This window comes from Cucumis melo, chromosome 7 (genome assembly GCF_025177605.1).
Source record: "Cucumis melo cultivar AY chromosome 7, USDA_Cmelo_AY_1.0, whole genome shotgun sequence".
Taxonomy (NCBI): domain Eukaryota; kingdom Viridiplantae; phylum Streptophyta; class Magnoliopsida; order Cucurbitales; family Cucurbitaceae; genus Cucumis; species Cucumis melo.
This window is the reverse complement of record NC_066863.1, coordinates 28,571,030-28,621,710: the sequence shown is the minus strand read 5'-3', so window position 1 is coordinate 28,621,710 and position 50,681 is coordinate 28,571,030. Positions and strand designations below refer to the sequence as shown.

The following is a 50,681-nucleotide window of genomic DNA, read 5'->3' as shown; positions in this document are numbered from 1 at the left end:
TGGCTTTGGGGTTTGGTCAATATTGTTGAGTTTTATCAATCAATTTAGATTAAATATCAATATAAAAATAATTGAAACCATAATCTATTTTAATTCATATAATTAAATTATATAAAATTAAAATTAATCTATTAATCATCTTTACTATTTCTTTCTAATTTAAAATTAAAATGTACTATTCTCTCCAGTTATATGACCTTCGATTTAAAAAGTTACAACAATTTCAAATTAAACCTTACATCTTTATAATTAGTTAGGAATTCCTTTAAATCAACTACACTTATAAGAAAACTCGAGTCGTATATATATGAAATTTGAAAACTAAATTATATATATTAAAATGTAGGAATACATGAAAGTGGTTTTTTAACATAATAAATTGAGGATACATTCTAAAATATGTGTCAAACCTTTGAAAAAGAAAATTCCAAATATAGCATAGGGGGTGGTAGCTCTTGTGATTGTCATTGAATTGAGTGGTTTGGTTGCTTCATTTTGAGTGTTTTATTAGTTGACATTTTGTTTCTAGAGAGTGCCAATCTTACTACCTATTCATTAGTCGTAATCCTATCAAATTTCACGTTTATTATATCTTCTAGAAAATTACATTTTTTTTCCTCTAAGTTTTAGAAAGTACATTCCATCAATTTTAAAGATATACTTAAATTTATAAATAAGAATAGACTGATTTAATTTGTTTGTTGAAAATCATATTATCTCTATTTTTATATATAATTTTGAACAATTTAATTATTTAAAAAAAAAAATCAAATGAAAAATACTACTATGACCTTTTTAGCCTATTTTTAAAAGTTCGGGACTAGAAAAATACATTTTGAAAACTCAAAAATCAAATTGGTGTATTTTTATAAACTGAAGGGCTACAAATGTACATTTCTAAAATTCATGGACCAAATGTACATATTCATTAAAACTTAAGAACTAAAAAGATCTATCTTCTCTATAAATTTTCATCGATCCTTCCAACACCTACATTTACGACCACTTTCTATGGTTTTTATTATTTAGTTACATGTATATATACATAAATTCAATATATAGAATACACTTTCTCTTTTTTAGATCACAAGCATACAACAAAAATTGTAGAAGAAAGAAAGAAGAAGCTATAGTTCGATTTTCAAAATGTTAGAATCAACAACTTTCCTTTTCAACAATCGTACTGTTAGACTTGAAGTTTTATCTTGAAATATAATCACCTTTTCATCTATCAATTATGACTCACACCTAAATAAACGAAGGATCATACTAGCACTGTGCGTGTTTCAACCACTCTTTATGATCCCGAACCCCAATCTCTTCTCCATGCCACCAATCAAATGTTACATGATAGAGACATATAATAAATAATTGAGCTAAAAAGAAAATAAAGTCATGTAGAAGAGTCCACCCACTAACTCCATCCGCATCGCATTGCATCGATTGAGGTCTGACCACACCCTCTCTAGCGCTCGCTTGCTCGCTCGCTCGCGCACACACACACACATCCCTCGAACTCATTAGCTTAGGGAAAAGAGAAGACGAAGAAGGGGGGAATTATTGATTCGAGGAAAGTGGTCCAATTTTGATGTGTGGATATTGAGATTAGCATATCTACAAATTAATAAATAGATCATAAATATTAGACACCAGTATGCATGGAGCTTCTCATTATTTATTCCTATACACTTATATAATATATATATATATATATATATATATATATATATATATATATATATATATATATATATATATTAAATAATGTTGCTAAGTCTCACTTGTTTTCGTTTTCATTGTAATCCACCAAAAATTCAACATTTAATAATAATGATGATCAAAATAAATCATTTTTGTTGATCGCATTGATCAATTTCTACGACATTAACATTAATAATCTTTCGACGAATATAACTCAATTATATAGTAGATATTTTCGACTAAATTTAAATATTAAAATGTAGATTTTTTATGTTGTAGAGTTAAATAAAATTGTACTCGAAGTAAAATAATTATCATTTAAAAAAAAATCAAAGATTAAATGGGTCTATTCTTATAAACATAAAAACTTAAAAAATACATTTTTATAATTGAGAAACTAAACGTACATATTCGTCCAAACTAGAAGATTGAAAAGGTAATTTTTTTTTACCATGTTATTTATCTTTCTAACTAAATGTTTCAATTTTATGGAATTTTTTAAAATTTCTAACTAGATGTTTTAAAGTAATTAGAAGGAGGCATAAAATTAAATAACGCTCATCCAAAAAGAAAAAATCAGTTTCTTAGGAATTAGGGATCAATTGAGAAATGACAGAATTGTATTCAGTTTGACACCTTGCTATCTCGAGCAACGAAAACAACTTTAATATCACTGAAGTTACACTTAGTTGTTGGTGATTGTTAGATGAGTATTATAAATAGCCCTACCCCATTTGACTAACCCAACAGAAAAGAATAGAAATTAGTAATCTCCAAAAGAAAACTATTTTCTTACGTTATGTGTGACTAAATGAATTATAGACTGTGTGGAAGAATCGATACCACAATTTATGTAAAAATCTTTTACACAAATCCAACTCAAAAAATATATCATCATTGAAAATGAACAATATAATACTTTTTCATTATCAAAAGATTTAAAAAAAACAAACCCACAGACTAAAAATCTATGTTCTACCTTATCTTTATTTTAATCCTTAAAAATTTTGACTTAAATTTATTTAAATACCATTTTAATGCATAACATGACATTTAATACATATTAATAATAATAACAACAACAATAGTCTTAAATAGTCTCTTAAAAAAAGAAAAGAAAATGATGACGACATAATAATAGTATTTTTGTTTTCTCCCTTATTTGGACCAACAAATAAAAAGGTATACATGCAAGATTGTTTAATTAAATAACATTTAAAACTATAAAGTATGCATCTTTCATACCCTCCTCTTGTAACGTCCAAGAGTGACCACATCAATATATAAACTTCATCTTTCATCACTACTAGTATTTAATGTAAAAAAAAAAAAACTATCTCATTACTTATTAAATGAATAAGATGTCATTTCATTCATAAATTAAGGAAAAGATGTATACTTTTGCATGAAAGTTTCTATATAACTCAATATTAATCAATTTAGCAAACATCATCTCTTCGTAAATTAGAACAAAAATAATAGACATGTCATATCTCTTTTAATGTTAAAAGAGAGTGACATCAAAGCCTTAACGCTCACCATTAAATAATGTAAAATATTTAATTTCATAAGTTATAAAAAATGACGGACACATCATTTGTCCCTTAAAAACATTATACGTAACTATAACAGTAACAACAATGACATATACGTGGTATTAGTTATTTTTTTTTAGTTTATCTACTTACGTTAGCACTTTGTTGTTTTCAAAAAAAAAAAAAACCAATTATACAACTAAGTGCTTTTAGAAAGTAACATGACGTTTCAAAAGTAACTCAATTAAATCTAAACAACCTTGCCATACTCGTTTTTGGAAAATTCTTACCCATCTTAAAAACTTTCAATTTCGTCAAATTATACCTTAAAGGTTACAAAATGTTATTATACATTTAATTTTAGAACTAAAAATTGCTCCAATTTAAATCTTATGTGTTATCATTAAAAAAAAAAATACTATACATATTTATATATTATGCACGACATGCATGTACATGTATCTTGATTTGTTCCGGCTGATCATGGTGTGTCGTCTAGATTTGAACATATATTTTGTTAGCTCAAAGTATATAGTAGAAGGTATGTCCATCTCGTTTTTTGTCTTAGTATTGATGGACCATTCTTTGTGTTCGGACAGTTAGGGCCTTTCACGTTTTCATGTCTTTGTGTTCAAACATACCAATTTCAAACCTAAATGTCTTAGATTCAACTTCCCTTCGATAACTTTTTTTATTTCTTTCTATTCTTTCATATTTTTAACTTTTTTTTTTACTTTTTCTCCCTTATTAATTTTTTCATATTTATATATTTAATTTTTCTTAATTTATTATTTTCATCCTTTATTAAACTTTCATATTTATGTTTTAATACTTTTTAATTTATTTTTTCCCTTTTCTTTATTAATCTTTCCTAAATTTATAAATCTTTAATTTATGTAGAGGTGGATAACAAAAACAAGAAATTTAAGGAATTTAAGGATGGAAGGTGCTTAATGCTTTATAAACTTTAAAACTAAAAGTTGAATGGCTGCGAAGCATAAATAATTATTGCACAATTGTAACCATATAGATTCTCTCCTTTCAAGAATTATGAATTTTTACTTACGTTAAATTCCCTCGAATACATATATATATATATATATATATATAAGTAACTATGAATATATCAATCCAAGCATAGCTTAGTGGATAAGACATGAATTGTCATTTCAAAGGTTGATGGTTTGATCCTCTACTATTAAAATTGTTTAAGATTAAACGATCAACCTTTGAGATGGTTATGTTTGAATTGAATATAAAAAAAAAAAAAATTTCATAAATTTTTTTAAAGTTTAAAGTTTAGAAAAAAAAAACATGAGATGCCCTTTCCAGCTGAATTAGTGTCTGCCTTTGATATCTTTCAAGTTTCACTATACATGAGAGAAAGAGAACCCTTTCACAAACTCCTTGCTTTCATTTCCAACCAAATGCAGAGTCATAAATCAATCAAACAGAGAGTATATTTCAATTCAACAAAACACACTTGCCTGAATGTAATAAAAAAATTCAATTAAATTCCAATTCTCTGAGTCGCCTTTCCTTCCTTGGCGGTGGATATAAAGCCAATCTGGATATCCAATGTTAACGAACTCGAGGCTAATATCAATGCAGGCTGGAGTTAGCGAACTCCAAGCTTGGGGCAACCCTCAGCAAGAGGTAAAGTCAAATTTTCAGCTGTTCTGAACGTTCGAGGCACCATCTTGTCGACATAAAGAGTTCCATCCAAATGATCACATTCGTGCTGTAAGATTCGAGCCTGCCATCCTGAAGCGTCCACCTTGATAGGATTCCCATTTCGATCGAAACCAGCTATCTCAACGTCAAGATATCGCTCTACCACTGCTCTAAATCCATCAACACTACAAGGTAGAAAAATAAAGGAATAAATCATGGATGACAAGACATGAAAGAACACACACAGACAGAGAGAGGAATCCTTAAGTAAGACAATAGTGATTTCATTAATGATAGTAAAGAATAGACTTCAGATACAGCCTCAACTGGAAACAATCTGTTAAAAGGAAAACTTAGAAAAGAGCAAGAAAGCTTATACTTTCACATCAACCAGATTATCTAAATGAAAGAAGGGACTAAACAGTTCATCTTTCTCATAAACTATAATATCGAAGTGTAAATAAACAACGCTACTATGGCATCGTTTTACGGTAGGAATATGACTTTTGGTTTTCATACATATTAGAAGTGTTGATTGAGAGGTCAATATTAATTAGTCTGTTAGAAGTGAATATTAGTACATAACAGCTTGCACAAAGTGGCGTGCCTTTGTTTAGGAGGGCAAGCAAGCCACTGATCATTAACTCAATTGAATCCAAGAGAAATTTCTACGTTGGATTGATTGAGCCCCTGTTGCCTATCCACGGCTTTAGAACCACATAAATGTTTTAACATTGAGTCAAATTGAACATTGAAGAGACTAGTTATATAATCTCAACGTGTAGATAAACAATGCTACTGTGGCATCATTTTTATTGTAGGATGGAGCCTGTACACAGAAGCACATAAATTTCACTCACACATTTGTTTGATTTTTTCTCTTCTTTTTTTTTTTTTAAATACTCACACTTGGACTAATCTCATAAACAACCTGCTTAATCCTACAACATTTAAATGTCAAAAAAACTTATAGGTTATTTAAAACCTAGGTAGGTGGTCACAATGAATTGAACTCATAAACTCTTAGCCATTTGTCAAGGTCATTCCCTAACAACTAGGTCAACTCGAGATGATTTAATTTTGTTCATTTTTATTCGCTACACATATTTTCTAGGATAAAGAGAAAAAGTACACTAACTTTTAAGAAATGATCGAGCTAGTACTTTGGAAGTTCATTTTCCATTTCTCAAATTAGCAAGATAGGACCTGAGAGCATGCAAGGAAGAAGAGGGAAAGGGAAAGGAAGAGAAACAATAAATTGGTTTTGCAAACCACTTCAGAGAAAGAACTGAGAGAGAAAAGTGGATTGCCAATCTGCATCTTACCTGAGGCACCCTTCAAAAAACAATGCAGTCTTGTTGCTTTTACTTTTTAGCTTTGGGTTTATGATCACCTGACTCAATAAAACTAAGAAATTGATTGGTGAACATAAAAAACAAAGATAGAAATTCAATTCAATTTGCTTTCTCATTAATATATAACCATACCAGAAGATCAAAGGGGCGCCTATCTTGTGCTTTGATCTCCTCCTTAGGTGCATAACTTATATATTCTTTAGTATCTTCCAAAACAATTATCTACAACAAATGCACAAGGAAACACTTCATATTGAATCCAAATTCAAGGTTTTTCAATGAAATTTCACATTTGGAGAACTCAATGAAACCAGAAACCCCATCAAGCACAGCCCCAAGAACAAGAAAATAGAGAACAATTTCAACTGACATTTCAGCTCCATCAATCACAATTTCAACGCCCATTTCAACAACACAGCCCCATCAATCACAATTTCAGCTGCCAAATCTCACATTTCCAATTCACACAGCAAACAAATAATAAAAAAAAACAGAGTAATGATTAGACGCACAAGTAATTTCAACTGACCCTTAATGGAATTCCAATCTGGGGAGCTGCAAGACCGACTCCAGGAGCCTTCCTCATGGTCAAAACCATATCGTCGATTATCTTCTGAATCTTCTCCGACCCTATTTCCTTAGGATCAACTTCACGAGCAGGCTCGTGCAAAACTGGGTCACCAGCCTTCACAATCGACGGTAAGCTCATTTTCTTCTGCTCTCCAAGACCAAGAAACCAACCGGCTTTGGCAATGGAAGTTGAAGAGGAACCGTAGGTTTTGGGGGCCGGAATGAATTTTGGAATGTTGGGCGATGAAGAAATGGTCCTGTGAATGAGTTTCCGAAAATTAGGTGCGAGTAAAGAAGGCTTGCGACACCTTTCGGCAAGAGAGATTGGGAAGAGACGGAAGGAGAATCGGTGAATTGCCTCCATCTCAGTTTTGACGGTGCTCCACCTCCGGCGACGAGAGTATTCTTCGGAGGGTTTAAGGTGTTAAATGGGCTTTAATGGTGAATTGGTTTGGGCTTCAACACACTTTCTTTTTGAAAAAAATACATAAAAAGAAGGGAAATTCTCAAAAGAAAGATTTAGAGAAAGTGTTAGGTAGCAAATTTCACTAATTTTCTAAAATAAAATGTATTATCTTGATTAGAATTTCCCATATTTTTAAGATAATTATAACTTTATCATAATATTAATTATTAATTATTTTCAAAATTAAATACAATATATTTTCTTATTTACATTAGATTGAATTTGATTCTTTTAAAATAGTTTTCTTTCGGTGTTTTTTTTTTCAAAAATATAATAAACTTGCAAAATATTTACAATGTATAGAACAATTTTGGAAATGAAAAAGCTCGTAGCCCATGATAGAAAAGGAAAATACAAAAAATGTCATGATCAACACACGATTAATCAACTACATGCGCGTATAATTCTTCTAAAAATATCATGGTACGCAATTGTGTAAAAAATGATACACGACCGTGTAGTTCTTTTTAACGATGGAAAAAAAATGCTTCAAATCTAAACGAATTTAGATTATATCAAAGCGCGATATTGAAACAATCTTGATATTTTGGAGGATGAGTCGTTAGAAAAAAAGAAAGAAAATAAGATTAACAAAAATAGAAGAAAGAAAATCTTAAGAAGAAATTGTATTTTATTTACCAAAAAAGATGAACGAGGGAGCTGAGGAAACCTGTAATAAAAGAAAACTAGCACAAGAAATCTAGAAGAGAAAATAAATAAATGACAAAGAAGAAAAAAGAGAAGTGATGAGTCGTCTGTAGTATCAATGACAAATCTGTAATTTATTAAAAATTTCTACCAGCTTCATGACTATATCCAATCGTATATTTGGTGTTTTTATATATTTTTAAAAAAATCAACCTATTTTAATCTTAAATTCATGAAAAATTAACTTTTTTTTTTATCAACTTATATTTAAGAAATAAAAGTAATAATAAAGTTCGAATTTTGATTTTATTTGGCTGCTGAGTTGTTTCCAACCTTGTAATAAGTTTAAAATTGAATCTGAGGCTTATAGTTCAATTGACCGATGAAAGAAAATTGAAAAAAAAATGTTATTAAACTAAAATAAACCATCACACATGCAATATATATTTAAATTTGTCCATGACATTACTTGAGATCACATAGATAGATCATCAATTTTAATCTAGAAAAAATAGAACAAAATGAAAGAAAAATTAATTTAATAATTATTGGAAAGAAGAGTGATAATTAAAAAAATGATCCAATAATAATTATTAAAAAAAAAAAGTCCAAAAGAAAAAAGAAAGTAAACAATAGAAAAATGTATTTGAAAATTATTGTTTTCGTTTCAACTTAGAGAGTATTTGGAATGATGTTTTAAGGCTGGCCGGAAATGGAACCCGGTGGCCGACCACCGGAGGTGGTATACGAACTTCCTAATATTAATAAAGATTACAATGTTTATTTATGCCAAATTCGGGAAAGAGTTTTAGGTGTGCCTTCTTATTTTTGCTGAAGTAACGGGTGAGACCCTTAAAGAGGTTGTTTATGAGCACAAGAGAAAGAGTATTACAAGTATCTTTATTAACTAATTTCCATTATCATCAAATTATTATAAAAAAGAACAGTAATGAAAGATTCAATCAACCAAAAAACTTCACCTTAAGTATTTACATCAGAAGGTTACCCCAAAATATGGCAGATTATTGCTGTAGTCTGCATTTGAGCATTTCCCTTTCACCTAATGACATTCAAATGTAAAGGAAAAAAGGCTCAGACAAGAACAGAATCCATAGCAAGAGAAACACAGGCACCAAAATTCAGAAACGTCCTCCCCTCAAAGAAAATAGGATCCCAAGTGAAAAATAAGGGATCTAGCAACATTCAAGTCAAAGAACAGACAGCCATTGCTTATGTATGCGTTCTTCCACTCCAACTTCATATGGTGTTTCTCTCTCAGTCTGCCTAATTCCTTGGAGATATAGTCAAGACTAGGGATATCACCAAAGACAAATCAAGATGCTCGCCAAAATAAAAGCTTTTGCCGAGTTTTTCACCAAATATCAGCCTATAAACAGCTGCAAGTAACATAACTTAATCAGAGAAGAACAAGAGGTGGAACTGAGTTCGTCGCTCGAAAACTCAAATGCAGCCTCTCACCTTAAGAACCTTGTCAAACCAACAGAGCAGACAAAATGAACCTTCCCCATTGTCCAAACGTAACATGCATGCTACCATCTGTAAGTTGCATCACATTTATTATCCTCCACCAAACCCGAATGGTGGACACCAAGATGATAGATTGGGACAAAGACAGAGCTTAAGAAATTATTAATATGCACTGGCTTTCTAGAAGTAAAAGCGCACTATATTTATAATCAACATACAGCAGAGAATTAATGAAACAGTGCATATACACGTATTTCACATTATTTCTGACAATCTACTTTTGTTTTCTTCGTCCTGCAGATTAAGTTTCTTGTCTATATACCAGATTGAAGTGTCATAATAAAACTTGTGTCGTGTTAAAATCAAGCTTTGCTGCTTTTCCAAGAGGTATGAATACAACACCTATATCTGAATAGGTCAGTACAAAGTATGATCTAATGCTTTTTGACCGATGTTTTAATTCTACGAAAGGAGTGGTTATAAATACATATGCTTGGAAATGATGTTCAGAAACGATGACAAACAAATTTTGAAATTACCTATACAACATTCAAAAATATCCAATAGGAAAGGTTTTGCCCTTATGCCCATTGCCATTGCATTCGAGAGCACCGATGCTGAAATGACCAAAGATTATTAGAACTTAGAAAGCCATCACAAAAGAAGCCAATGCATGCCTGATTTTATAACACAGCAGCAACATAATAAACAGGGTAAAACAAAGAATCCACCTTCTAACAAAAGAATAAAGCTAGAGCAAATTACACATGCTGAGTGTTACCCTAACAAAAACATTGATAAAATCCTTATATGCACTTCATCGACAAAACTATGACATCAAATGACCCTTGAATGGGATTTTTTTTTCTTTGGGCCGTATGCATAACATAAGCCCTACTAATGCCTCTTGGAGTAAATATTAAAAATCAAATTGAATTCCAAAAGACGACGAGTGAAAAGAAGATAAGAACGTGTAAAAATATGTGTAAAAATATGTGTACAAATAGTTGGAATAGTAACAAATTGTATTGAAGATAGAATTCTGTGTACTTAGTAATGGATTTGTGTTGCCCGAGTAGAGACTAGAGAGAGATTTGCACAGTAACTCACAGAGGGCATGGTAAATGTCAGCTGTTCCATTCAGAACTCTCATCTTGGGACAGACTTTATTGAATTACTGAGAAAGAGAAACCTTTCGAAAATGTAACCCCATGAAAAATCAGTGTCCAATTAGCTTTATACTTTACAAATGGAAGTAAAAGAAAGAATATGAGTTCCTTTTGAGCTTTCTGTTACATTTTATCTAGCACCATTCTACAAATCTCTTTTCAGCTATTGGCCAGTGTAGTATTCAAAGCTTCCAACTGAGTTTTAGAGAAAGGAGGTATCCTTTTCCTTGCCAATGATAGGATCAATTGAGCCTTACCAGCCTGCCCCATCTTGTTGAGGCCCTTAAGTAATGAATGAATTGTATCAATGTTTGGAAACCAATTCTTGTTCATGGCATCTTTGCATATTGTATGTGCAAGATTAAAATCCCCACTTTTGCACAGGTAATGAATCATGGTTTGATATATTTTGACATTCGGTTTATATCCACTCCCATGCAAAGCAGAATAAACCCTTTTGGCCATATCAAGCAACCCGGCTTGACAAAAACCTTTTATTACCAGATTGTAAGTAACCTCATCCGGTACAATCCCAATGCTCCTCATCACTTTCATCAATTTATTAGCATCCCACGCTCTTCTCCTCTCAATCAAATGTTGAATTCTCACATTGAAAGTAGTAAGATTGGGCAAACAACCCCTCAAAACCATTAGATTCCACAGACCATTACTAATTTCAGATCGTCTATCCTTGTAAGAAGCCGAAATTAACGTCGTATAGGTAACCACATCTGGTTTTATTCCCAGCTTTTCCATGTCTAACATGAGAAGATAAGCTCTATTTAAAAAACCGAAATCACAAAACGCCTTAACAAGAATGTTAACAGAAATAATATCCAACTCAATATCGAATTTTTCAGGAGCTTCATTTAAAAATGCCTCAAGGGCTCCTAAATCACGGCTCTTCATCAAAACCTTAAGCACAGCATTAAAAGACTTAACAGTCCTAAGACACCCATACAAGTGCATATCATAAAATGTGTCAAGGGCATGCTTGATCATCTCAGCCTTACCATATAGCATTATGATCCTTATAATGAATCCTTCACGGCGTCCCTGTGGAAGTGTCTTCTGATGTTCAAGTAAATGCTCAATGTAATCAAAGCGACGAGCTCCAGCCAGTCGAGACACAGTGTCTTCGAAAGCAAATCGATTCTCAATCACAAGCCGATTGTGCGCATTGGCTTTAAAGAGATGGAACAGCTTTTCGGGGTCTCGTTCTGCTTTAAGCTTTACAAGGGCGGGTTCCTCGAGAGCTTTTGAGTTCTGAACGTGATTCAATACAGCCGCAGTGGTGTCTGTAGATGGAATGACGGTAGCAGCATGGCAGAATCTGCGAATGGGTCGCAGAGAGAGCATGTTCTAGGCGTCTCCTCAGGAAGAAGAAACATACCCATCCATCAAAACCAAGATCTAAGTCATGTTCTTGAGAAATGCCCCCCCCCCCACCCCCCAATTACAAACTGAAAAACTAAGAAGCAGCTGCTAATCCAAGAACGAAGCAGTGATTTTTAACAAATTGAAACACACCCAGAAGCGAAATCAGATAAAAACAAACTCGAAGAACAGCAATGTGAGCATAAACAGCGATAACGTGAAGAACGGCGATGCAACAATCCAGAAAATAATAGGGACATAATAAGATTAGTTGAAAAGAAAGGCGATTCAAAGAAAGAAGTGAGATTGGTGTCTGAAGAATGGAAGAGCTAAGGTAAGGGATGGAAGCGGAGGAAAGGATAGAAATTAGAGAGAGTCCGATATTTGTTGTGGGCACCGTTTTCTGGTGGAGGGTTTTTGGGGTTTAGGTTTTGTTATGCAAACTACCATTGTTTTTCAACTCAAAATTATAGAGATGAAGGTCCATCATAAGCTCCGTACGCCGCTCAAATAGGCGGATATTAGTGTTTACATTTTTCATCATTTTTGAAAGCAAAAATTTAAAAACTGTGAATTACATTTCATTACCAAATTAAGTGTAACTAATTTGTTTTAGTGATTTTATTCTGCGAAATGTAAATAATTTGTCAATTTTTCTATTTAAAAAAATTATTTTAATTTAATTATCGATAATTCACTTGTTAATTATAAAAAAAAAAGGTAGAAAATCGTCATAGATTCATTAATTTCAATCAAATGAAATTTGGTAAAAATTAGGTTTAACTAATCCACGAGTTATCCAAATATCAATGTTAAATTTCAGTAAAAATTCTTGCTTAAACACCCTTTTTTTCTCTAAAGTTTATTAATTTCATATTATACGTTCGTTTTTCCCATAATAAGGGAGAGTGAGAATTGTACTTTTGATTTCATCGTTCATAATAAACGTTCTATGTGAGTTGAACTATACTCATGTTTAATATATTATATAAATATCTATAATTCATCAAATGTATAAAAGATTTCTTTAACAATTGATCTAGGCCAACCTTGCAACTAGGGTCGACTTGATCACATGAAGGCTGAGATTGATTGTGCCTATTTTCTCGCTAAGAATGTAATTTTTATATAGCTATTCTCCGTTTCCATTAATGTTAGCAAATATAGAGACCCAATGGTAGATTTGAGAGGGCTCAACATTTTAAATAGAACATCTCTACGCGTAACTAAGATTTGAAATATTGATATCGATGAAAATATCGATATCCCGATTCTATAAAAATATAAATGGAGGTTTTGGAAAAAAATTAACAATAATATGAAATTTTCTTATTACATTACATTTCATTTCTTCTGAATGCGATGTTCAGTTACATAGAACTCTTCCACGGAGAGTGAATTTTTGAGCAAACTGCAGAGTGATTCCACCTAACCTTCGAGTCATCTAGTCCTCCTACATGTCTAAAACCCTTCTCTCTCGTATCGAAACCCTCCGCAACTGCAAACCGAAATCATCTTCCCCCTTCTCCAGCCATCTCAGAGGCGACATCAAGAGGCTTGTTAATGACAGCATTCAAATTCTCAAGTCCCACGAGCAATGGGAACAATCCCTTCAAACCCATTTTACTGAATCCGATATACCCATCATAGACGTTACCCATTTCGTTTTAGACCGAATTGATGATGTAGAACTGGGTTTGAAGTTCTTCGATTGGGCGTCAAAGAATTCCCCCTCCGGTTCTTTAAATGGGACTTCCTACTCTTCGCTGTTAAAGCTACTATCGAGGTTTAGAGTGTTTCCGGAGATTGAGTTCACACTCGAAGAAATGAAAACTAAAGAAACCATCCCGACCCGTGAAGCGTTGAGTAATGTACTTTGCGCATATGTGGATGTTGGGTCGGTTGATAAAGCTCTTGAGGTCTATCATGGCGTCGCCAAGTTGCACAACAGTCTTCCAAGTATGTATGCTTGCAATTCTTTGCTTAATTTGCTCGTTAAACACCGTAGGTTTGAAACTGCACACCAACTGTATGATGAAATGGTTGATAGAGATAATGGGGATGGCATTCATGTGGATTATTATACCACTTGTATCATGGTGAGGGGCTTATGTTTGGAAGGTAGAATTGAGGATGGTAGGAAGCTGATTGAATCTAGATGGGGGAAAGGATGTGTGCCCAACGTTGTGTTTTACAATACACTCATTGATGGATATTGCAAGAAAGGTGAGGTTGAAAGTGCGTATGAACTTTTTAAGGAATTGAAGACGAAAGGATTTATTCCTACGTTACAAACTTTTGGTTCCTTGGTAAATGGATTTTGCAAGATGGGAATGTTTGAAGCTATTGATCTTCTTTTGTTGGAAATGAAAGACAGGGGCTTCAGTGTAAATGTTCAGATATATAATAACATTATTGATGCTCAATATAAGCTCGGTTGTGACATTAAAGCAAAGGATACACTTAAAGAAATGTCTGAGAATTCCTGTGTACCAGATCTTGTGACTTATAATACTCTAATAAACTATCTATGTAGCAGGGGGGAGGTCAAGGAAGCTGAGAAGCTCTTGGAACAAACAATAAGGAGAGGATTGGCACCGAATGAGTTCACTTATACCCCTCTTGTTCATGGGTACTGTAAACGAGGGGAATATACTAGGGCCACAGATTTGCTCATTGAGATGTCAACAAGAGGGCTTGAAATTGATATGATTTCGTACGGAGCTTTAATCCATGGACTTGTTGTTGCAGGGGAAGTCGATATTGCATTGACAATCCGCGACAGAATGATGAACCAAGGAATCTTGCCTGATGCGAATATCTACAATGTTTTGATGAATGGACTTTTCAAGAAAGGGAAACTTTCCATGGCAAAGGTGGTGCTTTCTGAGATGCTTGATCAAAATATAGCTCCTGATGCATTTGTTTATGCTACTTTAGTGGATGGGTTCATTAGGCTTGGCAATCTTGATGAGGCCAAGAAACTCTTTCAGCTCATTATTGAAAAGGGTCTAGACCCCGGTGTTGTTGGATATAATGTCATGATCAAAGGTTTCTCAAAATTTGGGATGATGGACAATGCAATTTTATGCATTGATAGAATGAGGAGTGCACATCATGTTCCTGACGTATTTACTTTCTCCACCATAATTGACGGATACGTAAAACAACACAACATGAATGCTGTGCTGAAGATCTTTGGACTGATGGTGAAGCAGAACTGCAAGCCTAACGTTGTTACTTACACCTCTTTGATCAATGGATATTGCCGCAAGGGAGAAACTGAGATGGCTGAAAAACTTTTTAGCATGATGCGATCTCATGGGTTGGAGCCTAGTGTTGTGACATACACTATACTTATAGGAAGCTTTTGCAAAGAAGCTAAGCTTGGAAAAGCTGTGTCATATTTTGAGCTTATGTTGATTAACAAATGCACTCCTAATGATGCTGCATTTCATTATCTAGTCAATGGGTTTACAAATACAAAAGCTACTGCAGTTTCAGGAGGACCAAATAATCTTCGTGAGAATTCCAGATCGATGTTTGAGGACTTCTTTTCGAGAATGATAGGTGATGGATGGACGCGAAAGGCTGCTGCTTACAATTGTATTCTCATTTGTCTTTGTCAGCAAAGAATGGTTAAAACTGCCTTGCAATTGCGCAATAAAATGCTGTCTTTGGGACTTTGTTCTGATGCTGTTTCTTTTGTTGCATTGATACATGGCATTTGCTTGGAAGGAAACTCAAAAGAATGGAGGAACATAATTTCTTGTGATTTGAATGAAGGAGAACTTCAAATTGCCTTGAAATACTCACTTGAACTAGACAAGTTCATAACTGAGGGAGGTATTTCTGAGGCTTCAGGCATTTTGCAGGCTATGATTAAGGGTTACGTGTCTCCTAATCAGGATTTGAACAATTTGAAGGAGCCAAATATGGAGAATGGTAAGGAACTGAGATAGCTCAATCTGTACAACTAAAAGAAATTTGAACTACTTTATGCTGGCCCTATCTGTGAGTTGGGTTTTCTTAGATAGTTAGACGTCAGCAGACAGCCCATTTTTACATCCTGGCTTATAGGTATCGGCAAACAAAAGCTAGAGAGCCTTTGAGACAAGCATTTCTAGGTTCAATGATGTATACCATATTAGAGAAATAAAAAGTTGTGTTTGAAAAATAAACTAACCTTAATACTAATTAATAAAAGAAACTAATACTAATCCTAATAAATTAAGGATTTGATCATAATATCCTAATTCCTACTACACTATTGTATCACTAAAAAAAGAAAAACTTGTTCTCGAGTTTTAAAAGGAAAACAAAGGTAAAATAAGGATGTAAACCACTAGAACAGTAACAAGTCTGAAAAATAAATTTCAAACAACATTCAAATCTTACAAACGGAGCTAAGATAAAATTTGTCTTTTGAAACAAAATGTTTTATTTTTAGCAAAATCACCGTGAATCAATCAAATTATGTGGTGAACAACATCCAAATCTGGATCCCTCCCCTACTCTAGGTGTTACTAAATTACAAAAAGCCCGTATTTGGAAGGTTGATGTAATTTAATCTTTTGTATACAAAGATGCCTCTGGCTGACACTCTATACTTCAGTCACTTTCAAGCTCCGTCTCTTCATTTTTTAACGTCGACTGAGCCTCGCGACATTTTCCACCACTCATCACGTTTGCAAGCTCTTGTATGGAGCAAGAAGTGCTTCGTTTCATTTTGTCACCAAGTATCGCAACCTGATCCTTGAACCCTATCCCCAAAAGTCGGTCCCTCAACAACTCAACAGTAGCGATATATGGAGGTATTCCCTCATCAATCATCATTTCAAAGTACTTACATGCTTCTTCTAACTTCCATTTTTTCTTGCAGAAACCATGAATCATGACAGCATAAGTTGAAACAGAAGGGTAAAATCCTCTCTTTCCCATACTTTCCCACACTTCATTGGCTCTGTCAAATCTTCCCACCCTTACTAGTAATTTCAGAACCATATTGTAAGTATGTTTATCAGGAACACATTTGTCCCTATCCATTCTCTTTACCAAGTTAAGAGCACTATTGACCTCGCTATGATCACAATGATAAGCTTGGATTGCATTGTAAGACCATGTATCTGGAGTAACTCCTCTCTCAATCATTTCGTCCAAAAGTTGGTAAGCTTCTTCCACCTTTTGATCTTTACAAAGCTTCTTGATAATACAATTATAAGTAAACACATTAGGGAGAAGGTTTTGTCTCTTCGTTCTTTCTAGGACCCTATAAACCGTATGCAAATCATTTTCTTGACAACTTGAGCGGATGAAAATTGAATACGTATCAGCATCTGGGACAACGCCATTTGAACCCATCTCCTGAAACATCTTGTACGCTTCGTCCCTTTTCCCACCTTTGCAAAGAGCTTCCAAGAGACTATTGTAAGCAAGCACATCAATCAAACAACCTCGTTCCCGCATTTCATCAAACACCTTCTGGGCATTGTTTGAATCACCCACAACGCCCCAACCCCTAGTCAAAATGCTGTAAGTTTTCACACTCGGATTAAACCCACTCTTAACTTTATCAAAAAACTGTTGAGCATGAGCCACATGTTTCCTCTTGCATAGAATATGCAAGAGCTTGTCAAGATCATCAACACCAGCCCTCATCCCAAACTCCCCCATTCGATTGAAAGCTCGAATGGCATCTTGAGGCAAATCAGCCCTGCTATAAGCTGTGAAAACACGCCAGAAAAGCTCATGGGTGATCATAGAGGACCTACTCTCCCTTATTTCTATAAGAAAATCCCACAAAATAGCGAATTGTCCACTGCTTCCCAAGATGTCAACGACAATATGATAGCTGTCGTCGCTGGGTTCAAAACCCGGAATTCGTTTAGCCCAGAGGAAGAACCTGTGAGCGGAGAAAGCAATATTCTTGCACCTTTTGAGAACTTGCTCGACGAGGTCAGTGGATACATTGGAGGAGAAGGAGGAGAGGCCGAGTTCCAAGTCATGGTGAGGGCTTCTACGGTCGCTGAGGATGCGAGATATCTCACTGACAAGAAATGGAAGTGATGGGTCTGATCCTGCAGGTGCTGCTGTAGAGAGAGAAGTGAATGAACGTTGGTGAGCGAAACGATTGGTTCTTAAGAGAGAGGAGAAGAGTGAAATGGAGATATGGAATTTGGAGGAAAAGGCTCTGACGGCCATTACAGAAATTGGTTGAAGAGAACTATGGTCAGCATTCTTCTTGAAATTTGGAATTTGAAGGGGAAGGCTCTTCGAACGAGTGGAAGAAAGTGCGAGAGCATGTTCTGGGTGTCTCCTCAGGAAGAAGAGACATAACCATGGACCAAAATCAAGACGTAAGTCATGTGTTCTTGAGAGAAATAGCTATGGCTTCCAACTACAAACTGGAAAACGGAGAAGCGGCTACCGATTCAATAATGAAGAAGTGGTTTTTGACAAATTGAAACACACCCAGATGAGAAATCCGATGAAAGTATGATCCAATCGGAGTAAAGGTGTGAAATTTGAAACACACCTTCCTCATGGAATGTTAAATACCACTTTTACCCTCAATATTTCCTTTTAGTAAAAATTAAAAAAAAAAAGAAAAAAAAAAAAAAGAAAAAACAAGACAACAGTTCAAGATCATTTAATATTTTGATATACTTTATAAGCACAATCGGAAATAATGCAAAAAAATCATATGAAGATTAGTGATCATTAAGTTAAAACAAGGTTGTATTAACAACGAGAAGAAAAAAACAAAATTATCTTTTGGGTAGAAAAATAATGCAATTCTCAACTCTACAATATTCGATTTCTCGATGTCACATGCAAGCAAATTACTTCCACTATCGTAAGCTTAGCAAATTTACAAATTAATCAGTGAATAACTCAATCAACTAAAATTTTAACTTTAAAGCACTTTTCTTTTTCCTTTTTCTTCTTTGATTTCATCCATTACATATTGTATATTTGTCTGTATAATTCGTTAAACACAAGTAAGTTCTTCTAAATAATATATAAAGTAAAATCCCATGAGATCGATTAAAATTGTAATATTTTTTAAGTTTTATATAAGTTTTGAGGTATAATTTAATGTAATTAAAATTTTATGATTAAAATTGATACAACTATATAAACTTAGGATAAAAATTGATTTTATACATATTATTTTTGTTGTTATTATTATTATTATTATCATTTTTGTTCAACCGCAAATGAGAGAATTTGAGCTTATGAACCACTTAGATGACTAAACCAATAGTTGACTAGTTTATCCTTGCATAAACTTTTTTAATATAATCGAAGGTAGCAAAACTCAAATTAAAGATAAAGGAGAGATTGTTGAGTAGTTATGTTTACTTTTGACATTTTAGATGAACTCCAAAGTTCAACTAATAATGAAAAAGCTAAAATATGAAAAATGAGCCTAACTCATTTGATTATAACAAGAGTGAATCTTTTTGCCCTCTCAAACAAGAAGAGAGTTAAAAACATTTTCATTATAGTACCATTTTAAATGGAATTTATGTTTTTCTTTTAAAGAGTTCTACATTTAAATTTCTAACTAAAATTTTAGTATCATAATCCAAATTTTAGATACATTGAAATAAACTGAACTACACCCACTCTATAGTATGATGTCAATGAACTACACCCACTCTATCGATCGTTTAATAGACTATTTTCAAATATAGCAAAATGAACCAAAACAATTATAAAATATAGCAAATATCATAATCCATATACGATAAACCACAATAAATCAAAATAAATTACTATTTGTATCTATCCCTATTATGACAAATATATATAATAATCTATCGTTGTGAATAGATTCTGACATTTTCCTATATTTATAAATATTTTAAGAATTTTTATCATTTAAATAGAAATTTATTTCCATAGTTTATTTGATTGACTCGAATGGTTTCTATAAGCAACTTCATTCGATTAATAAATTTGATTTCGTTTTTATAACCATTTTTCACAAAAGGAAGATGACAGGAACCTGCTTGAACAAATCAGATTTTCCTATCTCATGAAACCAAATAGATCCTCCAAATTCCTTTGTAATCCTCATTCTAGTTCTAGTTTCAATCCTGTCATTCAAAATCCAAGTGGTCATAGTTGGCAAGACATATATGCTCATCAGATCAATAAAGTACGTAAAAGCCGAACCGAGTTTAAGATACAATTCTAGTGCTAGTTCTTCATGAGAAATACTCGATAATGTACGGTAAACAAAAACAGAACTAAGGGATGTTAAAGGGCTAACAAAAGAAAAGTCGGATGTCCAATGTACAAAGTACTTGTGGAGATCTTTCCGTTTACCTAACTTTTGCTACCTTAGTTTGCTCTTAGTCCTTTGAAGTTATGACAAGAAGCCCCAACGCTCCAATGAGAATATACTGCAAACAAGAAACAAAATGAAAATTATTTCCAACTCTTATATTGTATCAAGCAGATGCATCATCAAATATGAGTGGCTACCGGAAGAAGAGCGAAAATTTGACAATGATTTCAAGCAAAGGCAAATGCAAAAATCCTGTATACGTGAGTGCAAAGAGAGATTTGTTTCGAAGATGGGTGTTACAGCTACCTTTATAGTAGTTTCCCGACAAGAAAGGAAAGAATTGTTCAAAAACCAAGATGTCAAGGATTTCAATCCAATTACATGCACTTCGGAAAAGGTTTTGTCTATCTCAAGAAGATAACACCAATTGTACGTTATAAGGTTTTTAACGTAGAAACTTGAACCCGGGAACCATGGAGGGTATCCAAGGTCCAAACATTCAAGCTTGGGTGCCTGGTGGTCAAAATGTCGAGTTTCAAATTTCTTTTCAAATGTGGAAATGCATATGATCGTGTGAAACAACAAAACTGTTGGGAGGAAGTAGTAAACCATGATCACGAACCTTAATAATAGGTTTCTCGGTCATAATAATAGTCACCCAGCCAACATAAGGTAAAAATCTGGAGAAGGCAACACAAACATTAGCATAAATGCACCTATCCATCCCCTTGAATGGCAGAAATAAATGAATCCAATGAGGGAATAAGTTCATTGTTCTCACCCAACAGCTCTTCCCATGATATGATGGCGCTGAAGCCAAAGCTGGCCTTGAGCATATAAAAGTCTATCATCCCCATAGTTATTATCACCTAATAGAAAATATAAGAAAGGGTGAGTACTTTAAGATAACAGGAGTTGATTGGATTTATGAAACTTTGAGCATGCATATTCAAATTTGTGAATCACAAAAGAATTAGGTCAGCTTCATACTTTTATTTTACCTTTTAAAAAGACAATGTATATGTTCAAAAGCTTGGATAATAAAACATACTATAAACATCTCTATTTATTCTAATATTAAGAGCAGGCACCTTTGGTAAGAACATCAACTTCTCCTGTATCTGGTCGCTCGTGAACCTGAAAAAACGATTAGATTAAGGGTAAAAAAATCATAGAGTAGACTGTGAGTTAATACAATTTTTACCAAATAAAAGAAGATATAGTTAATCCAAACAAAATTTTAAAATAATGTAGGGCGGCAGATATATGTTTACAATTGAGATAGAAAAAGAATAGTATGAAATTTCACAGACTAAGATGAAAAGAACATAGCATAAATTATGTTAGGAAGTTAAGTTTCATAATCTATAAAGTGCGAAATGACTATTTATTATAATTTTAACTTCCACACTTTTCAATAGAAATGTAGCTGATCTCATTTCCAGCCACCAAAACTGAAGTAGATAAATATAATAGAACATAATGCTAATTCAAATAACAAACATAAATTACCAAATATATGTGAAATGCATATAGTAGATTGATTAAGTGTGAAGACAGGGTACTGAAAAATTGTGTAACAAGTTCCGAATAGTATTTAGGTGACAAGATCATCTTTAAAAGACACTTACCTTAATTACACGATGAACAATTGGAATTTCACGACCCTACACATGATAAAAAAATTGTCTTTTTAGAAAAATGTTAGCAACAAAAGCGAAACAATAAAATATACATAGATTTCAAATATAATCACAAGAACTATACCCCTTCAGAGCACTGCACTTACATCGACATTAAAGACAACAATCTCTCCTGCACGGATAGGATCCTTACTCATGTGTAAGAATAAGATATCCCCCTGCATTTGATATGAATGATGAAAGTTACAAGGTGAAATCAAACTTTAACTGATAAAGCTACAATGCAGCCAGTTTATAATAATCATTTTATCCTTTCATTTCACCAAGGGAAGCAAAAAATATCAGTTTAGAATAATAAGACACTTCATAAATTCAAGAATGTCAAGGAGTTTTTAAAATGTTATAGAACGACCGAAAGATGATTAGCAGACACACAAACATCCCCATCTTAGAATCAATATAAACCTGCAAAAATGATAGACCAATGTGCTAACCTAACCGTACTAGAATCACAATTAGATTACACTTTTCTGAATCGTTGTCAAACTATGCCAAGAAGCAAATCCTTAGAATTCAATACTTGGAAATAAGAGAATTGAGTGTTTGGTAAAACATAATTAAAAGTAAAATTTACGAGGAAAATAGATCTCAATGGACAATGTATTCAATGGAGAAACCAAAAGTTGTGCCATTAGCAAACTTATAAAATCTGTCACAGCTATCATCTTACCCTCTTAAATCCAGGTTCCATACTCCCAGAAAGAACAACAACAACAGGAGACTCGCTACCGGTAATGCACATCAATGCCTTCCATATTATGAGAGCAGATGTTACAATCATGCCTGAAAAGAAAATTACAAAACTATTCATTTTCAACCCATGAATCTTCACAATAACATCTTTCATATAAAAAGTCAGTAATAGTTAACTCAGACAGGCTAAAACATGGATTTATTTGGTATCAGGGATCCATTTATTCTAATAATATCCTCCACGAGTCCACGTGAAAAATCAACTTTCAGAGACAAGCCCAAACCAAAAGCAAATAAATTTAGAGCAAATATTAAACTCCCAAGACATATGAACTCCTTCAAGCAAGATCTTTAATCATACAATCAAAAATGAATCTTAACAAATATTCTTGAAAATGACAACATTTCGCTGACGCTATTTCTTTAAGGAAAACAAAATTCGAAAACCAAATTGGACCAGAACCACTGAAAATCTGTTCATTGGAATCATAAATTAGCAGATAAAATAAAACCCTCCTCGACCCAATTTCAAATTTTGCTCATTAAATACAAAGAAACAGCTAGGCGTGATTTGTGAAACTCATTCTCTGAAGATCCAAGCGCCAAAAGCAACCAACATCTCAAAATTTAATCACAGCCCACAATATCATTTCTCCCCAGAAAGACCGAGATCCATAGAACAACCGTTAAAAGCTCGAGAGAGAGAGAGAGAACTAACCGAGACTGACGGCCTGGGAGAGGACCTGACGAATCTGAAGGGATTTGACGGAATCCATAGTTTCTCCGATCCACCCCATTGGCCACTTCCTCTGTGTTGCTTGAAATTCTGCTTCCGGTTTTCCTTTTCTCTTCGCTGATCTTGAAGAAGACGACCCCGACCCCAACCGAAATAAGGAGACTCGTTTTCTTGCAGCGTCAAATTTGGGAAATTAGTAAGGATAACCCAAAATGGCAAATGACTCGTTTTTGACAAATGGCCCTTTGCTAAAATCACATTAGACTGAAATCACATTAGACTGAAATTTTACTATCGACCGTCAAGTTGTGAATTTCCCTTCTTGTTTAGTGTTCGTAGGCCTTGCAATTATATAAGTTTTACATTGGACCGATAATTGCACAAGTCTATACACTTTACAACTCCATGTTTCCAAAAATTTTGATTTGTGAAAGTACAGTCATCCAAGTTTCGAAGAATATGTATTACTTAGTATGATGATTCATATACTTTCAAAATGTATATTTTTAAGAATATACTAAAAAGGTCGTTGAAGTCTTTCTAACAAAAAAGAATTATATGTTATTTAAAATTAAAAATATTGTTTTAAAAAAAATGTAATCTTTAAAACGAGGATCCTTTTAGATTTAATTTTAAAAATTCAAAATTCAAAACTAAAAGTATATATCTTCAAAGCTTAAGAATCAAACATAACAATTGTGAAAACAATTTTTAGAGGCTAGAAATGTACATTTCAAAAATCTAGAGCCAAACCTTACTCTTCAAAACTTTGGAGAGTAAAAAAAGTAACTTTTCCAACTATTAATTTGATGTATTAACTTCTTGTAGCCCCAATATTTCATAACTTTCACTTCTTTCGTACTTCAAATATATTCGACAAAATTGATTTAAGGTGAATCCGACCGTAGTTCCGCATTGGTTAGATAAGGGGATGATCTTAAGTATATAAATGAGGACAACTATCTATATTGGTATGAAATCTTTTGAGATTATACGAAAAGCAAAGTAATGCCTTTAACTTAACCATGCTAGAATATAATTTCTTTCGCATGCCTACAAATGAAATAATAAAAAAAATTGCCATATTCCTTACTCCCTTGGTGTGTATTTATTTTAATTTTACCAATATATGAATAGTTTAACTGACAAATCGATCATATGGTGATTCCAGAAGCTCAGGTGGACTATGAAATCCCACGCTGCCCAAATAGAATCAAAATCCTCTGAAATGACAATAATACCCTCCAAATTACTATCTACATTAAGGTATTTTCCGTAATTATGACCATCAATAAGGCTAAATTTGTTAATTTATAGTTTTCCCAAATATAAAAGATTTTCCTTCCAATTGGTGGAGGAGAAGGCGCCATGCAATTGCCACTGCCACCGTCTCCAATGGCGCTTCCACTTTCCGGCAGATTCCCGGCGCCTTTTCTTCCGCCGTCTATGAGGAAAGCTGGAATGCTGCTGCATCCGATTGCTTCCGCCTCTTTATCTCCGATAACCAAAGACGAAACGATAGATTGGGTCGAAGCAACTTCCGACTTCTTCGAGAAAGATACGAGACCGATTATGCTATTTGACGGTACCGGCTTCTTGTAGTTTTCCAATTGCTGTTATTTCTTAATCAGCTAACATATGATTCCTGATTGAATTGAATTGAAGTGAGATGGCTCGGCTGTCTTTGTGTTCGGGTTTGCAGTGAAAGTGAAGTATCGATGATTTTATTGTTCTCTCAGGTGTTTGCAATTTGTGCAATGGAGGTGTGAGATTTGTTCGTGCTAATGATAGAAACAGGCAGGTCTTTTTTTTTTTTTTTTTTTTCTGTAGTAATTCTTGGAAAGATAATTAAATTTGGAGCTGATTTTTTTAGGCCACTTTTGGTATGGTGGATGACGTTGTATTTCCAGGATCCATGGTTTATGCTTTGACACATTCGTAATCTTGTTGCCATGATTGAATTGCAGACGTCATAAATTTAAGATTATGTGTTTCTGTAAATGGGATAGCTTAGTTTTCTAAGGAGGAGTTAATATTAATGTTGATATAACCTCGAAACCTTATGCTCTCGCCGTATTTGTGGATTTCCTCTTGACATTTACAGAAGAATACGATTGGAGGCTCTCCAAAGTGACGCTGGCAAGAAGCTGTTAAGAAGGTCAGGAAGAGCACCGGATGATATTTCAAGTGTTGTACTTGTTGAAAAGGACAGGTATGTGTTAGGTACCTAGATAAAAATATTAGTATGTTAGTATTATGGGGTATAAATTATAATCGTCGTGAGAGAGAAAGTTAGTTACTGTTGTTGTAAAAATTAAGAGGGTGGGTGAGTGAAGGGCAGACTATTTTGTGGAGTGATCTAGGGCTTGGGTGAGAGCACTCAAGAGCAAGGTTCCAAGTACCTTTATACTTGGTCTTCTAGTTTCTTCTTTGGTTCTCAGTATATTTTAGATGTTGATTCTTGTTAGGAAGTATGCTAACAGTATGTGCAGCTCCTCGTTTGAAGGTTCTGATGAGCTATATTTGTTTTTCTTATTTATGATCTATGGCCTTTCTGATCTTTCTTGAAGAAACAATAATCATAATTGCAAGACAACATTCTCAAATGTATTAATTTCCTAGAAAAGAAAAGAAAAGAAAAGAAAAGGCCCTGTTTTGCTGATAAACAAATTTCTCTCAACTTCATCTACTGCCATCTTGTCGGTTAACACTGTTGATGATAAATTTTAAATGCTGGATTGCAGATCTTATATCAAGTCTGAAGCTGTTCTAAGAATAATGGAATACTTAGAGTTACCTTTTCCTCAGCTTGCATTTTTTCTCCAGTTTGTGCCTCTGTAAGTTATTCCTAATCCTTACTATCGTGTAATGTTTTTGCTTCACCACAAATCTCTTATCAAAATAAATAAATAAATAAAAAATCAAGTTTGAACTTATCTTTCTAATTCTGATTATTAATTGCATTGCAGGTTTGTTCGAAACATTGTCTATGACAATATTGCAGATAATCGATATACATTATTTGGACGCTCGGAGTCATGTGAAATATAGAATTTACTTGTACTCTTAGGATTTGTATATAATACTTGGGAATTAGAAATTTTAGAAGTCAAGATCTTTGTTTGATAATTAATACTATTGCGAATTGGAGCTGATATCATGATTGACTTGCCAGGTCAACCTTTGTTATTGTTATCCGTGTATTTTAAGGATTCTCGATGTTTGTTTAGTCAGTTCCTTTCATTGACCCAATATTTATAACATATCGTTTCAGCATAACTCTTTCTTCCTTCATTCACCCGAGTAGAATTATCTTAATTTCAATGCAGAAATAGATTCGTTGTCTGTATTTCAATTGTTACTCTTATAATAGAAATCTAAGAAAATTGACAAAAATTATAGTGTTTATCTGTTGAAGTAGATCCCTTAAAACGTTTAGACTCGTTGATGTGCTTTTTTTTAGCAGACATCGCATTAGAGAATGGAATGCCAAAAAACATGTGTTTTGGATTCAAAATGGATAAGAATGAGGTTTTGGAGCCTACATCCTATGCTATATATATGAAAAAAATGGTATAAAACTGAACCAAAAAATCAGGAAATCACGAGCCCAATGCGGCTGACGTGATCAGTATTCTGAGAAAGGAAATATAATCATTTCTCTTGGTAGGAGACTGCCAATCACCTCATTCACTAGATGCATTCTCAGATGTTTTTTTCTTTTCTTTCAAAAATTCATCTACGGCTCCAAGCAATCTACGGCAGGAAATGTATTTGTTGATGTTCCATGAGCATTGTCACACGACGACTGAGCTATTTTATCGGAATCTGCATATCTTATATCGATATCTTCTAATACAATGTTGCTGCAGGCTATATTCTCACTGCAACTTAATTCCACTGCCACCTCTGTTGCAGACGTTCCGTGAAATCCTTGGTACAAAACATCACTCACTTGTACAGCCGATGTCTGCTAGATTTTACTAATGTGTTACTTTACCTTTTGCATAGTCATATTGAAAAATCTATTGCTAAAAGAGAGAATGTTCAGTCTTTACTCTTAATCATTTTTTTGGATCTGAGTTTTGACTATATTAGCATATAACCTTGTACAAGATAAATTTTCTTGTTTTTACCTGGTTTTTGCAGTTGTTTTTTCCATTACAGTAATACTGGTTGATCAGGATTGGTTTGTGAACTTGATCCAATGTGATTCCTTGAAATGATATCTTCCTTGCATATCCAGATCCCCCCTAAAGTGAAGGAAATGGAATAAGAGAATCAGCACAGTTCTTCATGTTTGAAGACATCAGATCAAGGTAAAGTATCAACATGTAGAAAAACAAAAACCTGCCAAGTTTTGATCCTTGCTCCGTACATGGTCCCTTTCAGGTGACAATTTTGAACTCTCACTTCTTCTACAGAGGATGACATCCCATCTTTTCCCAAGCTACCAATACTGAAACCAGCGACCATCTTAGTAAGACATTTTAATATTTATTTCAAATTAGGCCTCTACTTTGTCATGGGCATGCATGTGAATCAAGTAACATTTAACTCTTCTTAAGTAATTTAACCTTATTCCATGACCAGGTCCACACTGGATGTTTGCTATGTGGATATTGGAAGTGCCTTCACTAATAGCGATACAATCATCACCTGTTATGGTAGATGCAATTGAAGAATTAGTTCTTTCATCAAACTGAAGTTTCTAGTTAATATTCAACCGGGATTTGTAGTAGTACTACCTGTTCCAATATTGCAATTGTGAATCTTAACATTAGTTGAATAGGCCACATCAATACCATCAGTGTTGGGACTATCCTCAGGTGCCACTATGTTCAGTTTAGAGATGGAAGCCTGATTGCAGCGAACTATGTGCATATGGCTCTTTGGACTGTTAATGTGTGTTAATCCAGAAAGCTGAAGGCCGTCACAGTCATGAATTGCTAATGCCTATCAATCACAATGTGGATACAATACGATTGAAGCATTGGTAAGACAAGAATATAGAGATACTCCTGCATAAACACAGGCACAGACAAGAGAGAATTGGAATAGTGATGGTATCAGACCGTGGGTTTTCCATCTGAATCCCGGTTCCACCAAGCAGCTCCTTGCCCATCAATTTCACCATTCCCTTGTATGACGAGTCTGCTCACATTAGAGAACAGCAACCAATTTTTCGCATCAAAGTGTTTCCAAGCATCAAGGTCACTTGGAGCCACTATTTTCCCAAGGATCTGCACTTTCTCAAGTAAGTTACCATCACTATATGCATTTTACTTATTAATAAGCGTGAGAAGTCTTTTGAAGTTAGGAAGTCAAAGACAATAACTAGGTTCTATTTGGTAAACATTTCTTTTTTTTTTTTTGAAAATTAAGTTTACTTTTTCGCATATTCTTATATTGTTAAGCATCGGTTGAAATATTAGTCAAATTTTAAAAACAAAAACAAGTTTTTCAAGGCTACTTTTCTCATGTTTCAAACATTTGACTTGGATTTGAAAATACAAGTAAAAAGTAAGAATATATGGTAAGGAATTTTTATAAGCTTAATTTTCAAAAACAAAAAACAAAAAACAAAATGGTTAACAAACGGTGTCTTAATAACTTGAAACTATAGTTGCCTAATGTTACTTTGTTGAGTTTCCTATACTGAAAAGATGGAGAGACCTCATGATCTTTATAAGGTACACAAGTTATTTGAGATAGACTTCCATGTTATCCAATAACTTGTAGCTACTTAGAAGGGTGAGCTATGACTATGTGTATGTAATGTAATTATGTAATGTGTGGGGCCTTGCAAGTTATCACAGAAAAGGGAAAAAAGAAAAGAAAAGAAAAGAAAAGAAAAGCCTAATTACTTGAACACCGACGGTGGAGGACATGCATGGGCCTTGAAACTGCACTGGGTTCAGCAGAAATGTTTTGGTAGATGGTACTAGCATAGCTGAAGGAGTTTTAGCCTCACAAACAGCTTTCCAAGCCTTTAGAAATGCCTTTTGGATAATGAAAACTATCAGAAACAATAGAGCATTTGATACATAACTCAAAAGTCTGAAGGTGTGAATAAATTTACTTGTGAGTCATCTGTCTTTCCATCCCCAGCTGCCCCATATTGAACCACATTAATGGTCTTAAAGTTCGTAATAACAGGATCAGTATCGAGAGGATCATTATAACTAGGATCATTATTAATAGGATTAGCATTGCTTTCTGGATGATGATGTTTTCTTAATGCAAATATCACACAAATCCCTATTATTATAGCCACTACAAAACCTGCCTGCAAGTAGGAAGAAAAACAGTACTTAGTTGTAAATATTACAAACAAACAAACCTTTGATAAATAAAACACAAAACAGTGACTTGTTAAGTGACATGAAAATCTTGAACCAAAAGCTATCAAGAACAGTAAACTTTGTGCTGGTTAAACAAAAGACCAAAACAGATTAAGATGAACCCGAATGAGCAAAAATACCATCAATTTCTTAATCATTGTAGCAAAATGGAAGCAAGGCGTATCAAAATTGGAAGTTTGATAGTAAACTAACAGATTAATGGCTAATGGTTTGACAAATCAGGCATATTTATATCTTTTTTGCAAAGATGAATTTTGCTTTTTGAAATCAGGCATGTCAATTGGACCGTCTCTTATGCTTTACTAGTGAATGTGTTCATATTCAATGAGAATTATGGTATCTTTTTTTTTTTTTCTCTCTTTCATGCGTTTTTGTCAAATTGAAGATTTCAATAATTTAAATGAATGTTTTTATTACAAATAGAATCACATTTTTTAGGAAATCTTTGTTTTGATGGCCGAAATTCTTTCCTTTTTTGGTGGGTTTTCACAAGAAAAACAAGAATTTTGTATCATTTCGGATAAGAAATTGCTCTTTCTGGCCATTCTAAAAACTAAAAGAATATATATTTTGGGGATCCAGGCAATAAATGTAAAATATGGCTAAGTATATTCATTTCATTTCATCGATTTTGGCCATTCCAAAATTCTGTAGACCATTTTAGGAAGATTTTACTTCTTTAAAATGCATACTATATAAGTTGTATAATTTCAACCTACGACACTTTTATTTTCTTTCTAAGAATATAGCTCCAAAAACCGAACATCTACTTTAAACTTAAAAACAAAAGCTTTGTGTTAATTGAGCTAGACTCATTTCGACTTCCATCTTCGATTTTCAATAAACATAAAAATATATTGTAATCTTATCTTATTTTTTAAATTTTGTTTTCGCTTGTTTCAAAACATTAATTCATCAATTTCAACAAAAAAAAAAAAAATCAATCCCTTTTTTAAATTAATTTTGAATAATCAACCTTTTATAAGTCCTTGCAAATTTAACGAAAATATTTAGTCTATTGCCATTTTAATTAAAGATGCATTAAATTTGCATTAGATATGTGTTTTATATTGGTTAAATGTTTTGTCTAAAAAAATCATTAAATGCACACGAAAAATACTTTTTTGGTTTTGCAAATCACAAAGGAAAGAATATTACGAATCGTAATATTTGTGCAAATTTAAAATATTTACAAATATAACAAAAGTTTACTTTTAGTTAGTGGTAGACAATAATTAATCTAAATAATCATTCGTACTATAGTACTCTATATAAATAAAACAATCAAACTTAGATATACTTTTAAATAAACGAATTCATTCTATTAGTTGAAAAATAACGTACTATTTAAAGTGTATTAAAAGAATCTAAATCGACCCTACAATTAGATATTCTACAACGATTTTCTCTACCACTTCTATGCTTTCTCTTGGTCAAAACACAAATTGTCAACTTATCATTGTCGCCAACTCAGTCAATCGTGGTTGACTTTGCCACCTGTTGTGAAAAATAGTCATAGGGCTCGTAATTCGTAAAGAATCATGAAATTAGTCTTTCAATCAAGTCCTTCTAACTTGAGCATAGTTGGAGGATTTTGAGAGGGCTCAATGGCATTGTGACTAAAGTTTTGAAGAGGTAAGTTATTTCAAGGACAGAGACTTCCAAATTGTGATAGAGCTTATGCAGACTAGAACAAACAAATTATCATAGATATGTTTATCTCCATCGATATGGACGACATTTTCAATACCTTTTAAGATCTCTTCTCCGTGAAAAGTATTTATCACCTTATGATGGATTAAAATCATCGAGAAGGTAATTTCAATCAAGAAAATAGTTGGCAAAAAAGGGATTAATCTAAATCATTTGTGCTCCTTTTGCAAGAAGTACAATGAACTTCTCTTTTTCCTTCCTTACTGATGTTTTTGGTTTTGAAATATTATATGGCAGGTTCGAAATATTTCTACCCATTGTTATTCGAGAAGAGGGGATGAAAGAGTTGTCAGCGATAGTAGTTTTGGTCTTATTGCAATATCCTTTTTTTCGTAGACAAACTTTTAAGTGTTTTTTAATTTATTTGAGAAGCTCGAATGTTTCTTTTTGTAAAAACAAAGGACTAGTTCCAGACCGAATGCCCTTTACACTGTCTAGGACTTTTTTGATATCTTTATATCTTGATTAAATATATTTTATTTTTTTGAAAAAAAAAATTATCCATATGATTTCGAATGAGTACAAAATCTCTCAATAAAATAAAAAATGCATTATATACGATTAGTCCTTAATTCAATGGTTAAATATTCTCTTCCATACATGCCAAAAACAACATAGTAATCATCAATATGTGATCTTTAAAACCTATTTCAATATTTCAATTTGAGAAGAGATAAGATAGAAGACACAAAATTCAAACTCTTGAAAGAGACATTGTTCTTCATGTTCTCTATTTTCATTCCTACATTTTGTACAATCCTTTACTTTTAAAGCTCTAGTTAATCATCCCTGTAAAATATACAAGGATTTTGACATTAATAACATCAATAGCTAAAAACCATCAAAGAAAAGGGAGAAAGCACTAGATCTATCAGGAATTTCCATTATTTCTAAGTTTACTACAAAGATGTCATCACTTTATTTAACTCAGACAACTTTAAGCAACTGTTCCCATTACACAACCCATAACATTGCGTTACTTAGCTTGGAATTTTCAACTTAGTCTTTTACATTGCTGCAGTAGATTCCACAGCTTGATGCCCAGAGCAGAAATTAAAACCAAACCAAACATCATTGGGAATCTTCGAGTTGTAGTTAAAAGTAACGGATCTTGAAGAGTAGCTACTGATGGTTACTTTGTCCACTTTCCATCCATCGTATCCGCTCCGGTAGAGGTACACATAGCATACTTGGTACGTGCATGGTCCCTTTAAGTCATATCTGTCTGTAGAGCAGCGCTCAAATGCCCTTGAAGATGGATCATCAATCCTCGGTACATATACCTAATCAGTAACATTTTCAACGCATAAGAAGAATGGGATATGAGAAGTTACTTTTTCAAGTGATAGCTCATTTGAGAAAGAATGTTTGAAATAAAGGCTGATCTGGGAAGGAGTTCAATTTGGAGAAAAATTAGATGACAAACAAAAACTTAACCAGAAGAAGGGCAGTAAGGGGATAATTTCTCTCTTCCCTTTTTGACCTTAAAGCCTTTGAGAATTCCTATTTTGCCCGCACAACACTTCATAATATTTTTGATAATTCCTATTTTGCTTTCACCACACTAAAATGAACACATCTCCTAGGGAAAGGTATCACACCTTGTCAGCTTGACGCATCAATTCACATAATGACTAAAATTCATATGAACACATCCCTTCACCGTGCAACTACAAATTTTTCAGAGAGCAATATAGTTTTTTTGTCATAGAAATTATGCCTTCAACATTTTCAGCTTGATGCACCCGTATCTAACTAGTAACTTAAAAGAAATCAAGTCCAACTGTTGAAGAATCCAAATTTTAGAACTATATGCTATATTCACAAATTTTCATTTTCCAAAAACATTTCTAAACCTACATACAAATCTTGATGACAAAAACTTAGTTTATCTCCGTTCTTCCAAAATGTTAATGAAACTGCGATTTTGATCCTATTTTAATCCATAAAGAGGTATAAACACATAACAAAATTGCCCAAATCCAACCAAAAATCATCCAACACAATATCAACGAAAGTAACAATGAACCACAAGCCTTAAAGAAAAACAAAACCTTAATGAAGAGTATGGCTGACATTGAGGTTCGCTGTTTATCAAACAATCACCTGATTTCTCTACAGCTGATACTTCAAACATAACACAACTTGCAACAAAATCACAAAAAAAAAAAAAAAAAAAACAAAACAAAACAAAACAAAAACAAAAAAAAAAAATGAAACAGCACAGTTTACATTTTGGGGATGAAATTTTGTTCAAAAATCAGAAAGTACCTGATTCCCATATGCATCTCCAAATGCAATACTGATGTAATCCCGAGTATAAGCAGGCGATGAACAGCTTGTTTTTATTGTTACCGTGTACGAACAGCTCCTTGCATTCTGTAATAACACGAAAAAAGAAGAAATTACACCGATTGCTTTAATACCCACATCAGAATTTTCTCACAAGAGCAGAAAATCAGACCACGATCTGAAAATTTCTACAAATCAGAGAAATGGGTGATTACATTTAGGGCGATTTAACACAATCCCGATGGTTTTTACCCCCCCGGGAAAATAAAAAATAGCGATTGTCTTTCATGTTCTTGATCGTATGAACGTTTTGGATAAACAAAAGTCGAAATTGCTCACCTGGGTATTGTTGATTTTGAAGGATTCAAGAGGCTGAGGATGCGGCTGATGAAGGATGGATCTAGATGATTCTGAGAAGCTGAAAATGGCGAAGAGGAAACAAAAGGAAATAGTTGCTTTCTTCAAAGTTTCCATAGCTATTTAGCTGTGGGTCTGAGATTGTTAAAGTGTTGTTAAATAAAAGGCAAAACTTTTAACTATAAACTACGCCATGAGAATCACACGGGAAACAGAAACTTTCTAGTAGATCTCGTCCAACACTTCACTTTTTTCTCTAAAAAATTATGAATGAGTGATCAAGTTTAGTTGACGTATATGCTTTGTCTTAGATAATATAATAAATTTTTTATTTTAGGTCCACTAATATCTCCATTCATAAAGATATTAAATGCATCAATTACCTATTTCACGTTAAATTAATAATTTAAAGTGATAATCGATACGATTAGGTAGTTTGAATCGCTCTGCTACTAACTTTTTCAAAAAAATTATTGAACATCTTTTAAAATTTAAACTATTTCACACGACCTTGAAAGTTAATTTTGAATATCGTTCAATTGAGTCCATGTACTTATAATTATCTAATTGATATCAAAATAATATTTTAATGAAATAGTAATTTAGTTTAGAGAAAATATTGAACTTTTACTAAGTTTCTAGAAGATTTGGTCCACTCTACTCAAATAAGCCTTAGTGGTTAAGGAAGATGATGTATGAGCTCTTGATAACACACTACAACTTAATTGTTAAGATATCTATCTATTACACCACATGTTTAGATTGCATAGGTTTTTATATATAAATTTGTTTAATTTGTATATTACAAATTTTCAACACTAAACATATTAACAAAACAATAATAATAATTAAAAAATAGTTTGAATCTAATATATAAATATTGTATCGATAGAAATGATAAGAAGACAAATAAATAAATAAACAAAGACATAAAGATTACAATGAAATACTCATTTTTTAGACATCTTCAACGACAACGCTCATACAACCTACTCCTATTGAATAACTTGCTCTCCTTCTAAGTTTGATATTCCCTCTCCTCTCGATGTACTAACACTATTTTTACTTATTAGTTGAAACGCACTTCAAACAAATTTATTAAGACTCCCAACTTGTCTATGAGATGATCTTTTCGATATAACCAAACTTTAAACTCATCTAAGTATAAATCAGTTTTGAGCTTCCTGACATTATAAATATAACCTAGCCGAATGTCAGACACTTAATAGCCTCACAAAGAGGTTCATAGATATTTTTTTTAATAATAGTCTTGCAATACGTGCACACAAACACACAACAAAAGGGGCTCAAATTGATCATGGTCAAATGGAAAGGGTTGACCTCCACTTCATCCTTTTGGCCTAGGTTAAGGCCGGCTCAAAGCTCGATTAACCCTCTTTCTTAAGCTCAATTTACTCTCTTGGCTCAAATGCTTGCATGTTTATTATCACTTTTCTATCGAGTAGCTTTTTGTTTTCTTTATATCATTTTACCTTTTAACCCATAAATCACCTAAAACATACGCGTTGATTTTCTATGTACAAGATAATAAACTATAATTGTAACATATTTTTTAGCACATGATTTCTCTTTTTATACCCAACTTAAACAAGAATATCGATCTTGTATCCCATCATAAAATTTCTAGCATTGATTGAAATTTCCTAAATTTTAATAGAAATTAAATTTTAGATTGTGTGTGATACAATTTTGAGCTATATGTTTAAGCTACTTTTCACAATGCATTGGGTTTTTATCCATATAAATATAAGGTGTGTAAAGATGATCATAAATCTATATATATTTTTTCTTATATCACATCTAAATTGTATTTTTGTTTCCACATATTTTCAAGTAATATAAAAGATAGTTGGTCACATTATCACTTTTCCCAATTATTTTGAAACTTGTTTAAATCTAACTCACACAAGTCATAAACCAAAAACCCAAAAATCTAACTATAAACGACTAATTGCAATGAAATCGACTAAAATTGATTTAAGATCAACCGTCTTGGAATTTATGGTTTAGCAAACTTAAAACAATACATTAGGATTGAAAATCTTGACGACTATGAATGCATGTCTTAGTCTTAGTTAGTAATTAATTTTTGATCCATTCCGAATGGCCCTTATACTGATCATAGAAGGAAGAAAAAAAAGACCAAAATTGAAATAATACATAATACGAATTGATGAATAGTATATGCTCTCATGATGTTTTATAAAAATGATAATCCACAACTCCATGCATGTATTGATATTTAATATTTTATGATCTATATATATATATACACATGCAAATTATCTATATAATTCAGAACATAAAACAAAGCAGATCTCCATATGTAATTAAATTTTTGGTTAAAAAGAAAAACATGTAATAGTTTATGTTTAGATTTAGAAATCATTCTTGAAAAAGCTTTATGATTACTCGTCTATATCTTATTTAAAAGTTCTTCAATCATTTGCAGAGCAGCTCTTTCTTCCTCGTCTAAACTTCCTGCTCCATCGTCTGAAACTCTCACTTGATGATCATCTTCCACACCATTTTCCAACAACTCATCTGTTGTTACTTGGTAACCGTCGTCGTTCTTCTTCTCATCAAGCTCCACCATCATCAACCAGTTCGAGTCGACCACTCGATAGCGTCCTGTACGCCTCTGCCAAACGCCAATGCGACAATTCTCGGTGTCGAGACGAAGGCAAGTCAAAAAAGGAGGAAGAGATTTCCAATAACCCTTGCGAAGTTTAGAGTTGAGAATTGTCGATAATGACGAAAATGAAGCTGATGGAGATAGAATATTATAAAATTTAAATTTATAAACAACATCGTTTTACTATATTTATAAATATTTTAATTCACTTTGTTATACTTTTTAAAATATAGTTCAAGACTTATGAAAGACGCACAATTTCTAATATAATAAAATTTTGCTTATGTACTTACAAAAATTTCTAGATTCGTTCCTGACCATGACAGTCGACATTGGAAAGTTTGTTTTTGCAGTTCGACCGTTCATGAGAACGGCAGCCTCATCGTAGGCTCGAGCGGCATCTTCGGCCGTCTCAAACGTTCCCAACCAAACCCTTCTCTTCCTACAAAATTAAATACACAAAAAAAAGAAGAAATTAAACATACATATTGGTTTTAGGGTTTAGTGAGTATTAGAAAAGAGTGAAGGAAAACTACAGAAGAGGATGACGAATTTCGGAGACCCATGAGCCCCATCGCCGTTGTCTCACTCCTCTAAATTTCTTTTGTTGTTTTGCCATATTGTTTCAAAAACTATATTCAACTCATTCATCATATTATGTGTGTGTTTGTATATATATAATACATACAATATTATTTTGGGTTTACTCTTGTTTTGCCATACATGATGAATATAATATTTCCTGCTGTGAATTTTTTAGTTTCTACCATCTGTCATGGACTTCTTTCTTTCCTTAAATACATATTGTATAGGGTTTGCAATATTTAGTAGTTGAGATACTTGAGTAAGGAAAGGACCCGACTCGACATTGGTTCATGAGATAACTTAAAAGATACAACAACGATTGTGAGGATGGAATCAAAGCTAACACCTTTAGGATGGAAGAGAATCGTATAATTACCACTAAATCAAGATCACTTTTATAAAAAAAGAAAATATTTGTAATGCTTTTTTTTAGTAATATTAATATAGTAACACGTATTAACTCTAATATACAATAAACAAATTTAACTCAAATAAATGATATATAGATCAAGATTAATGCTTGAGGACAATACACATGTGCATGAGTTCATTTTTCTATAAACTAACATACTCTATAAAGTTAACTTTGACTTGTATAGTTCAATTGAATATAAAACGTCAACATAATCATTAAAAAGGAAATACATATCATGATTATATAATTATGAAACTTTGTGAATACAAAACATTTACATCCCCAATTAGAATAACTTTTTTCCCTTTAGAGAGAGATTCCTTGTAATATATATTGTAGAAAAAAAAACCCATTTCACCATCGTTAAACATCTCGTACTTTTTAAGTTTTAAGATTTGATTTCGATTTTTGTTTGAATTCCTATATTTCAAGACTTACACTTTTAATTTCATTTTTCCTCGATACCTATTCAGTTTCCATTTTTAATTAATTTAAAAGTATTGTTATTCATTATGTTTCAACTTAGTATGAAAGTTAGTTTTGAAAATTTTAAACAATAAAATTTCAAAATCGAGATTTTTCTAAAATGAAACAAAATTCATATCCCGAAAGGTAAAACTATAGCGTTTTGAAATATATAAACTAAATCGAAATCAAATGCATAACCTAACATAGACCAAATAGAAACTAGACGAGAAAGGTGGGTTAATTTTTCTATATCATTAGTGTTATTTTCTTTCAACTTTTGGGAGATAGAAAATTGGGATATCCACACGTTTAATTATCCAGGTTCGAGCCAACCCAAACAATGAGTTTCAGAAAGTTGTGATGTTTGAAAACTTAAGGCTTTTCTTCTTCTTCTTCTTCTCCTTCTTCTTCTTCTTCTCTTTCAATGGGAAATATTAATTGATTAATATATGGAAAGTGGGCATTTATACAAAGTTATGGCCCAACTCTTTGTATTGTATTTGAGAGCTAAGTTGTTTCTTATGTATTTATGTCTTTACCAACTACTCTCTATCCCATTTTCATCCCCTTCTTTAAACACACTTCCAAACTTAATTTCTTCTCCCTCCATTTCTCCTTTCTTATAATATCATTCTACCCTTTCATCTTTTTCAATCCATCAACTTATCAAAACCTGTATACCTAACTAAATATATACACATTAAATAGTTTTTGTTTTAACTATTTGCTGCAGTGATCTTCTGGTGCAACCTGTTCATGGGTTTTGGGGGGTAGAGAAATGATTAATATTGGGCTCTAAAGGCCTCAACGGGTCCAAACATAATCTCCATGGTGCTTCATCTATCTCTCTCTCTTTTGTTAAGAATATTATGGTTAATTGCTTTTTTATTTTCTTTTGAGGTATGAGTATGATTTTTACTTGGTCTTAAAAAAGTGTGCACACTTTTCTTTGAGTTTTTAGTTTAGTTTTCCTTCCCTCTTTAAATTTTATAGTGCTATGTAACTATTAGCCAGATTTTTTAGTTTGGTTTTCATTAATTGGTACAAGCATAAGGGGTGTCAAGATTCTATACTTTAATCCTTTGGTTTTATTTGATTTGATGACTTCTATAAGCAATCTTTTTTTAATTATCTATTAATTGATTTAAAACATTTAAGTTAATATTAAATCATTTAACATTAGTTTTTTGGTCAAGTAACTTAGGGGAAAATAAAGAGAAGTTGTAGTGAAAAACAAAATTAACAGATAAAAGTTTTTCTTTTGGTTGATCATATTGCAGAGTGGAATTTCTAACATTGAAGTGGTCGATGGTTGAATTTTGTATTAGATTGAGTTATGCTCATTTTAGTAATTCTGAAAGAAAAAAGTATAGGTTTATTTTATTAAGAAAATAATATGGGCGGTCGGTCGGGTCCGAAGAACTCATTCATTCCACAAGGATCAAAAAGGTTGACTCGGGGAGAAAGTTTTGACATTTTAAACAAGTTAGAGAGAGATAAGAGTATAGATAGACTAATTTTTTTAGAAAATATTTAAGCCCAGTTTGTTAGCCTTGTTTTTAGTTTTTGTTTTTGAAAATCAAGTTTATAGACACTATTTCCTCTCGCTTCCAAATGTCTTTCTATGTTATCTATTTATTTTTTCTAGTGGTTTAAAAACCAAGTCAAAATTTGAAAAATAAGAAAAATAGCTTTTAAAAGTCCGCTTTTATTGTTTTAATTTAGTAAAGGATTTAATTGTTGTCCGAAAGAATAATGCAAACGCCTTAATTTTTGGGGAGATAAATTAGAAAAGTAGGGTTAGAAAAAGAAAGAAAATAAAATAAAATAGTTACCAAAAGATACTATCGAATAAAGGTTGTCGAAGTTTTCCACTACACTAAGAGAGCCCAAGTTGGGGGTTGAAGTCTTCACTAGATCAATTGGTTGTCGAAGAGTTCATTAAAGGTGATTGTTGAAGTTATAGTCACCAGAGGTGATCGCAAAGTTTAATTGTCGGAGAGTGGAGTTACGTTACCGAAAACATTTGAGATAGAGAGAGAGTGTTGGTTATCTCAACTAATGAATTGAGAATAGTTGTATTGTACATGGCAAAATAGAGGTAGAAATAAGTCTTAACTCTCCATTATTCTAACACATCCTCCCAAATGTTGCAGTTCACTTAACTCACCCTTACTTGGAGTTTCAAGCAAATGTTTAGTCGCGAGTAAGGTTCTAAGTCCTTACATCGTAGGTTCCAACTCTTTTAGATTTTACACCATAGACACTAGAACTTGCACAGCCTTCACTCATGGTTGGAGATACCAGTTTTTCTTTTTGGATGAATGGATTGTAAGAGAAAAAATAAACGTGATGAAAGAAAAAGAGTGTAAATAATGACAAACGGGTGGGACATCCCAACCCATTGTCATTTGAGAAAAGATCATCATAATGGATGGTGTCAACTTTTTTGTTTGGACCGTCGGATATTGCTCCACAAAAGTGTCGGCATCCTCTAACTTCGAGCCACGTTCGTTCTTCGAACCATTAGCAGCAAAAATCACCCAAAGTCGGTATTTCACCCAAAAACACTTGATCCATCATTTGAAACTTCTTTTGTGTGTCTGAGGTTTGCTTTTACTTACTTTATATTTAAACCTATTCAATAGGTTTTAACTAATGTTTTGAATGTAATCAAAACGTGAATAATCTAAAGATGGAATTAAAAATGAGATCGTAAAACATAAAAACCAAAATAATTATGTTCAAAATTTGCGGAACGAAATAAATTTTGTATTATAAATCAGATTCAGAACTTTCAATCCAAACGATAAATTTTGTATTATATATTTTACTGTACAAAACTTATCACATAATTAATTACAACTCACCAAACACCTGTTAAAGGATATAAATTGGTTTTTAGGATTGTTTTTCAACTCTAACAAAATAAATCAAAATATGTAAAAATATCATTAATAAACACTAGTACTATTTATTTATGATCGATGTTTATCGATATTCGTATCATTGTCTATTAATAATAATAGATTATGAAATTTTTGTATATTTGTAAATATTTTCAACACTTTGTCATTTTGAACAATTTTTTTAATAAATTTATATTCTAAATTAATTTTGTGTTGGTCTTTGATAATTTTTTGAATTCTTAAAAATGGGTTAATAAATGAGACAAAATTTTGAATTTTATATCTAAGATGTAACTCTTAGCGAATTTAAAAAAGAAAATTAAAATTTAGAAACTAAAATGCTGGCGCCTGAATTTAACGAGAATCTAAAGGTTTTATGTTCAAATTCAGTGCTCTAAGTTGTACCTAAAAAAATATTATAAACAAAAGGTATATTTTAACATAGACTACATAGTAATGATAATTAATAATTTGACATCTCTTCATAACACTTCAAATATATTCTTTCTTGTTTTAACCAAATTCCAGAAGAAGAAAAAAAAAAAAACATTCAAAGTAATAATAACTAATTTTAAGATTGATTCAACATATAGTTTACTAAAATTTAACCTCTAAGCTGAAATAGAATCTATACTTAGTTGTATTTATTATCATTCCATAAATTCAAGATATTGTTATCATTATCATTAATTATTCATTCTTAAGAAGAAAAAAAGGAGTCAAGAAAGGAATATGGTTATTTTAATTTTCACGACTTTTTCTTGAGTTTGAAGGAGGGATTCAAACCACTATATGCATTGTTATCCATCTTATGAGATTTCTTTGTATTGATAGTTTTCGATTTAGCTTTTATTGGTTTTTTTGGTTCGATAGGGTTTGGGGTATACAAAACCACATACTTCTTGCAGTTAATAACACTCTCGTATGTCAATTAAGCTATGTTTGTTTAGACAATTTTTAGTTTTTATTAATTCAACAATGGTAAAAATGAGTTGTCGCTGATCTGTTTTAAATGGTATCATTATTTATTTTTCAATAAGCACACTTAGATTATTTTTAATGGTCCGAATGTTCCACATTCACATATTGTTTTATCTATAATTTGGTTTGATTTTGTAAACTCACATGCCTAAAAAAATGTGTGGATTTTACTCAATTTATTCATCATCATTATAAATATTAAAGAAATTATTGTAAATGACAAATCTACTAAAAATATTTACAAAATATACAGCAAAATTTTATATTCTATTAGGTGATAGAAACTGATTCGCTTCTATTAGTTTCAATCCATCAACTACTACAAAGTTTACTATATTTTATAAATATTTTAATTCATTTTGATATATCTGAAAATGCACATAAGTATTATTATTTAAAATTTCTTCCTCATAGTCTAATGCTCGTGTATATAAGCTTAACTAGTGTCATGTAGATTAGAGTTATTGTCCCCTCAAGAAAATACATTTCGAGATTTAGTTAAATTATTTTTGCATTCTCTTTGATTGTCCCTTCCTTAACCAAACTCTTTTAATTTTTTTTTCCTCTTTTCTCTTTTCTTTTTTAATGGAAGAAGGTTAAGCGACTCGGTAGAAGATCTAGAGTCAAAATGATATTTCATGAGAAAAATTAATTTCGACAAAAGTGTTGATAAATATTGATAAAATGTGTAGACATAAACTTTTGCTATATTTATTATTAAGTTGGATCATTTTGCTATATTTGTAAATAACCATAAACAATAAAAATAGTGACAAATAATCGTTTTAAAAATAAATGTTTTTGATTATGGTATATAATTTGGATTTTATATTAATTTCATGAAGCAAACAAAAAAAAATATTATATCTCTTTGATAAAAGAAATTCTAATAACGATGTAAATCAACATTACTTAGACTAATAATATTCTAATAACAAAATGTTTCTTTTCAATTATGACTTTCATTGTTTTTGTTGTCTTTATTATTATTACTTGAGAAATAGAAACTTAATTAAAATATAGCTTAAGAAGATTACTTTCATATACCCTAAGAAGATTAAATATTACTTTCTTACTTTTGGCAATAGAATAGTGATTCAAAACACAATCTTTCTCGATAGATGAAATAAACATTATAATATAGTTTGAACAAATTAAACGTGTTTAGATACCACTACAAGTAAAATAGACTTTTCGATTCATGCATTCGCCAAAAATACAAGTTTGAAACGCGTCAAATGTGTTAAAACTCATATAATGTCACTGTTAATATGCTTTAGATACGTTGTTTAGCACACTCTAGAAAATTCCAGGAGCAATGTACTGCAAAAACTAAATTAACATTTCGATTATGTTTGATTTTTCGTTTGAACTTTTATTTTGAGTCTACCTTATTTAGGGTTTCAGAATGGTATCGTATATAAACTTTCTCATTTGTATATACTTTATTATCGAAGTATTATGTACTACGTTCTTTTCTGAATATAACTACGATGTTGTTAGGGAATTAAATTTTTTTGTGTTTTTAATTTAATTTTATTTTTTCTCCTAACGAGCATCAAACTAAATCAAAACAAATTAAAATTGAGGTAGAATTATTTGTTGAGGCTATGTTTTGATTTGGGCCCTAGTCTCTTGGTTTAATCATGACACTCTTGGCTAATTAATTCAAAATGTATAATCAATTCTTGATGTTTCTTTCTCCTATTATTATGACAAAAAGGAAAGGAATGCTTTTCAAAAGTAAATTAAAATAACCATTTGCATAAACTTATTCCCCACTTAAACCCTCTCCAAAAGAAATTAATACAAAAGAGAAAAAAAAAAAAAAACTTATGTTAGATTTTTAGATTTTATGAAACTTTTACATTTTACACTGTCATATGTCCAATTGAATGTCTATTCCAAATTTCTAGTTCAAAGGTTAGATTTTTAAAACATTTATGAAACTTTTAAGAGAGTATGATAATGTTAAAACAATATATTAGTACTTCTTAACTTTAGTCCATCAACAATAATTTAAAGATTAAGTTACAAAATTATAACACAATACAATTGAAATGGTTGAACCAACCTAAACCACACCTCTCATAAATTGGTAGAGTTTCAACACAAATCATGCTCTAACAGACCTCTACCTCTAAATCCATAAAAGGAAAGCTTGAATTTCCTCCCCGGAGAAGATCCAAAAAATTTATTCCAAACGTGAAACCCATAGTTAAGCAAAGCAAAACTCCACTAATTTCAAATCAATGTGCCACAACCATACCCAAAGTTGAAACTAACTAAAACTTTTGAATTTATACGTAAAAGTTGAGGATTTAAATCAATATTTGTAATTTACTAAAATCTAAAACTAAATTTGCCTTTTATATATATAAAATATAAGTGTGTGTGTGTGTGTGCAATTATTTCATTATAGAGAAGGACATTTGGCATCCAAAGAAGGGGGAAAAAGTCCCTCCATTTCTTCATTATTTTCTTTTCTCTTCACTCATAACTCTTCTCTTCTTCTTCTTCTTCTTCTTCTTCTTCTTCTTCTCCTTCACTGAAGCTCAAGATATAACACAATCTACAAACAAAAATCAGCACAGGAAAGAAAGGTATTTTAACTTCCTTTTTCTAACCCACTTCTCTCCTTCTAATTCCCTTTTCTTACCTCAAATTTCTATAGAGTTTCTGCTCTCTAAAAAAATTTGTGCTCTGCTATTACTTCTCGGACGACTTTTTCCTTGCTTTTTCTCTTTAAAATGGGTAGTCTAAGAAGATCCATTTAGAAGGATCTTGGTAATCGCCGGGATTCCAACAGATCTTCACGGGGGTTAGTGACCGAGCGAGGTGGGGGGTCGATGAGGAGATCGGATCTCCGAGCTCCGGTCGCTGTGGAGGGCGGAGATCCGCCGTGGGATGTGGGGGCGGCTTAGCCAATCATGTGTTGGATATTTTTAGTATTATTAGTATAGTAATAATTTATTTTTGTAGTTGTGATTGAGGGGCCACTTGCTGTTATCGCCTTCGCCACTTGGAATCTTTTCAATTTCTCTTTTTCTTTTCTTCTCATATTTATACTCTTTCGTAAAGTTTAACTTACAAATCTTTAAATCACATTTGTTTATCTTTTAAGTATAAAACACTGTTTTTTTTTTTTTAATATAACAATTAAAATGAACAAAAACATGATTTCAAGGTTGATAGTATTATTTTAGTTGACCTATGTTTATATCAACAAATGAACAAAAACTCAAAAGTATAAGGATTGAAGTCTCGTTTTATCATTATAAATTTCATTTTTTATTTTCCATTTCTTAAAGTTATAATTTGTTCACCTATTTGTTTATTGTATGGTTCACATTTGGTAAAAGAAAATGAATTCTTTTTTGAAATCTATCAGTTATGCTCTGAAATTTGGTTTTAAAGCAACAAATGAGATGAGTGTTTTTAAATATACCAAAAAGTTAAAGGACCCTTTTAATAATGGTTTTGTTTTTTAAACTAAAAGAAAGGTTTCAAAGTAATTTGATTCAAATATTTATATTGAAGCATCAGAGTGACTTGGTTGTAATTGGCATGCACTATCTAGTTTTAACAATAAAGAAAAAATGATTGGTGGAGGTGAGGGAGAAAGAATCCATGGAAACACACACACCCACACAAACACACATATATATAATTGTTTCAAAATTTTAATAATTAAAAATTCTAAAAGAAAATTTAGTTTTTAAATAAAAAGTTGATGTCATGTCGATTTCAATTAGTATCAAAAGTGTAACTTTTTCAAGAATTTGTAAATTTTAGTAATTGTTTTCCTTTGGATTGATATGCTAAGGTCAAAAATCAAAATATCGTAGACTAAGATTAGTCTCAAATATAATTATTTTTATTTATAGAAGAATGTTTGTGTTTTTTCTTTACTTTAAGAAATATATTTTGATTATCGTTGAAGTGTGCTCATTTTTATATACTTTTTTAGGATCATTGAGAAATGGCACATATTCTGCTTCATGGCACCCTTCATGTCACCATCTATGAAGTTGATAAGCTTCACTCCGGTGGTCGCAATTTCTTGAAACAGGTAGATTAAAGAAAATGTACCTTTTTTCTTTTGTCTTAACGTCGTAATTAATTTTTAATTTCAAAATGTTATAAAAAAAGTGTTTACAACCCGTCAAAATAATCTACCAAATGTATTTTAAACATTTTTTTAACGGAAGAGTATAAATAAAAATTCTTTGTCTATATATTTCCAAATTTTATCATTTTTATCCTTAGGTTTAAGTTTTGTTTGAATATGATCTCTATGTTTGAAGGTTTAACTTTTAACCCTTCTTCATTCTTGTGTAAGTACTCATTTTCTTCTTTGGTGATGAATGCACCAAACTGAGTGTGATGTATGAATATAAATTTTGGTGTGTTTAGTTGGTTGAAAACGTAGAGGAAGCAGTTGGGTTTGGGAGAGGAATAACGAGGCTATATGCAACCATTGATCTTGAGAAAGCCAGAGTTGGAAGAACAAGAAGGCTTGAAAGAGAACATTCAAATCCAAAATGGTACGAAACTTTCCATATCTACTGTGCTCATATGGCTTCCAACATCATCTTCACTGTCAAAGACGACAACCCAATTGGCGCAACCTTAATCGGCAGAGCTTATTTACCTGTTCGTGAGATCATCCGTGGTGATGAAGTTGACAAATGGGTTCCAATCTTAGATGAACAAAAGAAACCCATTCGTGGGGAACCCAAAATTCACGTCAAGTTACAGTTCTTTGATGTCACTAAGGATCAAAACTGGGGTCGTGGCATCAAAAGTCCCAAGTTTCCTGGTGTTCCCTACACTTACTTCTCTCAAAGACGTGGTTGTAAGGTAACTCTGTATCAAGATGCTCATGTTCCTGATAACTTTATCCCTAAAATCCCTCTTGCTGGGGGGAAGTTTTATGAGCCTCATAGATGTTGGGAAGATGTTTTTGATGCGATTATGAATGCTAAACATTTGATTTATATTTCTGGATGGTCTGTTTATACTGAGATTTCTTTGGTGAGAGATAAAAGAAGGCCAAAGCCTGGTGGAGATATAATGCTCGGTGAATTGCTTAAGAAAAAAGCTGGAGAAGGTGTTACAGTTCTTTTGCTTATTTGGAATGATACGACTTCCGTTCCTTTTTTCAAGGAGGAGGGGTTAATGGCAACTCATGATGAAGATACTGCTAAGTTCTTTGCTAATACTGATGTTCATTGTGTTTTGTGTCCTCGTAATCCTGATGATGGGGCTAATGTTATTCAGGATATTGCTGTTGGGACAATGTTCACTCATCATCAGAAGATTGTTGTGGTGGATAGTGCTTTGCCAAATGGGGATCCAAGTAAAAGGAGAATTGTTAGTTTTGTTGGTGGGCTTGATCTTTGTGATGGTAGGTATGATACCCCATTTCATTCCCTTTTCAGGACTTTGGATTCTGCTCATCATGATGATTTCCATCAGCCAAATTTTGCGGGCACTTCCATTAACAAAGGTGGTCCTAGAGAGCCGTGGCACGATATCCATTCCCGCCTCGAAGGACCTGTTGCGTGGGATGTTTTGCACAATTTTGAACAGAGATGGAGGAAGCAAGGTGGGAAGGATTTGCTTGTGAAGTTGAGGGATTTAGATCAGATCTTCATCACTCCATCACCTGTCACCTTCCCGGACGACTTTGATAGTTGGAATGTTCAAGTTTTCAGGTCTATCGATGGTGGGGCAGCTTTTGGTTTCCCCGACTCGCCTGAAGAAGCAGCAAAAGCTGGATTGGTAAGTGGAAAGGACAACACCATTGATCGAAGTATTCAAGATGCTTACATTAATGCTATTAGAAGAGCAAAGAATTTCATATACATTGAGAATCAGTATTTCCTTGGAAGCTCATTTGAATGGAGAGGTGATGATGTGAAGCCTGAGGTAATTAACGCCCTGCATCTAATTCCAAAGGAACTTTCTCTTAAGATTATGAGTAAGATTGAAGCAAGAGAAAGGTTCACAGTGTACATTCTTGTTCCAATGTGGCCTGAAGGATTTCCTGAAGGGGGAACAGTTCAGGCAATATTAGATTGGCAAAGGAGAACAATGGAAATGATGTATAAAGATATAGTTCTAGCTCTTAGAGCTAATGGGGTTGAAGAAGATCCTAGAAACTATCTGACATTCTTTTGTGTCGGGAATCGTGAAGTTAAAAAGCCTGGAGAATATGAACCATCAGAATCACCTGATGAAAATTCTGATTACCTTAGAGCCCAGCAATCTAGGCGCTTCATGATTTATGTTCATTCCAAGATGATGATTGGTAAGTCATGACTCTTTGTTTAAGTTCTTTTTAGTAGGATTAAATATCACTCTGGTTTATGTGTCTCGTTCGGTTCATTTTGGTCTATATACTTTTGAAATATCCATGTTAGTTATAATAAAAATTTGTGTTTAGGGTGCAAACTATTTTGTTTGTATAGACTATAATAATTACAGTTTGTTCGTTTTGACCCTTATACTCGATTCTTTTAGTCGATAACTTTCTTTAATTTTTATCCCACGTAATATCTACTAGATTTCTTTAAGATCTTGCAAATAGAAATCAAAACAGTCACCTTATGAGATGCCGAGGACGAAAATAAGATGTTTTGTAAGTAGGACTAAGATAATGAATCAAAGTTGAAAATATAGTACTAAAAGCTGAAAGTAGAGTGATATTTGTTTTAACAAAGCTAAGAATTGGTTTGCAATTTTTGAAACAGTTGATGATGAATACATAATAGTGGGATCAGCCAACATCAACCAAAGATCAATGGATGGTGCAAGGGACTCAGAGATAGCAATGGGAGGTTACCAACCATATCATTTGTCAGCTAGAGAGCCAGCAAGAGGCCAAATCCATGGCTTCCGTTTGGCATTGTGGTATGAACATTTAGGATTGCTTCATCAATCCTTCCTCTTCCCAGAAAGTATTGAATGTGTTAAAACAGTAAACCAACTTGCTGATAAATATTGGGATCTATACTCGAGTGAGACCTTTGATCGTGACCTTCCTGGCCACTTGCTTCGCTACCCCATTGCGGTCTCCGCTGACGGTCAAGTTACCGAGCTTCCTGGGTTCCAGTTCTTCCCTGATACTAAGGCGCGAGTTCTAGGTAACAAATCTAATTATATCCCTCCAATCCTCACTACTTGAAGGGAAAAGTACCCCTTTTTTACTAACTGTTCTAAAGATGAAAAATGCTGGCTTTTCTGCTTTGTGATGGGAAGGCAAGAAGTCTTCATGTGTTTTTATGATAATGGTTTGATGTTATGAATGTGACTGAAGTTGCTTATAATAAAATGTTGGGTTATTTGTTTGTATCATTTTGAAATAATTTATACTCTTAGTGATTCATTAGTCATAAACTTAATGAAAAATAGAACCAAGTTATTAATCAATTTCCTTCATACTTACCGTAGATATTTTTCTGAGCATCACGGACAAATCCATACCTCGTCGACACGATATTAATATTACAAATAAAAGTAATATATAATAAGATCAAACATATTAACGTACGTAATGGTAAAATAAAAAAGAACCTTATTGAAAATAAATCAAGACGAAATGCTTTTTTTTTTTTTCAATGAATACCGTTATATTTTTTTATTTTTAACACCTTAACTTAATCTAAAGTGTTGTTTATGTTTAGTCATATGCTTTTCCTATCGTAAGATTAGTATATTATACATGCTCTGAACATTTTTTTTTAAACGTCGTTAATTGAATTAAATATAGATAAATTTTAAAGGAATAAATTTGTTAAGATAAAGATGATGTAATCCTGCATTTAAATGAAAAGAGAGCTATATAATTGAAAGGAAAAACAAGAAGAAGAAGAGGAAAATGGGAGGACTCTTCATAATCATGAAAAAAAAAGACGAAAATGGAGATTAAAGTAAATATGTCCCATCAAATTTATATAATTTCATGAAAAATCCAAGCTTTGAGTCATTATTCTACGACTTATTTGAAATGGAAATCTTATCGTCCAAAACTCAAGCCCTCGATACACCTACACAAAAATTAAAAGAGTTTTCTTAAGATGTTGCGAATAACTACGAGATCTTGCGAATGAAACTGTGGATGAATAGATGGAAAAGTTGAAAATAAATATAAAAAAATTTATAATGCTAGGATAGCATGAGATGATAATACAGGAAGAGGCTAAGGAAGACAATGGGAACATTTGATACAATTGGATATTCCACGTGGCTCAATAGAGATGATGGGAAGTCGGCAAAGAGACACCTGGCAGAGAGTGAATTCGACACGTCGGAAAGAAGTGGAAAATTTTAGATACTTTTGTATTGTGAAAACGTTCCATTACTGTTACGACATGTTGTCCAATTGGAGTTTGCCGACAGTTAGTTTGCCTACTCCAACTCTCCCAACTGTCAATCATACATCTCTTCCCATTCTCTCTATTCTTTACTTTAATTGCATTTCATTATCTTACATTTTCAATTTCATCCCTCACCTTTTCT

At 32.5% G+C, this 50,681-nt stretch overlaps 10 protein-coding genes across 15 annotated transcripts; 3 read left to right on the top strand and 7 right to left on the bottom strand.

The window, feature by feature from the left end:
* Nucleotides 1-4,630: 4,630 nt before the first annotated feature.
* LOC103494711 (peptide deformylase 1A, chloroplastic/mitochondrial) lies at nucleotides 4,631-7,305 on the bottom strand. Its single transcript, XM_008456026.3, has 4 exons — nucleotides 6,795-7,305; nucleotides 6,398-6,487; nucleotides 6,236-6,303; nucleotides 4,631-5,095 (listed from the first exon to the last, which is right to left on the bottom strand). Exons 1-4 carry the CDS (start codon nucleotides 7,197-7,199, stop codon nucleotides 4,855-4,857), a joined length of 804 nt encoding a protein of 267 aa, XP_008454248.2. The 5' UTR covers nucleotides 7,200-7,305; the 3' UTR covers nucleotides 4,631-4,854.
* A 1,530-nt stretch (nucleotides 7,306-8,835) lies between these two features.
* On the bottom strand, nucleotides 8,836-12,464 carry LOC103494891 (pentatricopeptide repeat-containing protein At1g80150, mitochondrial). Of its 6 annotated transcripts, none has more exons than XM_051087421.1 (4): nucleotides 10,488-12,461; nucleotides 9,977-10,054; nucleotides 9,429-9,587; nucleotides 8,836-9,346 (listed from the first exon to the last, which is right to left on the bottom strand). In XM_051087421.1, the coding sequence occupies exon 1, from the start codon at nucleotides 11,963-11,965 to the stop codon at nucleotides 10,766-10,768; it is 1,200 nt and encodes a 399-aa protein (XP_050943378.1). In that variant the 5' UTR covers nucleotides 11,966-12,461; the 3' UTR covers nucleotides 8,836-9,346; nucleotides 9,429-9,587; nucleotides 9,977-10,054; nucleotides 10,488-10,765. The 6 variants fall into 6 exon arrangements, 5 of the variants coding, with proteins under 5 accessions (XP_050943378.1, XP_050943377.1, XP_050943379.1 ...); XM_051087420.1 differs by having other exon boundaries at nucleotides 9,429-9,506; XM_051087422.1 differs by having other exon boundaries at nucleotides 10,548-12,461.
* An 840-nt stretch (nucleotides 12,465-13,304) lies between these two features.
* On the top strand, nucleotides 13,305-16,164 carry LOC103494710 (pentatricopeptide repeat-containing protein At1g52620). The gene has a single exon (XM_008456024.3). It carries the CDS (start codon nucleotides 13,441-13,443, stop codon nucleotides 15,943-15,945), a length of 2,505 nt encoding a protein of 834 aa, XP_008454246.2. The 5' UTR covers nucleotides 13,305-13,440; the 3' UTR covers nucleotides 15,946-16,164.
* A 165-nt stretch (nucleotides 16,165-16,329) lies between these two features.
* On the bottom strand, nucleotides 16,330-18,840 carry LOC107990307 (pentatricopeptide repeat-containing protein At1g52640, mitochondrial). The gene has a single exon (XM_017046061.2). The coding sequence runs from the start codon at nucleotides 18,182-18,184 to the stop codon at nucleotides 16,595-16,597; it is 1,590 nt and encodes a 529-aa protein (XP_016901550.1). The 5' UTR covers nucleotides 18,185-18,840; the 3' UTR covers nucleotides 16,330-16,594.
* A 1,276-nt stretch (nucleotides 18,841-20,116) lies between these two features.
* Nucleotides 20,117-23,724, bottom strand: LOC103494709 (uncharacterized). The gene is made up of 8 exons (XM_008456023.3): nucleotides 23,397-23,724; nucleotides 22,656-22,768; nucleotides 22,072-22,143; nucleotides 21,914-21,949; nucleotides 21,374-21,419; nucleotides 21,064-21,151; nucleotides 20,905-20,962; nucleotides 20,117-20,397 (listed from the first exon to the last, which is right to left on the bottom strand). The coding sequence occupies exons 1-8, from the start codon at nucleotides 23,473-23,475 to the stop codon at nucleotides 20,347-20,349; spliced, it is 543 nt and encodes a 180-aa protein (XP_008454245.1). The 5' UTR covers nucleotides 23,476-23,724; the 3' UTR covers nucleotides 20,117-20,346.
* A 995-nt stretch (nucleotides 23,725-24,719) lies between these two features.
* Nucleotides 24,720-26,693, top strand: LOC103494707 (DCC family protein At1g52590, chloroplastic). The gene is made up of 5 exons (XM_008456022.3): nucleotides 24,720-24,999; nucleotides 25,154-25,211; nucleotides 25,519-25,626; nucleotides 26,159-26,251; nucleotides 26,384-26,693. Exons 1-5 carry the CDS (start codon nucleotides 24,783-24,785, stop codon nucleotides 26,463-26,465), a joined length of 558 nt encoding a protein of 185 aa, XP_008454244.1. The 5' UTR covers nucleotides 24,720-24,782; the 3' UTR covers nucleotides 26,466-26,693.
* A 460-nt stretch (nucleotides 26,694-27,153) lies between these two features.
* LOC107990323 (probable polygalacturonase At3g15720) lies at nucleotides 27,154-29,471 on the bottom strand. The gene is made up of 7 exons (XM_051088137.1): nucleotides 29,232-29,471; nucleotides 28,490-28,685; nucleotides 28,163-28,370; nucleotides 27,992-28,073; nucleotides 27,765-27,873; nucleotides 27,551-27,667; nucleotides 27,154-27,384 (listed from the first exon to the last, which is right to left on the bottom strand). The coding sequence occupies exons 1-7, from the start codon at nucleotides 29,363-29,365 to the stop codon at nucleotides 27,154-27,156; spliced, it is 1,077 nt and encodes a 358-aa protein (XP_050944094.1). The 5' UTR covers nucleotides 29,366-29,471.
* A 2,884-nt stretch (nucleotides 29,472-32,355) lies between these two features.
* Nucleotides 32,356-34,441, bottom strand: LOC103494706 (embryo-specific protein ATS3A-like). Its single transcript, XM_008456021.3, has 3 exons — nucleotides 34,124-34,441; nucleotides 33,764-33,871; nucleotides 32,356-32,775 (listed from the first exon to the last, which is right to left on the bottom strand). The coding sequence occupies exons 1-3, from the start codon at nucleotides 34,256-34,258 to the stop codon at nucleotides 32,500-32,502; spliced, it is 519 nt and encodes a 172-aa protein (XP_008454243.1). The 5' UTR covers nucleotides 34,259-34,441; the 3' UTR covers nucleotides 32,356-32,499.
* A 1,919-nt stretch (nucleotides 34,442-36,360) lies between these two features.
* Nucleotides 36,361-37,430, bottom strand: LOC103494890 (ethylene-responsive transcription factor WIN1-like). Its single transcript, XM_008456270.3, has 3 exons — nucleotides 37,334-37,430; nucleotides 37,091-37,239; nucleotides 36,361-36,928 (listed from the first exon to the last, which is right to left on the bottom strand). The coding sequence occupies exons 1-3, from the start codon at nucleotides 37,414-37,416 to the stop codon at nucleotides 36,579-36,581; spliced, it is 582 nt and encodes a 193-aa protein (XP_008454492.2). The 5' UTR covers nucleotides 37,417-37,430; the 3' UTR covers nucleotides 36,361-36,578.
* Nucleotides 37,431-44,513: 7,083 nt separating this feature from the next.
* LOC103494704 (phospholipase D alpha 1) lies at nucleotides 44,514-49,517 on the top strand. Its single transcript, XM_008456019.3, has 4 exons — nucleotides 44,514-44,758; nucleotides 46,126-46,227; nucleotides 46,572-48,471; nucleotides 48,914-49,517. Exons 2-4 carry the CDS (start codon nucleotides 46,138-46,140, stop codon nucleotides 49,345-49,347), a joined length of 2,424 nt encoding a protein of 807 aa, XP_008454241.1. The 5' UTR covers nucleotides 44,514-44,758; nucleotides 46,126-46,137; the 3' UTR covers nucleotides 49,348-49,517.
* The last annotated feature ends 1,164 nt before the right edge of the window (nucleotides 49,518-50,681 follow it).

Bases quoted from the DNA above. Each gene is read 5' to 3' on its own strand.
- LOC103494711 (XM_008456026.3), bottom strand. From the start codon at position 7,199: ATGGAGGCAATTCACCGATTCTCCTTCCGTCTCTTCCCAATCTCTCTT. The intron at 6,488-6,794 runs GTCAGTTGAAAT...CATTTGTTGTAG, and splicing joins AGATTGGAATTCCATTAAGG to ATAATTGTTTTGGAAGATAC. The intron at 6,304-6,397 runs GTATGGTTATAT...TTATTGAGTCAG, and splicing joins GGCGCCCCTTTGATCTTCTG to GTGATCATAAACCCAAAGCT.
- LOC103494891 (XM_051087419.1), bottom strand. From the start codon at position 11,965: ATGCTCTCTCTGCGACCCATTCGCAGATTCTGCCATGCTGCTACCGTC.
- LOC103494710 (XM_008456024.3), top strand. From the start codon at position 13,441: ATGTCTAAAACCCTTCTCTCTCGTATCGAAACCCTCCGCAACTGCAAA.
- LOC107990307 (XM_017046061.2), bottom strand. From the start codon at position 18,184: ATGGCCGTCAGAGCCTTTTCCTCCAAATTCCATATCTCCATTTCACTC.
- LOC103494709 (XM_008456023.3), bottom strand. From the start codon at position 23,475: ATGGGGTGGATCGGAGAAACTATGGATTCCGTCAAATCCCTTCAGATT. The intron at 22,144-22,655 runs GTAAGATGATAG...TATCAAATGCAG, and splicing joins TGGAACCTGGATTTAAGAGG to GGGGATATCTTATTCTTACA. The intron at 21,152-21,373 runs GTGCCTGCTCTT...ATTTTCTATTAG, and splicing joins AGTTGATGTTCTTACCAAAG to GTGATAATAACTATGGGGAT.
- LOC103494707 (XM_008456022.3), top strand. From the start codon at position 24,783: ATGCAATTGCCACTGCCACCGTCTCCAATGGCGCTTCCACTTTCCGGC. The intron at 25,000-25,153 runs GTACCGGCTTCT...TTGTTCTCTCAG, and splicing joins ACCGATTATGCTATTTGACG to GTGTTTGCAATTTGTGCAAT. The intron at 25,212-25,518 runs GCAGGTCTTTTT...TGACATTTACAG, and splicing joins CGTGCTAATGATAGAAACAG to AAGAATACGATTGGAGGCTC.
- LOC107990323 (XM_051088137.1), bottom strand. From the start codon at position 29,365: ATGCTAGTACCATCTACCAAAACATTTCTGCTGAACCCAGTGCAGTTT. The intron at 28,686-29,231 runs GTGATAACTTGC...AAATGCATATAG, and splicing joins TTTTCTTTTTTCCCTTTTCT to TGATGGTAACTTACTTGAGA. The intron at 27,668-27,764 runs GTTTTTGTTTTT...CCTTCACTTTAG, and splicing joins CAAGGATCAAAACTTGGCAG to GGGGGATCTGGATATGCAAG.
- LOC103494706 (XM_008456021.3), bottom strand. From the start codon at position 34,258: ATGGAAACTTTGAAGAAAGCAACTATTTCCTTTTGTTTCCTCTTCGCC. The intron at 33,872-34,123 runs GTGAGCAATTTC...GTGTTATTACAG, and splicing joins TCAAAATCAACAATACCCAG to AATGCAAGGAGCTGTTCGTA. The intron at 32,776-33,763 runs GTACTTTCTGAT...GTTACTGATTAG, and splicing joins GAGATGCATATGGGAATCAG to GTATATGTACCGAGGATTGA.
- LOC103494890 (XM_008456270.3), bottom strand. From the start codon at position 37,416: ATGGCAAAACAACAAAAGAAATTTAGAGGAGTGAGACAACGGCGATGG. The intron at 37,240-37,333 runs GTAGTTTTCCTT...TTAATTTTGTAG, and splicing joins GAAATTCGTCATCCTCTTCT to GAAGAGAAGGGTTTGGTTGG. The intron at 36,929-37,090 runs GTAAGTACATAA...TATCTCCATCAG, and splicing joins GAACGAATCTAGAAATTTTT to CTTCATTTTCGTCATTATCG.
- LOC103494704 (XM_008456019.3), top strand. From the start codon at position 46,138: ATGGCACATATTCTGCTTCATGGCACCCTTCATGTCACCATCTATGAA. The intron at 46,228-46,571 runs GTAGATTAAAGA...TGGTGTGTTTAG, and splicing joins GTCGCAATTTCTTGAAACAG to TTGGTTGAAAACGTAGAGGA. The intron at 48,472-48,913 runs GTAAGTCATGAC...TTTTTGAAACAG, and splicing joins TCATTCCAAGATGATGATTG to TTGATGATGAATACATAATA.